At 44.1% G+C, this 72,089-nt stretch overlaps 2 protein-coding genes across 4 annotated transcripts; both read left to right on the top strand.

Annotated features, from left to right (window-relative positions):
• The first annotated feature begins 22,077 nt into the window (after nucleotides 1-22,077).
• Nucleotides 22,078-49,435, top strand: LOC129820772 (tetraspanin-7-like). Of its 3 annotated transcripts, none has more exons than XM_055877724.1 (8): nucleotides 22,078-22,162; nucleotides 37,635-37,823; nucleotides 43,693-43,767; nucleotides 44,248-44,343; nucleotides 44,444-44,599; nucleotides 44,749-44,832; nucleotides 44,993-45,073; nucleotides 49,195-49,435. In XM_055877724.1, exons 1-7 carry the CDS (start codon nucleotides 22,097-22,099, stop codon nucleotides 45,059-45,061), a joined length of 735 nt encoding a protein of 244 aa, XP_055733699.1. In that variant the 5' UTR covers nucleotides 22,078-22,096; the 3' UTR covers nucleotides 45,062-45,073; nucleotides 49,195-49,435. The 3 variants fall into 3 exon arrangements, with proteins under 3 accessions (XP_055733699.1, XP_055733698.1, XP_055733700.1); XM_055877723.1 differs by lacking the exon at nucleotides 49,195-49,435 and adding an exon at nucleotides 45,308-48,638; XM_055877725.1 differs by lacking the exons at nucleotides 22,078-22,162; nucleotides 49,195-49,435 and adding exons at nucleotides 22,169-22,255; nucleotides 45,308-48,638.
• Nucleotides 49,436-60,716: 11,281 nt separating this feature from the next.
• Nucleotides 60,717-62,813, top strand: LOC129820770 (mid1-interacting protein 1-B-like). Its single transcript, XM_055877722.1, has one exon. The coding sequence runs from the start codon at nucleotides 61,539-61,541 to the stop codon at nucleotides 62,013-62,015; it is 477 nt and encodes a 158-aa protein (XP_055733697.1). The 5' UTR covers nucleotides 60,717-61,538; the 3' UTR covers nucleotides 62,016-62,813.
• Nucleotides 62,814-72,089: the final 9,276 nt, after the last annotated feature.

The raw sequence follows: 72,089 nt of genomic DNA, 5'->3' as shown, positions 1-72,089 counted from the left end.
AAGCCCATCCTCCCCAATTAAGGTGCCACCAACCTCCTGTGCTCTCCATGGTTTTAAATCAATAGTTATTTAGTAGTTCGAAAATGTGGGAAACATTAACTTGCTTGACCATGCTGTAGGTCATGTAACTGTTTGTTACATGCAATATGCTTTGTGGACTTCACCGGACAGATGTTGCTCTCCGGTTTGTGATGAAACAAAGGTGTGGTTGAATTTATTCTGCCACTATCCTCTTATTGTCTCGGCCTTAGGCCTATATATTACGGTCGCAAGGCATATGAACTAACAGGTTATAGAACGAACAACACAATTGTCACATCACATAGGTTGTAATATGGCTTTTTTTCTGGCTTGGCTTCTCCAGTGATTTTACTGGATCGACGTGTACGACAGCGTGCTCCAGTTCCCGCCACTGTCCAGCAACTTCGCACAGCCATTGAAGAGGAGTGGGACAACATTAAACAGCCTAAACACCTCTATGCGAAAGAGATGTGTCGTGCTGTATGAGGCAAATGGTGGTCACACCAGATACTGACTGGTTTTCTGATCCACACCGTCGTTTTTAAAGGAGTCTGTGACAAACAGATGCATATCTGCATATCCGTATTCCGAGTCATGTGAAATCCAATGATTAGGGCCTGAATAATTTATTACAATTGACTGATTTCATAACATGAACTGTAACTCATTTGTGAATTTCTGGATTTTAGATCAACTTTTAATTGTACTGTATTATAAGTCTGCTGACACATCTTCTGAGAATGACATCAGTCAGTCTGCATCTGTGTGTTTTTGTGTGTGTGTTACTGGAGAGAGAAAGAGAAGAAAGAAAAGGAAAATAGAGACACAAAGAGATGGGGAGAGAAAGAGAGAGAGCGGGGGAGAGAGAGCAAAAGATCCATGTGAGTGCTACTGCTGGTGTTGTTTGCGTCAGAGCTAACTGATGTCACCTCCAGAGCTCCAGCGCTGCACCCAGCTCCCTCTGCCTCACAGCCCAGTGTTCCTGTATACTGCCCGCAGAGCCCAGTATTCCTATATACTGCCCACACAGCCCAGTATTCCTATATACTGCCCACACAGCCCAGTATTCCTATATACTGCCCACACAGCCCAGTATTCCTATATACTGGCCGCACAGTATTCCAATATACTGCCCGCACAGCACAGTATTGCTAAATACTGCACAATTTAAACACTTAAAGAATTCCTGTATTATACTTATGCTAAAATGTTTATTCTATTCTACTGAGCCATTTAGTTTATGTTCATATTCTTTTATTATATGTTATTGTATTTGCATTGGTGAGAAGGAACCTGCAAGCAAGCACTTCATTTGATGGTGTATACCATATGTATCCTGTACGTATGACTAATAAAACTCATGGCTGGGCATGCTGATCCCTCCAGCCAGCACCACAGACCATGTGACTTCAGTCAGCTGATAGTCACACAGTTGTGTCTTCCTCCAGGAAAGGTAAATATCACTGTTTTCTACTGAAAGGCTGTGACACCCATGTGACACACAGCCTGACCTATTAAAATGTGATTAGCAGTCCAGGTTTACACACCTTTAGTTGACATTGTTGGCAATTAGCATAAACTTCTGTAGAGAAATGCATGCATTCATGTAAGGAGGCCAACGCTTTGATCACAGCGACAGCATCATTGCATTTTTTTACACTATAATTACATTAATTTCCAATGAAACACTGCTTTTTAAACATTCAATTTGAGTTATTATGAAATTATGAAAAATATGAATAACATTCCAACCACGAGGCCAAAGAGGGCACTTTTGTTGACTGATTGCAGGACAGGGCTAGCCACAGGCATGTGGCAGAGTAGACGCAACTGTACATTGCCACACATCAAGACAGTTCGTGGTGGACACACACTTTCTCTCTCTCTGTGATGATGGAGGAGCAGGAACACAAAGGACCCAACAGTCTGACAGAGAATGGCAATGGCTTCCGTCCTCAACACAATGAACACACACACATACACACTAAGACAATAACATGTACAGTACACATCACATCTATCGACCACACTGGGACAGAGGTGCTGCATGTTATCATAAACATCAGCTACTGTTCATCTTCATCTCCCCACTTCTTTCCCTTCCATCCCTCTTTTACCCCTCTCTATTACCTCACTCCCTCCCCCTAAGCTTAGCTTTTATTAACCATGAATGATGCTGACGTATTTTTGCCCCCTCAGGATTAGGGATGTGCGTATGTGAGTGTGCGTGTCTCTCTCTCTTTCTCTCACTGTGTGTGTCAGTTTATATTCTAAGCAGCAGGAAGATTGGGTGTTTGTGCTTGTACGGGAGAGAGAGAGCAAGAGAGAGAAAGGAAAATAATTCTAATGCACCAGTGAAGTGAGACAGTTGTGCCTCTCACAGGTGCAGTGCTGCGATAAGCATATCAAACAAAGTGAGAAAACGCACCAAACACAAATACAGAGAGAATGATATCCTCCTCACCTACTTACGCACGCGAGGAAATTACTTCCCACCACAGAGACACAGGACTGTGGAAAGAGCAGCGGCTCAGGGTTATTGTGTCCTTCTCACTTCGCTCAACAGACTACTAGTAGATCTACGATTAGTGCCGGGAGTTTATCCTTATAACCTGACCAGGAACAACTCTGGGCCCTTTGACCGGTTCACCACAGAAAAACATGACTTTATTTGAGTATGTACTGCATGTGCATGTCATTAAAGCAGAGAACATGATCCAGCCGTCAGTGTGGTGGGCCTACTCTTTGTGTGCTGCCCTTTGACACAGATAAACAACAACAGGAAGTGACTGAGGTCATCTGATAGCGTAGCAGTATGTTCTCGAGGCGTGTGTGTGTGTGTGTGTGTGTGTGTGTGTGTGTGTGTTTGTACACTCAAGGCATGGGGCCGCTGTAGCATGTGTTCGACTAATGGGGTCTCCAGACTGTTTTGTGTATGTATAGAGTATTTATCTTGTGCTAAGAGATGATACTGTGCTGTTTTAATAAACACACACATCACGAGTCAAACACACACACACTAAAGTCAGATTCTTTGGCAATGTTGTCACATTGACGTCACGTCACACATTGAACAATGTGTTACATGACACCAAACACTCTTTCTACACTCTTAAAAATGAGGGTACAGTATTGTTCCCAGGAGAACAAAAATAGCAGAATACACATAATGCACTTTAGAGGTACACATACTGATGTCACACGGTACTGGTCGGAACCTTGTAGGGTACATGTGCAGATCAAATCAAGTTTATTTTATATAGCCCTTCGTACATCAGCTAATATCTCGAAGTGCTGTACAGAAACCCAGCCTAAAACCCCAAACAGCAAGCAATGCAGGTGTAGAAGCACGGTGGCTAGGAAAAACTCCCTAGAAAGGCCAAAACCTAGGAAGAAACCTAGAGAGGAACCAGGCTATGAGGGGTGGCCAGTCCTCTTCTGGCTGTGCCGGGTGGAGATTATAACAGAACATGGCCAAGATGTTCAAAATGTTCATAAGTGACAAGCATGGTCAAATAATAATCAGGAATAAATGTCAGTTGGCTTTTCATAGCCGATCATTAAGAGTTGAAAACAGCAGGTCTGGGATAGGTAGGGGTTCCATAACCTCAGGCAGAACAGTTGAAACTGGAATAGCAGCAAGGCCAGGTGGACTGGGGACAGCAAGGAGTCATCATGCCCGGTAGTCCTGACGTATGGTCCTAGGGCTTAGGTCCTCCGAGAGAGAGAAAGAAAGAGAGAAGGAGAGAATTAGAGAGAGCCAAGATTTTCAAAATGTTCATAAATGACAAGCATGGTCAAATAATAATCAGGAATAAATGTCAGTTGGCTTTTCATAGCTGATCATTAAGAGTTGAAAGCAGCAGGTCTGGGACAGGTAGGGGTTCCATAACCGCAGGCAGAACAGTTGAAACTGGAACAGCAGCAAGGCCAGGTGGACTGGGGACAGCAAGGAGTCATCATGCCCGGTAGTCCTGACGTATGGACCTAGGGCTCAGGTTCTCCGAGAGAGAAAGAAAGAGAGAAGGAGAGAATTAGAGAGAGCATACTTAAATTCACACAGGACACTGGATAAGACAGGAGAAGTACTCCAGATATAACCAACTGACCCTAGCCCCCCGACACATAAACTACTGCAGCATAAATACTGGAGGCTGAGACAGGAGGGGTCAGGAGACACTGTGGCCCCATCCGATGATACCCCCGGTCAGGGCCAAACAGGAAGGATATAACCCCACCCACTTTGCCAAAGCAAAGCCCCCGCACCACTAGAAGGATATCTTCAACCACCAACTTACAATCCTGAGACAAGGCCGAGTATAGCCCACAAAGATCTCCAAACCAGATAAAGAGTATCATGGTACCTTTTGTACCACAAATATTTAATATAAAAAGGTACAACCATCACACTCTTGCTCAAAAAAGGGGTGAAATGTGAAGGTACAGTTCTGTTTCCCAGGGTACAAACGTATTTTGTGTACCCTCAATACGCACCATAAGGTGCAATTATGAATTTCTGCCACCTAAAAGGAACGAACGAAATCCAATAGGAATTACAAATTACTTTGTAAGCCAGCATAATGTGACTTGCAGGTAAGGTTTTGGGAAAGTTACCAAAATTTTTCAAGCCTACATGCAGGCCTGATGTGGCCTGTAAACCACGAGTTTCAGGCAACTGTATTAGGGTAAAACTAGGTTTCAGAATAAGGCCTTATGAGTTAATGTATTGTCATAAAGAGCATAATTTGTATGATAATATACTGTACGCCTAGGAACTCACTAAGTGAAGGCCACAGGACTGAAATTAATGAATTCAACCATGGTGTTATTGTCACTAACAAATACAGTCATGGGTGGTAACTCTACAATTCACTCAAAAAGGCACACAATTACGCACCTATAACTAAAAGTAGAAAGGAGGACCTTACAGGGTCCCACCCCAGTGACAAATGGTTGTACCCCTTTAGGAACAAATCTAAACCTTTATTGCTGAGAGTGTAACTGCAGAACACTCCCCCCTAAATGGTAAATGTTTGTGCCCCACAAGACTGTATCACCCATGTTCTCTGCATCGCTCCGAGGGCTCCAACTCTTCAGTCTTTATTATCAGCTTTAATAATAACGACATGACCACGTCTGTACCTACTGCACCCCACTGAATGGAATATCAATGTGAGATTGAGAAACACTCTTTCTCTGTCACACATGAACACGCACGCACGCACACGCACGCACACACACACACACACACACACACACACACACACACACACACACACACACACACACACACACACACACACACACACACACACACACACACACACACACACACACACACACACACACACACACACACACACACACACACACACACACACACACACACACACACACACACACACACACACACACACACACACACACACACACACACACACACACACACCAGTCTTATATCAAGCCTGCATGCTCCCTAGAAGTCTGTTCCCTATGGAGCCCCAGTGAGTCTGACTGTACCAGTAAGCCTGGTATAAATATTTCAACCCTCGACCCACTCCCTCCACTCATAATCTCTGAGTTATGCTATCATAGGCATTTAAACAGTAAACACCCCTAGGGAAGCTCATATCTGCTAGACTGAACACACCCACTGCACATATACTGTCTTTACACCACACACAAATGCATATGGGTGTACACAAACACACACACACACACACACACACACACACAAACATGCAGTTATGTACACACACACAGTGACATTAACAGAGGATGAGCCAAGATGAGCAAACAAGCAGGTGACGATAGGGAAGATCTCACTCATAATCCATCCCACAACACACACACACCTCCCCTCCACCTCTCTCTCCCCCGGTCATTTGCGTAAGTACTGGACAGCTCTACGTCATCCCGCTTTCGCCAGCGGTAGGTTGACTCAGAGAAAAGAGGAGAGGTGTGTTTGCAGATGAGCCAGACATTTCTTTGTCCTCCTGAGCACTGTGTCACATTAAAAGGGAAAAAATTGACTGGTGCTGAGCTGGGCCATGAATACACACCCGCAGACAGATAGACTTCCATGCAAACAAACACACACACACACACACACACACACACACACACACACACACACACACACACACACACACACACACACACACACACACTAAAGACACTCAGAGGGACACGATAACAAAAGACACTCGTATGAATACATTACTTTCTAAACACACACTGACACGTACAATACAAACAACCCCACAAGCATCCATACTGCAGTGATGACGCACAACACAAAACATATAGGCTACATCTAACAATACAGACAGCCCAAAGACAGGTGCCATTAATGTTCATTCAATGGTTCACAGGGTAACTCTTTAAAAAATAAAAAAAATCGGACAGTGCTTTTCTTTGAACTGCTCAACTATAGATTGTGGTCCATACGAGGTTGGACTGACTGACATAAGCCTGATGAATCACCCTCCCTCTCTTTCAGCCTCTTAGCCTCATTCTCTCATTGTCTTCTTCTGCTTTTCTCTCATCTTTCAAACTCTATTTACTCTTGTTTTTCTGTCTTACCTCATTTCTCTCTCTACCCCCTCCTTCTTTCTCTCTACCCCCCTCTCTCTCTAACCCCCCCCCCCTTCTCTCTCTAGGGACAGGGACCCAGACAGAGGGACAAAGGACAGTAAATGACACAATGACCCACAGGCAGTGTCAGTGATCAAATCAAAGGGTACTTGTCACGTGCGCCGAATACAACAGGTGTAGACCTTCCAGTGAAATGCTTACTTACAATAAAGCAATAGTGCAAAAAAGGTATAAGGTGAACAATAGTTAGGTAAAGATATAAAACAACAGTAAAAAGACAGGCTATATACACTGCTCAAAAAAATAAAGGGAACACTTAAACAACACAATGTAACTCCAAGTCAATCACACTTCTGTGAAATCAAACTGTCCACTTAGGAAGCAACACTGATTGACAATAAATTTCACATGCTATTGTGCAAATGGAATAGACAAAAGGTGGAAATTATAGGCAATTAGCAAGACACCCCCAAAAAAGGAGTGATTCTGCAGGTGGTGACCACAGACCACTTCTCAGTTCCTATGCTTCCTGGCTGATGTTTTGGTCACTTTTGAATGCTGGCGGTGCTCTCAATCTAGTGGTAGCATGAGACGGAGTCTACAACCCACACAAGTGGCTCAGGTAGTGCAGTTCATCCAGGATGGCACATCAATGCGAGGTCATTTTGCAGGGCTCTGGCAGTGCACCTCCTTGCACAAAGGCGGAGGTAGCGGTCCTGCTGCTGGGTTGTTGCCCTCCTACGGCCTCCTCCACGTCTCCTGATGTACTGGCCTGTCTCCTGGTAGCGCCTCCATGCTCTGGACACTACGCTGACAGACGCAGCAAACCTTTTTGCCACAGCTCGCATTGATGTGCCATCCTGGATGAACTGCCCTACCTGAGCCACTTGTGTGGGTTGTAGACTCCGTCTCATGCTACCACTAGAGTGAGAGCACCGCCAGCATTCAAAAGTGACCAAAACATCAGCCAGGAAGCATAGGAACTGAGAAATGGTCTGTCGTCACCACCTGCAGAATCACTCCTTTTTTGGGGGTGTTTTGCTAATTGCCTATAATTTCCACCTTTTGTCTATTCCATTTGCACAACAGCATGTGAAATTTATTGTCAATCAGTGTTGCTTCCTAAGTGGACAGTTTGATTTCACAGAAGTGTGATTGACTTGGAGTTACATTGTGTTGTTTAAGTGTTCCCTTTATTTTTTTGAGCAGTGTATAATAACGAGGCTATAAAAGTAGTGAGGCTACATACAGACACCGGTTAGTCAGGCTGATTGAGGTAGTATGTACATGACATCATGTACATGATGTCATCCATTCTCAGACAATGTGACACGCCCACCAAAACTTATGGAGGAAAGGTTGAAATTATGAGAAATACTCAACTGCGTAATGCGTTTTTGGTGTAGAAAAATGCATCATAGAGCATGAAATGTTTTATCCTGATTTGCGCCTAATTAACGCAACCATGGGAGTAGACAAGTGTAGCTTTTGCCTCATCAAATCAAATCAAATTTTATTGGTCACATACACATGGTTAGCAGATGTTAATGCGAGTGTAGCGAAATGCTTGTGCTTCTAGTTCCAACAGTGCAGTAATATCTAACAAGTAATAACTAACAATTCCCAACAACTACCTAATACACTCAAATCTAAAGGGGTGAATGAAAATATGTACCTATAAATATATGGATGAGCAATGGCTGAGCGGCATATGCAAGGTGCAGTAGATTATATAAAGTACAGTATATACATGTGAGATGAGTAATGTAAGATATGTAAACATTATTAAAGTGGCATTATTTAAAGTGGCTAGTGATCCATTTATTAAAGTGTCCAGTGATTGTTTCTCAGTGTAGGCAGCAGCCTCTCTGAGTTAGTGATGGCTATTTAACAGTCTGATGGCCTGCTGTTTTTCGATCTCTCAGTCCCAGCTTTGATGCACCTGTACTGACCTCGCCTTCTGGATGATAGCGGGGTGAACAGGCAGTGGCTCGGGTGGTTGTTGTCCTTGATTATCTTTTTGGCCTTCCTGTTACAACGGGTGCTGTTGGTGTCATGGAGGGCGGGTAGTTTGCCGGGGATGCGTTGTGCAGACCGCACCACCCTTTCGAGAGCCTTGCGGTTGAGGGCGGTCCAGTTGCCGAACCAGGCTGTGATACAGCCTGATACAGTTCTACATGGAAGTTTTACTGTGATACAGTTCTACATGGAACCCCTTTGGTAGCATCCACATTAATATAGAAGTGTTTAGAAATATATTGTTATTTACAATAAAAGTGACTCCAAAATGACACAATACATGATTCACCATTCATTTCTACAAAATATTCTGAAACACAACCAAAACAAAGAGTAAATGGGTCCATCAAACGTATATAGTCACAAGCTTAATGTAGTTATTGTGTGCTATGAATATGGGACCAAATACTAAACTTTTGACTACTTTAATACTCATAAGAGAATATGTCCAAATACTTTTGGTTCCCTAAAATGGTGGACAATGTACAAAACGTGCTGTAATTTCTAAATGGTTCACCCGATATGGATGAAAATATCCTCACATTAAAGCTGACAGTCTGCACTTTAACCTCATAGTCATTCTACAATTTCAATAGTGCTGGAGTACAGAGCCAAAAAAATGTGTCACTGTCAAAATACTTTTGGACCTCACTGTAGGTCACATGCACACACACGCACACAAACACAAGCTTCTTATGGGAGATAGTCCATAGCTTATGGTTGGAAGAACATTTCTGCTCCAAGGTAAGACCAAAGGTGACTAAGAATTAGTAATCGTATCGGACAAGAGAGAGATTGGAGAGAGGGAGAGAGAAAGCGTGAGACGTAGATAAGGTCTGATCAACTTTAAGAGCATTAAATCTCCTGCTGCCGACCATCATGTTTGGGAGATTACTATAGATTATAGAGGCAATGTGACCCTGGACACACACACACAAACACACACACCTTCAATGATAATTCTGTAGAGTTTGTGTCTCTGTCATCTTCCGGCTGTTTGTCGGGATGGTTGTAGAGGAATAGAGCCGGAGATGACAGACAAGTCACAGACATGACATCACTCAAGAAAGAGAGAGAGAAAAGGATTGAAAGTTGTAAAATATTAAAAAGGACACAATTAAAGAGAGAAAGACAAGAAGTGACGTGGGGAAAGAAAGGACATTGTCATAAAAAAAGGAAAGAAAAAGGTGGAAAACGAATTGACAGATGGTTTTGCTAACATCATGAAAACGATGCACACGCATCAATGGGTCAGAAGTCCGTGTGTAGTGATTCTGGATGGCCACATAGCTAGCAACAAATGACAAATAGCTTCCATGTGGGGAATCGTAGGTGGCTCATTTCAGCTAGTTGTATCTTGTTCTTGATATCATGTCTTGTTTTGAGGTGTCTTGACTGATGTCACGTCTATGCTAATATGGCAAAAAATTAGCTAGCTAGCTAATCAACAACTGTAATGATGTAATTGAGAGACAAGTGCTCATTGTGCAAATGTCAACAATCTAAGCCAACCCTGTCTGTTTTGCCTCATAGTTGCAGAAGCGTTGGTTTTGTTGTTAAACAACCAACCCGTCTATAGGGGCAGTGAGGTGTCAGATGAGAGGTATTCTTCTCTCAGGTGAGTCAGTCTGGATAGGAGTTCTCATTGATATGATTTAGTGAAGTGATTAGATGTGTCAGAGGGAGAGAGGAGGCTCATGACTACATGAGCAGAGAGGACTGGGACATAGCACACATACCAACAAGGTGGCTGAAGATCTGAGAGATCTCCTATGAGATGAGAGTGTGTGTAGAGGTGTTGTTGAATAAAATCAGTGTGTGATGACATAGTGGACACAGAATGTACTTTTGCGTACATAAGTTTTCATGTACCAAATAAAAATCTGAAGGTCAATGTGTTTCCATTACATTTTAAACTCTACCAATAGTTTTGTCACAAAAACTGCTGCGTTAAATAGCAAATGTGCCCACTCTGGTCTTGGCACGTGTGCTCTAGCCAATAGCTTGCAGATACAGTGCAGATAGGCCTACAGTGCGGGTAGGCTGTGCGGGTAAGCTAGTCTACATGATGCGAGTATTATGGATAAAAGCAAGAATATTTGTATTTGTCAACTGGCAGTCAAGCATTGATCATCATGTCACCAGAATAAGGACCACACAACATGGCATCACGTGACTCCAAGTTCACTTGGATATGATGGTTATTATATTAATATCTGCACATAAAGACATTCCCACCTCCATTTCACACATTATACATTTTCACAAAAAAGATCCCACCATGTTGAACTAACAAATTATCTGTCTGCATTTATAAAATTGTACTGAAACGTCCTGTTGCCATCACAGCTGTCATGATTTTTTTTTTTTACAGTATTGTATGAGTTTACTCTCATAAAATCTGTAGATGGAAATGTGTTTAGTGTGACAAAAATATTTTTTGAAACAGCAAAATACTCAAATATTTGGTTCCAGCATTCGTGGGGTCATTTGGGAAATGCTCGGGAGTTAAGAAGGATTTTAGTTAGGTCCAAACCTTTTGGCATTTGACAGACTCTGGATCTGGGTTCCACTTCTGAGTCCGTTGGAGAGGATCAGCTTGAGCAAAGTGATGTGTAGAATCACTGATCTACAAATAGTATTCCCTGACAAATAATAGGCTTTGTGCGATTAAGATTTGCAGAGCTACGCTTCTCATGGCTTAGGCGATCCCCCACATCAAACACACGTGCAACTAGACATTCATTGATTGATTGGAGAGAGCTTGTGTTAATTAACCCATCAGAGTCTAAGCCCTGTCTAAGTGGGTGGAGGCGGCGGCAGGGGGGGGGTTCTACTAAGCTATATGGAATTGTTTTAAAAAGGTATTTTTTTCTAAGAGTGTAGTGATGACATACAGGAAGGAAGGAAGGAAGGAAAGGAAGTGGGAGATTAATGCAATAGGGCTATGATTATGACCGTCTACAGGTCAGAGTCAGACAGTGATGGACACTGTGCAGTCATCAATGATGTTGGGATGATGGTCACCACAGCACAAGTCCTCCATCAGCAACATTTGTTGTTTAGCTTGTTCTCCTACTGCCTCCCTCCACCCATCCCTCTTTTCATGTAGGGGGGGGGGGGGGGGGGGGGGGGGTTCTACTAAGATATATGGAATTGTTTTAAGAATGTCATACCAAGGATCATTTAGCTATTTGATTAAGATTTTTTTAAACCCATTGAAGTAAAAATAAAATTATATATATTGTTTTTATGAATAATTACTTTTGGCCTTACTGTTATTAGCCCATATAAACGCATTGAATAAAAAGAACATGTACATGTTTGTGAGAGTCTCACCTTTGCATAGAGGGGTCATAGTGTGTAGCCCAAAGTTTCTAGGCCAAACTGTTTGAACACTACAGACAATTTGATGAGAAGACCGATTCTCAGGATGTCTCATGGTCTGACAAACGCTCCAGCTCTTTCAACGCAGATGCGGCAGTGCGACATAAGCTGACGCGGTGGATTGAGATGCATCCAATGCAAAAAAACACGATATCTCTAGCTTAAGCTGACAGATTGTTAATGGAGATTTCTTTATTATGCTAATTCGATTTCCACAGGGGTGAGGAAATTGACGCTAGGGGGTTAAAGAACCTTTCCGAGGATGTTCTACCTGCAGCAAACCTAGTGGATCATGCTGGAATACTGGTAAAAGCGCAGTGCCTCAAAACTCCTGGCCGTACACTCTTAGAGAACCCTTTTTGGTTCCAGGTAGAACCCTAAAAGGTTCTACCTGGAACCAAAAAGGGTTCTTCAAAGGCTTATACTATGGGGACACCGAGGAACACTTTTAGGTTCTTGATAGCTTTTTCTTCTTCTAAGAGTGTAGTGATAACATACAGGAAGGGAGTAATACAATAGGGCTATGACTATTACTGTCTACAGGGCAGGCTAGGTCAGAGACGGACAGTGATGGACACTGTGCAGTCATCAAGTCCTCCATCAGCAACATTTGTTGTTTAGCTTGTTCTCCTACTGCCTCCCTCCACCCATCCCTCTTTTCACCTAGACATGCATATACACTGACCCACAAGTGGGAAACCAATGGCAACAGATAAACATGAAGTGAGCAAGACTGGAGGCCTAGTGCTTAGTGAGATGCTATACTACAGTCCTACAGAACACATCTACTGTCTAGGTCATGAGTACCACTACAGCAGCAATACTCAACAGGTGGATCCAGCTGCTTTCACCTATTCAGTCCAATTCAGTAACTCATGAGGGGGAGTGAGCGAGGGCAGAAGTGATGAGGGGATAACTGATTGGAATGAAAGACGGCCTATTGGAGAGTCAGTTAGGTGGTCTCACTCTCTCTGCAGTGAGGTCATTACATGATCATAATAAACCCGGGCTGACGCACTTCCATTGGGCTCATTAACATTCCCTGCATTCCTCACCCTATTCCCATGCCCTGCCTGGACCCAGGAGGCACCTCAGAGGTTTAGTAGGCTTACACTCCGTAGACGTCCTGACACCAGAACACTGAACATTGCGTCCTTTATTCTGACAGAGAGCCCATTACTGATCTAGATCTAATTATTGCGGATGTAAAATTGCAATTTGTACAAAGCTTTTAGAATATATTGCATTAGGCTAACCTATTGGGAATTGGGACAATATAGCTTTCGCAACATAAATGGATGAGTAAAGAAAAACGGTCCATTCATTCAGTGGAGAAACTGGACACATCCAATTACCGGTAGGTCTTTACATGATCTTAATCTTCACTTGGGATAATGTAATACAGTACAAGGGCGCCATCTATAAACCAAAACGCATACAGCAACCCTGGGTGGTACGGCTGCGTAAACAATGAGCACAGCAGTTCAGCACACATTTGATGTGACTCATAGGCACCACTTATTCCTACTCCATTATTCAATCGATTTCATAGTCAACAGTTCTGATATGTTGTTCGGACTGCAAGGATAGTACATACCTAAAACTAAATCTGTTAATTTAAGAGAGACAGTTTAAATTATCGGCACCACCATTGGGGAAACAGCGGCAACATGACAAAATCATTAGCTTTGAACAGATCAAGGGAACCAGAAAAGGCATGTGTTGAATGCACATGTCTGTTAACGTAATAAATAATATGCAGTTGGTCTGATAAAATGTGAAAACTACTCTTTATAGCTACCTCTACTGGTCAAATTGAGAAAAGTTTACAGCACAGTATTCCCATCCAAGTATTAACCTGGCCGACTACTTAGTTTCGGAGATAGGGCGCTGTTACGTACACCTCTAGGAAGAAGGAACGCAACATCCTGCTACAACTAAACTCCCTGTGGAGCAAAAGAGGTATGGGACTGTAGGTGCGAGTAAGGATGACAAAGGCAGAGAATTTACCGGGAATTTATTGCTTCCATCACACGGTAAATTTGGGGAAAAGGGTCTGAATGGAACCAAAGCAAAGAAAGTAAATGTCAAAGCCTCCCTCTCCTACCTTACCTGCCTACCCACTACTTATCACCACCAAAATACAGGGGGTGGCCCACCCAGGTCTTACCTAGTGTGCATAGACAGTGAATACTATGGGTTATGTATGCCCGCGGGCCTCTTGCCTAAGCACTCCCTAGGTGCCTTCCCCTTCCCCCCTAGGAACAAATGAAACAGAAAAACACAAATGTAAGTAAACAATTTCAATAATCAAAAACACTGCGTCCTATGGGGACACACATACCTTAGAAGCAGCAGCTATTAAGTACTTAACAAAAACCTGTCTCAGCAAAAACAGGACATTAATAAGCTCTCTGTCTGAGCAACAAACACAGAACATAACCATCAGAGCTCTCTGAGAAACAACCAACACAGGATAAATCAATCAGCTCTCTTAACAACACCCAACACAGGACACACTCATCATCTCTCTTCTGAGTAACAGAACACTGGCTTATATAGCTGGAGAAGGATTCTAATGGGATACAGCTGTATCCTGACGAGGGGGCGAGGTCAACTCTCCAATCATCAATGAGGCCGACCAATCAGCTGCTTCGGGGAATCCGGGAAGCCATCCTGAAACACACACATACAGACAAAACCACAACACAGAAACTGGGGAACGTTTGCCCATAAGAAAAGTAATATTGGTTGGATCGACTATTTGAAGTTCATATCTCTGGAAAAAGTTTACGGTGAAAGAACCATTATTCAAATGAAATGAAATCAAATTGTATTGGTCACATTCTCATATTTAGCAGATGTTATTGCGGGTGTAGCGAAATTCTGTAACACACTCAGTTGAAGTAACTAGTAGCAGTGTTCCTAACATTCTATATTCTGAACTTTAAATAGACATTTACAGGCATACAGTCCCAAAAAGCAAAATGTAACATTAACATACACAATTATATTGTTAATCAATATAAGACAGTTGCCTCTGATGAAATAATACAATAGTACACCATACTGTGCTGGCTGACAGCACCTGGTATTCCCAAGCGGTCTCCCATTCAAGTACTACCAGACCCGACCCTGCTTAGGTAGCGAGATCGGGCGTATTTAAGCTAAGCGGCGAAAGGTGATTTGGGTAGACTATAAAAAGTTGATGAGCCTCGGCAACATAGACCTAATCAATTCCCAACAACAGAAAGCAAAGCAGGCCAAGTTATGCTTATACACTACTGTTCAAAAGTTTGGGGTCACTTACAAATGTGCTCATTTTTTGTCTAATAAAATAACATAAAATTGATCAGTGTAGACATTGTTAATGTTGTAAATGACTATTGTAGCAAGAAACTGATGTTTTTTTAATGGAATATCTACATAGGCGGCTTCGTTAAATAGTACCAGCAAAACACCCGTCTCAACGTCAACAGTGAAGAGGCGACTCCGGGATGCTGGCCTTCTAGGCAGAATTCCTCTGTCCAGTGTGTGTGTTCTTTTGCCCATCTTAATCTTTTATTTTTATTGGCCAGTCTGAGATATGACTTTTTCTTTGCAACTCTGCTTAGAAGGCCAGCATCCTGGAGTTGCCTCTTCACTGTTGACGTTGAGACTGGTGTTTTGCGGGTATTATTTAACGAAATTGCCAGTTGAGGACTTTTTGTCTGTTTCTCAAACTAGACACTCTAATGTACTTGTCCTCTTGCTCAGTTGTGCACCGGGGCCTCCCACTCCTCTTTCTATTCTGGTTAGAGCCAGTTTGTGCTGTTCTCTGAAGGGAGTAGTACACAGCTTTGTACGAGATCTTCAGTTTCTTGGCAATTTCTTGCATGGAATAGCCTTAATTTCTCAGAACAAGAATAGAATGACGAGTTTCAGAAGAAAGTGCTTTGTTTCTGGCCATTTTGAGCCTGTAATCAAACCTACAAATGCTGATGCTCCAGATAGTCAACTAGTCTAAAGAAGGCCAGATGTATTGCTTCTTTAATCAGTATAACAGTTTTCAGCTGTGCTAACATAATTGCAAAATAGTTTTCTAATGATCAATTAGCTTTTTAAAATTATAAACTTGGATTAGTTTACACAACGTGCCATTGGAACACAGGAGTGATGGTTGCTGATAATGGGCAGTACGCCTTTGTAAATATTCCATTAAAAAAAAAATCAGCCGTTTCCAGCTACAATAGTCATTTACAACACTAACAATGTCTACACTGTATTTCTGATCAATTTGATGTTATTTTAATAAACAAAAAATGTGATTTTCTTTCAAAAACAAGGACATTTCTAAGTGACCCCAAACTTTTGAACGGTAGTGTACATCTGTCAGATGCTGGACATTTCAACTTTACGCAAACTTTTCAAGTTAATGTGATCCTCCAAAAGTCATTCAATCAATTTCCTCTTAATTTTAACAAAATGAACTAACCATAGCATCATACAATTGTGTCATTTATTTATGTTACAATGAACAGTAATCTATTACTGTTTATACTTTATTATCTAGCAAATAAAACACCTCAATCCATTCTGTCTGAGGACACAAGACAATCCATTCACAAGTAGGCCTATACATTATAACAACATGATAGGAATAAGTATCAGTGCTACAATAACAGATTACACGCATTGGGGGTATTCAAAAGAGAAAATCAATCTACAGTAGTAACGTTAGCTAGGCCTCGTTCATTTTGAAATAGATGCTAAACCATTCATCCGATGACTATAACTAAAGTAAAGCGAAAATAAATGCTTACAAAACTCACTCAACACTAAACTCAACATATCAGAATCAAAACTGGGCCCATAACATGGTGGCTGTTTTATTTCAAACCAACACCATTTGAACAACAAGATCAGAGAACGAATGCAGTCCCCCACTACCACAATTTATGCAGTCACTGTTTTCACATTTTGAATACATTAGCTGAGCCTTGCCCTGGGAGAATCGCTTTGCTGATTACATTATCTCCTTTGCTAGGTAAGTATGAGTTAACTTTTACAAGTCGGTGGGTGGGCACTCATTCCAGTCGAAACTGTTCGGCTGACAGTTATCACTCTGGCTACTGATAATAACGCATCATATTTACCAGGGTTTAATGGCGTTTATGATGGCAGTTGTGGACAGAGCGAGGGAAAAGCGATTACTTTGGTTTTATTAGATTATATCGCTGTCAGACTATTTTCCCATCATGCAACACGATATAAATGATTTATACGTTGACTTTTTAAACGTCTGACTAATATAACACAATAGGCGATGTTTCTAAATGCTGAAATCACGTTTGTGCACACAGCCAAAGAAATGACAACTATTTCTGGTGTTTCGTAGCATTCCAGGCATTGTGGGTATAGCCGTTTCCTCGTGCTTGTGTCGGCACTCAGTAAAATATGTTGCAATTACACCATCGACCACAGGGTGGTAAACGACCCCCAGATAAATATTACATATGTGGTGTTCGGTTCCACTGAACCTGAGGGTAATGAAAGTGTGTAGGTGAAAACAAGTAAAAATTAATCAAAAAGGTTTGCTGTGTGCCTTCACTCTGTCTTCCTCCTCCCTGCCTGTCTGCCTGTCTCCTGCTTTTCTCACACTCTTTACCCATTGTAGTGTGTGAAACTACCCAATGTTTTGTAGGAACCTGCACAAGGTTATTACAATACATTATTTCTATAGAGTGTGGGACAATGCTGTATTTTCCCACACTCTACCCCAGCCAGGTGCAAATTGGGGGAGGAACACAACAAATAAATAGCTTTGCATGTGTGGCTCCTTACCACAATCAATCAGTATGGCAAAAATTCTCTCTGCTCAGAAATCATTTTTTTGCAGAGAGAGAAGCTGGTGTGGAAGGAGTGTCTTCCACTTTGGAAGATGAAGAATTTTTAGAATACGAGGATCATGTCTCTGTCCATTCGGCGTCTGACAGTGAGTTGGAAAAAGAGGATGAGATTGACCCTCAGCCAGCCACAGCACCAGCCTGTCAGCAGCCTGCCACAGGACCAGCCCATCAGCAACCAGCTCATCAGCAGCCTGCAGGAGGAAAAATATGGATGTAAAAAAAAATGTGACATTGAATGGTCTTCCTGCCCAAGGAATGAGCCACCCCGCATGGCTGCCAATGTGATAAAGACACAACCAGGGCCGACGCGGACGGTGGTTACTCACGCGCAAGACGTAAAGTCTTCTTTTGAACTGAATAATTCTGAACTGCACTAATTTGGAGGGAAGGCATGTTTTTGGAGAGAAATAGAAGGAGATGGACCAAACTCATTTACATGCATACTTTGGGGTTTGTATCCTTGCTGGTGTTTTCAGATCCAATGGGGAATCCACAGAATCTCTGTGGGATGCAGAAACTGGCAGAGCACTTTTCCGTGCAATAATGTCCCTGGAAAACTTCCACGTTATTTCCAGGATTATCCACTTCGATAATCGAGACACCAGACCAGCTCGGCGGCAGAGAGACAAGCTAACTGCAATCAGGTCAGTGTGGGACATGAGGGTGGACCGCCTTCCCCTGTTTTACAACCCTGGGCTGAATACCTCCCGGTGTGGCACAGTGGTCTAGGGCACTGCATCACAGTGCTAGCTGCGCCACCAGAGTCTCTGGGTTCGCGCCCAGGCTGGGCTGGGTTCGCACCCAGGCTCTGTCGCAGCCGGCCGCAACCGGGAGATCCGTGGGGCGACGCACAATTGGCATAGCGTCGTCCGGGTTAGGGAGGGTTTGGCCGGTAGGGATATCCTTGTCTCAGTATGTAAAAAATGTAATAAAATGTATGCACTCTACTGTAAGTCGCTCTGGATAAGAGCGTCTGCTAAATGACTAAAATGTAAATGTAAATGTAATGTTACTGTTGATGATCAGCTTATGCCATTTAGGGGCCGCTGCCTCTTCAGGCAGTCCATACAGTCTAAACCCTCAAGATCTGGGCTGCCTGTGATGCTGCTTCATCATATGCGTGGAACTTGCAAGTGTATATGGGGAAGCGGGTTGTCCTGGACGGAAGCGGGTTGTCCTGGCCACAACATCACATGCACTAACTTTTACTTTGAACAACAGGAGCTCCTCAAGAGGAAGCTGACGATGGTAGGAAAAGTACGGAAAAACAAGTCAGAGCTCCTGTAACAGTAAAACTTTACGTCGTCCCCTCGCCCCGACACGGGCGCGAACCAGGGAACCTCTGCACACATCAACAACGGTCGCCCACGAAGCATCGTTACCCATCGCTCCACAAAGGCCGCGGCCCTTGCAGAGCAAGGGGAAACCCTACTTAAGTCTCAGAGCAAGTGACGTAACTGATTGAAATGCTACTAGCGCGTACCCGCTAACTAGCTAGCCATTTCACATCCGTTACACTCACCCCCCTTTCAACCTCCTCCTTTTCCGCAGCAACCAGTGATCCTGGTCAACAGCATCAATGTAACAGTATAACTTTAAACCGTCCCCTCGCCCCGACACGGGCGTGAACCAGGGACCCTCTGCACACATCAACAACGGTTGCCCACGAAGCATCGTTACCCATCGCTCCACAAAGGCCGCGGCAACCAGTCATCCGGGTCAACAACATCAATGTTAACAGTATAACTTTAAACCGTCCCCTCGCCCCGACACGGGCGTGAACCAGGGACCCTCTGCACACATCAACAACTGACACCCACGAAGCGTCGTTACCCATCGCTCCACAAAAGCCGCGGCCCTTGCAGAGCAAGGTGCAACACTACTTCTAGGTTTCAGAGCAAGTGACGTAACTGATTGAAACGCTACTAGCGCGTACCCGCTAACTAGCTAGCCATTTCACATCCGTTACACTCCCACCTCAGCTGTTGAATACACAGAACAGGCCTATCAATTCCTCTAAGTTGGTGTTCATGGCCGACTCATCCCTAGTGTTCTACGTGCCAACGAAGGCAAAAAATGTGGTACTCATGAGTACGCTGCATAGGGATGGGAGAATCTGTGGCCAGGAACATCAAAAACCAGAAATCATAATGGCTTACAATGCCACAAAAGGAGAGGTGGACAATTTAGACAAGCTGGAGACTGGCTACAGCTGCAAAAGAAGAACCCTGAGGCAAATCCAGAGGAGGCAACATATCCCAAGGACCCCAGCTTCTGCAGCCATTGTGAGGAGGATGCTGGTGCCCCATCCGCCCGACCCACAGAACCAACATCTCCAAAACCGTAAGTAAGTGTGAGTGATGTTGTTGCATGCGTGTGTCTGACTCTCCTACCTTGGCCTGCTGTAACTATATATGTGAGTGAGATGTTAGTAAAATTCCTGAACTAAGTGTTTTCATCATTCTAGATTGCAGCTGGTAGCAACAAGAAGAAGCGCTGTGATGTGTGTGGACCCAAGGACAGGAAGACAAAGTACACATGCATCAAGTGCAAGAAATACATTTGTAACAGACACACACAGTAAAACTCTGTCCCCCATGTGGTGTGTAGACCGGCCTTCATTTGTGTTCAATCAATCAAATTTCAATGAAATGTATTTATAAAGCCGTTTTTACATCAGCCGATGTCACAAAGTGCTGTACAGAAACCCAGCCTGAAACCCCAAACAGCAAGCAATGCAAATGTAGAAGCACGGTGGCTAGGAAAAACTCCATAGAAAAGCAGGAACCTAGGAAGAAACCTAGAGAGGAACCAGGCTCTGAGGGGTGGCCAGTCGTCTACTGGCTGTGCCGGATGGAGATTATAACAGTACATGGCCAAGATGTTCAAACGTTCATAGATGACCAGCAGGGTCAAATAATATTAATCACAGTGGTTGCAACAGGTCAGTACCTCAGGAGTAAATGTCATTTGGCTTTTCATAGCCGATCATCCAGAGTTAGGAGGCAGCAGGTGCGGTAGAGAGAGAAAACAGCAGGTCTGGGACAAGGTAGCATGTCCGGTGAACAGGTCAGGGCTCGGCAGAACAGTTGAAACTGGGGACAGCAAGCAGTCACAGTATGACGTGGGTGACTGGAGTCTTTTTGTCAAAGACACCGCCTAGTAGAGGTCCTAGATAGCAAATAAGCTTGGCCCTAGTGATGTACCCTCTGTAGCGCATTACGGTCGAATGCCAAGCAGTTGCCATACCAGGCGGTGATGCAACCGGCCAGGATGCTGTTGACGGTGCAGCTGTAGAACTTTGTGAGGATCTGGGGACCTATGCCAAATCTTTTCCGTCTCCTGAGGGGGAATAGGCATTGTCAAGCCCTCTTCACAACTGTCTTGGTGTATTTGGACCATGATAGTTTGTTGGTGATGTGGACACCAAGGAACTTGAAGCTCTCGACCCGCTCCACTACAGCTCCATCGATGTAAATGGGGGAGGGGGGGACACTACTACATGACTAAAGCCATAGTGAAACAGTGCAAAATGGCTGTCAGCGCAATTAAATGTCATTCACGGTGCAGTAGACACATTTTACCTTTAAAAATGACCAGTAGATGTCAATATTTACCTAATATGAGAAGCTGACACCCTCAGCAGGTCAGTGCAATTCGCCGAGCAGGCGTTACTTAACGGAAATATGCAAATATATAGTAGAACGCGCCAATAGGATCTTGCTATCTCGTGCTTGGTTCGGCCCACCTCCTTTTTGTTCTGCCCACTATGATTAATTTGCTCATTGGAAACAACAGGCTGTGGTCTATCTTGGATTAGTTAAACAAAACATTTCATTCAAACTCTAAACTACTGCCCTTGGAAACCCACCTGCTTGAAAGGTCCGCCAGAGGGGGTAATCGAGCTGTGTTATTTTCTCGGGTATTTGTTCCTAACCACAGATCAGGTCTAGGAACAGATTATCAAAACAAATCTTACCTAATATTCCGGAGAAAGAATTTCTGAGCCTGTATCAGTGGTTAGGGGGGCAATCAAATTCTACTTATGGAGCAAAAATATATTGGCGGCTGCGCTGTGAATGTCTGCCGTGCAGCAGCCGAAAGTCCTCCAGCGGAGAGTCGTGGTAGCGCAACGCTTGCAGAAACAGTCCTTTCAGTTTACTGTTGTATGGGCATTGGGCAGAATGGAGACCAAACCAGTGATAACCTTTCTCAAAACCCTCCTCATCGTTTACTCCTTCGTGTTTTGGGTAAGTTAACGTTACCCTTGTTTTATCCATGCCCCAATGTAAGCCTTGGGGAGATCGTTTCCGTCGTTGTAGATGCAGAGCTGTAGGCTACCCGTAAGTACCGTTATTTTTCCATGTGTTTGATGAATTCAGTTAATTCGAGGAATTCAGTTTCTGCCTTTGTGGTACAGATTAATCTGTGCCTTTGTATTAATCTGTGCCTTTGTGATAATGATTTATTATCAGGGTCATGTTTACAACAACCCCACACGCTTGGAGAAATGCGACATCCTCTGTTGTAACGTTTGTCGTATTTCGTACATTGTCACCTACTCCAGCGTGAAGAAGTCTCGATATGTTGTTCTGTATTTCGAAGTTGTCGTTGACCGCAATACATGCCATGCTCATGCGTAGGCTATATAGAGCGCAGCAGCTCTGTAGTCACAGAGACAGGTAGAGGTTATCAGTCGAGGCTGTTGACACAGGCAAATCAGCAGCCACTCGTGTAACGGTTTCTGTCGGTCCATCGTTTGGTGCGAAGCAGCATGACAGTGCTCTCGTCATTGTTGAGTTTACAGCATGCATAGGTTGCAGTCAATTGTTTTGTCATTGATTTAGCGTTCGACCATAGGTCGCACTATAACCATCCATCTCCCTTCAACCCGACATGGATGTGCACCTGATGTTTTGTAAACAGCGCATTTCAAATGATTTGTCTGCATCCTGATAAGTTGTTTGTCTTGACTGACTCACTCTTATACAAGCTCTGTACTTTTGTTATATGTCTCCTGAGACTTCTCTATCATTGTCATACCATAGCATGTGTTTCTTTAGCCAACTCCTCTGTATGTTATTAGGCTATATGACAAACAGTAGCCTACAGATGCATGGGCATCAAGTCAGATGGGGAACTAAGGAAAACATAAGCAATCCCTCTATAGACTATCCTAAGGTAAACAAACTCATCTGGTGTATTTGCAGCTCTTATCCTGAGATATCTTTGTTAGACAAGGATGGATGGATGCTCCACTGGGCGAAAGGGGTCAATATCAGGGGATATCTTTATCTGTTTCTGGACATCTGACATTTCATTCGATATTAGGAGTAGACATGCACCAGATACGCGTCTCCTTAATTTCATATACGGAGCTAGGGTATTCTCCATAATGGGAGTTTCTACATGCATCCAATCCTGACCTCAGACATCTCCCTTCTACCATTTGAGTCCAGGGAGATATGGGGAGTGCCATGAGATAAATTCAAGACATGCACCTGATGCGCATGCACCCGCTCACATATGTGTAGAACATTTTAACTCCGGAAAGGGTGTCAACATGCTGACATATCTAAGCCTTTATACGTAGGCATGAACGAATCCACATTACCTAACGTTCTCAATAGATATCCGTACATTATATGTAATTTATCCTCGTGTGTCTGATCAAAAATGAGCTACATCTGACTCTTGATCAATGTCCAGCGCCCAAATTATTTTTTTTGTTCAGGCGCCGAAAATCATTGTGCTTCTTCACATGAAGGTGACATCTGAGCATACATTTACACAATATTCAGTAGTAGGCTACAGGCCACGGAAAGGCAGACATCGTCATATTTAATCCAAGTTGCTATTTCCAAAGCACATCTCTGCTATTTATGTTTTTTTTAAATGCAGCAATCAAAACCAGAGCTCCAATCACAAAAAGTTTTCTGTAAAGAAGCAAACGTAGACCATCCTTTGCTAAAAATTAATTGTATTTATTTCACAGAAAATAAAACGTGTACACCCTCAATACCCTGCCTTGTTTGTTATGGACATGGATGCGAAATGGGTGCTGATTGGAATCGTCAACAGCGGTCCCGCGCAGTGCAAACCGGCACTGTGGTGTTGGGCTGTGATCCACTCCAAACTGTCAATGCATAAATTCAAAATTGTGTCAATATTGCAAGAAAATATTGTTATTTCACATAACCATACCACAAGATAGCTACTATACCTGCTTCATTCGTAACAAAACGAACTGAAACTAGCTAACGTGTGCTATCTAATTAAATGTGTTTGCTTTATAGTCTTTAATAAGTCATACAAAATATGCCTAAATGTTGTTTTAAAACGTTAGCTGTCACCTTGAGGTTTGATATGGGGTACAAATATTTTCCCCCGAAGGGAAGGCAATTTCGTTATTTGTTAGCTAGCTAGGCTGCCAATTAGCTTTTACCCCCCTATCAAGCCTAGCTAGCTAGCTATCCCTAATGGCTGCTGGCTAAATTAGCTAACATTCTTGATTCTAGTTACCAAGATAAATAAAATATCTCAAATTAGCTACTCACTCTGATGATATAGATTTAATATTTGTCAAATTATTGAGCCTGTCCTCAAAACTCAAATAAGCATCAGAGATTGTCATTTAGTATATCAAAAAGTATATCAAGATCCAGGTATGGACCTCAGTCAAGAGCGTATGCATTATGTGCTGAGAAAATAGACTATGTAGGCCTTCTGTCAGTATTTGTCATCATATCGAACAAATAAGATGTCCAGATAGGCCTATCCCAGGATATCTAATGAGTCAAGGCTATACCATGTATGATATCCGGAGGGAATGCATGAAAGAAAAATATGGATTTTATATTTGTCAAATTATTGAGCATGTGCTGAAAACTCAGAAATGCATCAGAAATTGTCCTTATTTTCAGCAGATAAAAAAGCATATCAAGATCCGGATATGGACCTCAGCCAAGAGAAGCATATCTGGAAACAATAGAGCTTTATATCTTGAAAGCACAGATATGCGATGTATACAGTCAGTATTTGTCAACATGAAGAGCAAAAATAGGATGTCACATATCTCAGGATATTGAATTCGAGTCCATATGCGGCCATAGGAAATGTCCATGTGTGATATTTGGAGTAATCCCAATATCATATATGTCTAAAAGAGATGGTGCATATCCACAAAACTAAATATGCATTGGAAATGGTTTGTATTCTCTAGAATATCAAAATGTTTCATGTAAAGATATCCCCTGATATGGACCCTTTTCTCCCAGTGCTCCTCCTAGACCTTCAGGTCTGGGATCAGTTGACCCTGTCCCCAGTCTGAACCTGAACCCCCAAGGACATACAGTATAACTCAAATCTGGCCTCGGATCAGCATTTACATGTGAGACAAGAAAATCAGAGGCTGTACATGTCTCTCTCAGCAAGCATTTAGTGCCTGTCATAGATACTAACATTTATATTTAGTCCGGTCAGTCAGAGCAGCCTTAACGCTTCCACACCCTAGTCTGCATATGATCACATCTCCCCAGCAGGAAGGAGCAGCCGACTGGATCGGTGGTCTCAGCACCGGGGCAGGGCAACAGCTCGTCTCATTTCCGGGGAACTAGGGATGGGCTGTCAGAGGGGTGGTTGTTGGTGGTGGTTTGAAATTCTTCAGATAGTTTAGTTCCTGAGTTTCACTGTCGTCAGCTTGTCATGACAGCTAATGTCTTCCGGCGAGTGGTTCAGACTCCAGTTCACACGGTGTCGTTTGAAGTGGTGCCAATGCCGGTGGGGTGTGAGACACTGACATGTTTTAATGTTCCTGTTAAAAATAGAACTCATGATTTCTCTTTTAGGGACTGGTGGGAAAGGGGTCATCCGTTTTGGGTCCTATTGTATTGGGGACTGGTTTTGTCAGTGTTGTCATGGCTGCTGGTTTCTGTGTAATCTCTCAGATTGCATTGGATTTTATTAGTTAGATATTGCCTTGTTGCCACTGATACAGAATCCAATGTTTTCTTCATCGTCCTGGGTAATGGTTCCGATTGTTAGTGTAATCTGATCTTAGATCTGGGACTAAGGGCAACCTTCTACATCGGTCGATGCGTCACAATAGCAACATCATCACTTCTTCCTACCTGAGCCTGGGTTTTGATTTAAACAGATGACATCAGTTATATTGCAAGCAGACAAACCCACAATCTAATCTAGCTTCAGGCCTGAATATCGATACAATAGATGGAAGGATGTTTATAATATAAAGACAAGGCTAGACTGTGCTTTCAGAAAGTATTCACACCCTTTGACTTTTTCCACATTTTGTTGTGTTACAGTCTGAATTTTAAATGGTTTAAATTGGGATTATTTTGTCTCTGGCCTACACATAATTCCCCATAATGTCAAAGTGGAATTATGTTTTTAGAAATTTTTACAAATTAAGAAAAAATGAAAAGCTGAAAATATCTTGAGTCAATAAGTATTCAACCAGTAGAAAGAGGAGGAAGGGAAGCGCTACTAAGGTACACAATAGTAAATTATGGTAGACAGAAGGTGCTCTTTGGTAAAAGGGGTAAATTGGTCATCAAAAAGAAAAGATGACCAAGGCACTCTTCATATAATTAATTAAAATGCCTTTATTAGTATGGCATGTTCAATAGAAATTAATTGGGGCTAATTGGAAAAGCTGTTCAAAAGAGGACATTGTATTATTTTTTTGTACTCCCTGACGAAGGCCATGCAGCCGAAACGCGTCGGATTTTTAAAACTTTGTTTCTATTGAAAATGCCATACTAATAAAGGCATTTCAATTAATTATATGAAGAGTGCCTTGGTCCTCTTTTCTTTTTGATGAAGTATTGAACCACTTTGTTATGGCAAGCCTAAATAAGTTCAGGAGTCAAAATTTGCTTAACAAGTTGCACTCTGTGTGCAATAATAGTGTTTAACGTGATTTTTTAATGATTAACTCATCTCTGTACACCACACATACAATTCATTATCTGTAAGGTCCCTCAGTCGATCAGTGAATTTCAAACACAGATGCAACCACAAAGACCAGGGAGGTTTTCCAATGCCTTGCAAAGAAGGGCACCTATTGGTAGATGGGTTAAAATAAAAAAGCAGGCATTGAATATCCATTTGAGCATGGTTAAGATATTAATTACACTTTAGATGGCGTATCAATACACCCAGTCACTACAAAGATACAGGCATCCTTCCTAACTCAGTTGCCGGAGAGGAAGGAAACCGCTCAGTCCAGGTGTGTCTTTAAAACAGTTAGAGCTTAATGGCTGTGATAGGACAAAACTGAGGTTGGATCAACAACATTTTAGTTACGCCACAATACTAACCTAATTGATAGAGTGAAAAGAAGGAAGACTGTGCAGAATAAAAATATTCTAAAACATGTACCTGTTTGCAACAAGGCACTAAAGTAATAATGCTAAAAATGTGGCAAAGCAATTCACTGTAACTGTAACGTTTGTTGTTTGAAGTAGAAGGAAACCAAGGTGCAGCGTGGTAAGCGTTCATGATATGTAATCAAACGGAACACTGAAACAAAATAACAAAGTAGAACAAAACGAAACAGTTCTGTCAGGTGCAGACACAATACAGAAAACAACTACCCACAAAACACAGGTGGGAAAAGGCTGCCTAAGTATGATTCCCAATCAGAGACAACGATAGACAGCTGCCTCTGATTGGGAACCACACTCGGCCAAAAACAAAGAAATATAACACATAGAATGCCCACTCTAATCACACCCTGGCCTAACCAAAATAGAGACTAAAACCCTCTCTATGGCCAGGGCGTGACAAATACAAAGTGTTATGTTTGGGGAAAATCCAATACAACAGATTACTGAGTACCATTCTCCAGGTTTTCAAGCATAGTAGTGGCTGCATCATGTTATGGTAATGCTTGTAATCGTTATGGACTGGGGATTTTTTCAGCATAAAAAAGAAACGGAATGGAACTAAGCAGAGGCAAAATCCTAGAAGAAAACCTTGTTCGGCCTGCTTTCCACAAGATGCTGGGAGATACAGTTGAAGTCGGAAGTTTACATACACTTAGGTTGGAGTCATTAAAACTTGTTTTTTAACCACTCCACACATTTCTTGTTAACAAACTATAGTTTTGGCAAGTCGGTTGGGACATCTACTTTGTGCATGACACAAGTTATTTTTCCAACAACTGTTTACAGACAGATTATTTCACTTATAATTCACTGAATCACAATTCCAGTGGGTCAGAAGTTTACATACACTAAGTTGACTGTGACTTTACAGCTTGGAAAATTCCAGAAAATTATGTCATGGCTTTAGAAGCTTCTGATAGGCTAATTGACATCATTTGAGTCAATTGGAGGTGTATCTGTGGATGTATTTCAAGGCCTAACTTCAAACTCAGTTCCTCTTTGCTTGACATCATGGGAAAATCAAAAGCAATCAGCCAAGACCTTAGAAAGAAAAATGGTAGACCTCCACAAGTCTGGTTCATCCTTGGCAGCAATTTCCAAGCGCCTGAAGGTACCACATTCATCTGTACAAACAATAGTATGCAAGTATAACCACCATGGAACCACACAGCCGTCATACCGCTCAGGAAGGAGACGCATTCTGTTTCTTAGAGATTAGCGTATTTTGGTGCGAAAAGTGCAAATCAATCCCAGAACAACAGCAAAGGACCCTGTGAAGATGCTGGAGGAAACAGTCACAAAAGTATCTATATCCACAGTAAAACGAGTCATATATCGACATAACCTGAAAGGCCGCTCAGCAAGGAAGAAGCCACTGCTCCAAAACTGCCATAAAAAAGCCAGACTACGGTTTGCAACTGCACATGGGGACAAAGATCGTACTTTTTGGAGAAATGTCCTTCTGTTCTGATGAAACAAAAATAGAACTGTTTGGCCATAATGACCATCGTTATGTTTGGAGGAAAAAGGGGGAGGCTTGCAAGCCAAAGAACACCATCCCAACCGTGAAGCACGGGGGTGGCAGCATCATGTTGTGGGGGTGCTTTGCTGCAGGAGGGACTGGTGCACTTCACAAAATGGAATGGCATCATGAGGGAGGAAAATTACGTGGATATATTGAAGCAAAATCTCAAGACATCAGTCAGGAAGTTAAAGCTTGGTCGCAAATGGGTCTTCCAAATGGATAGTGAACCCAAGCATACTTCCAAAGTTGTGTCAAAATGGCTTAAGGACAACAAAGTCAATGTACTGGAGTGGTCATCACAAAACCCTGACCTCAATCCCATAGAGCATTTGTGGGCAGAACTGAAAAAGTGTGTGCCAGCAAGGAGGCCAACAAACCTGACTCAGTTACACCAGCTCTGTCAGGAGGAATGGGCCAAAATTCAACCAACTTATTGTGGGAAGCTTGTGGAAGGCTACCCAAAACGTTTACCCAAGTTAAACAATTGAAAGGCAATGCTACCAAATACTAATTGAGTGTATGTAAACTTCTGACCCATTGGGAATGTGATGAAAGAAATAAAAGCTGAAATAAATCATTCTCTCTACTATTATTCTGACATTTCACGTTCTTAAAATAAAATGGTGATCCTAACTGACCTAAAACAGGGATTTTTTACTTGGATTAAATGTCAGGTGTTGTGTAAAACTGAGTTTAAATATATTTGGCTAAGGTGTATGTTAACTTCTGACTTCAATTGTAAATTCACCTTTCAGCAGTGTCATGTTCCTGACCTGTTTTCTGTTTAGTTTTGTGTGTTAGTTGGTCAGGACGTGAGTTTGGGTGGGCATTCTATGTTGTCTGTTTCTATGTTGGTTTAGGGTTGCCTGGTATGGCTCTCAATTGGAGGCAGGTGTTTGGCGTTCCTCTAATTGAGAGTCATATTTAGGTAGGCGGTTCACAGTGTTTGTTTGTGGGTGGTTGTCTCCTGTGTCTGTGTTATGTCTTACACCATACGGGATTGTTTCGGTTGTTCGTTTCGTTTTCGGTTTATGTAGTCTGTTCCTGTGTCAGCGTGCTTCGTGTATATGTAAGTTCGGTTGTTCAGGTCTGTCTACATCGTTTTGTTATTTTGTTAGTTATATCCAGTATAGTTCGTTTTCGTCTTTGTCTATTTTGTCTTGTTAAATAAATTCATCATGTCATTTCAACGCGCTGCACCTTGGTTCAATCCCTGCTCCTCCTCTTCTGATGAAGAGGAGGAGGATTATCGTGACAGAATCACCCACCAAAATACAGAGACCAAGCGGTATGGGAAAAATCGACAGAGCAACAAGGACTTTTGGACTTGGGAGGAGATCCTGTCTGGTAGAGGACCCTGGGCGCAAACTGGAGGAAATCGCTGCTCTCGTGAGAAGAGTGAGGCAACCACAGCCCAGGAGCGCTGGTATGAGGAGGCAGCTAGGAGACGTGGATGGAAGCCGGAGATTCAAGCTCGTAACCGGAATTATGAGGGGACACGTCTTGCACGGAAGCCCGAAAAGCCCGTGAGTAACTCCCAAAAATTTCTTGGGGGGGGGCTAAGGGGTTGTGGGCCAAGGGCAGGTAGGAGACCTGCGCCCACTTCCCAGGCTAACCGTGGAGAGCGGGAGTACGGGCAGACACCGTGTTACGCAGTAGAGCGCACGGTGTCTCCTGTACGTGTGCATAGCCCAGTGCGGGTTATTCCACCTCCCCGCACTGGTAGGGCTAGATTGGGCATTGAGCCAGGTGTCATGAGGCCGGCTCAACGCGTCTGGTCTCCAGTGCGTCTCCTCGGGCCGGCATACATGGCACCTGCCTTACGCATGGTTTCCCCGGTTCGCCTGCATAGCCCAGTGCGGGCTATTCCACCTCGCCGCACTGGCAGGGCGACCGGGAGCATTCAACCAGGTAAGGTTGGGCAGGCTCAATGCTCAAGAGAGCCAGTACGCCTGCACGGTCCGGTATTTCCGGCGCCACCTCCACGCCCCAGCCTAGTACCTACAGTGCCTATATTACGCACTAGGCTACCAGTGCATTTCCAGAGCCCTGTTCCTCCTCCACGCACTCTCCCTATAGTGCGTGTATCCAGTTCGGTGCCTCCAGTTCCGGCCCCACGCACTAAGCCACCTGTGCGTCTCCCAAGTCCTGTACACACTGTCACTTCTCCCCGTACTAGTCCTGAGGTGCGTGCCCTCAGCCAGGTGCCACCAGTGCCGGTACCACGCACCAGGTATAGAGTACGCTTTGAGAGTTCAGTGTGCCCTGTCTCTGCTCCCCGCACTAGTAGGAAGGTGCTTATCATTAGCACGGTGCCTCCAGTTCCGGCACCACGCACCAGGTCTACAGTGCGCCATATCCGGCCAGAGCCATCCGTCTCCCCAGCGCCATCTGAGCCATCCGTCTCCCCAGCGCCATCTGAGCCATCCGTCTCCCCAGCGCCATCTGAGCCATCTGTCTCCTCAGCGCCATCTGAGCCATCCGTCTCCCCAGCGCCATCTGAGCCATCCGTCTGCCAGGAGCCTGCAAAGCCGCCCGTCTGCCATGAGCCTGCAAAGCCGCCCGTCTGCCATGAGCCTACAGAGCCGTCAGCCAGACAGGAGCCGCTAGAGCCATCAGCCAGACAGGAGCCGCTAGAGCCGTCAGCCAGACAGGATCTGCCAGAGCCGCCAACCAGACAGGATCTGCCAGAGCCGCCAACCAGACAGGATCTGCCAGAGCCGCCAACCAGACAGGATCTGCCAGAGCCGCCAACCAGACAGGATCTGCCAGAGCCGCTAACCAGACAGGATCTGCCAGAGCCGTCAGTGAGCCATGAGCAGCCAGAGCCGTCAGTGAGCCATGAGCAGCCAGAGCCGTCAGTGAGCCATGAGCAGCCAGAGCCGTCAAAGAGCCATGAGCAGCCAGAGCCGTCAGTGAGCCATGAGCAGCCAGAGCCGTCAGAGAGCCATGAGCAGCCAGAGCCGTCAGAGCGCCATGAGCGTCGTGAGCCGTCAGCCTGCCATGAGCGTCGAGAGCCGTCAGCCTGCCATGAGCGTCGAGAGCCGTCAGAGCGCCATGAGCGTCGTGAGCCGTCAGCCTGCCATGAGCGTCGTGAGCCGTCAGCCTGCCATGAGCGTCGAGAGCCGTCAGCCTGCCATGAGCGTCGAGAGCCGTCAGCCAGCCATGAGCTGCCCTTCAGCCTGAAAAGGCTAGATACCCAGAACTGCCCAGCAGTCCAGAGCTGTCTCTCTGTCCGGAGCTGCCCTTCAGTCCGGAGTTGCCCCTCTATCCTGAGCTACCTCTTTATCTTGAGCTACCTCTCTCTCCTAAGCTATCCCTCTGTCCTGAGCTACCTTGTCCCAGAGCTGTCCTTGATTCTGGTGTTGCCCCTAAATTTAGGTGGGGTTATTTGGAGGGTGGTCATTGTGGGGAGGCTACGGAAGCGGGGATTGATTATGGTGGGGTGGGAACCACGCCCGGAGCCTAAGCCACCACCGTGGTCAGATGCCCACCCAGACCCTCCCCTGGACTTTTTGGTGATGCGTTCGGAGTACGCATCTTGAGGGGGGGGTTATGTCATGTTCCTGACCTGTTTTCTGTTTAGTTTTGTGTGTTAGTTGGTCAGGACGTGAGTTTGGGTGGGCATTCTATGTTGTCTGTTTCTATGTTGGTTTAGGGTTGCCTGGTATGGCTCTCAATTGGAGGCAGGTGTTTGGCGTTCCTCTAATTGAGAGTCATATTTAGGTAGGCGGTTCACAGTGTTTGTTTGTGGGTGGTTGTCTCCTGTGTCTGTGTTATGTCTTACACCATACGGGATTGTTTCGGTTGTTCGTTTCGTTTTCGGTTTATGTAGTCTGTTCCTGTGTCAGCGTGCTTCGTGTATATGTAAGTTCGGTTGTTCAGGTCTGTCTACATCGTTTTGTTATTTTGTTAGTTATATCCAGTATAGTTCGTTTTCGTCTTTGTCTATTTTGTCTTGTTAAATAAATTCATCATGTCATTTCAACGCGCTGCACCTTGGTTCAATCCCTGCTCCTCCTCTTCTGATGAAGAGGAGGAGGATTATCGTTACAAGCAGGACAATAACCGAAAACACAAGGCCAAATCTACACTGTAGTTGCTTACCAAGCAGACAGTGAATGTTCCTGAGTGGCCGAGTTACAGTTTTGACTTCAATATGCTTGAAAATCTATGGCAAAAGACTTGAAAATGGTGGTCAAGCAATGATCAACAACCAATTTGACAGAGCTTGAAGAATTTTGAAAAATATAATTGGCAAATATTATACAATGCAGGTTTGGAAAACTCTTAATGACCCAGAAAGCATCACAGCTGTAATTTCTGCCAAAGGTGATTCTAATATGTATTCAGTGGTGTAAAGTACTTAAGCATAAATACTTGAAAGTACTACTTAAGTCATTTGGGTTATCTGTACTTTACTATTTATATTTTCTACCAGTTTTAATTTGAATGCTGTATTTCATGCTGTAATGCTGTACTTATTACTCCATACATTTTCCCTTACACCCAAAAGTACTCGTTACATTCTGAATGCTTAGCAGGACAGGAAAATTGTCTTATCAAGAGAACATCCTTGGTCCTCCCTACTGCCTCTGATCTGGCGGACACACTAAACGCATGCTTAGTTTCTAAATGATGTCTATAACTGTTGGAGCATGCCCCTGGCTATTCTTAAATAACAAAATAAAAATTAAATTATGCTGTATGGTTTGCTTAATATAAGGAATTTGAAATGATTTATACTTTTACTTTTGATACTTAAGTATATTTGAGCAATTACTATTATTTTTGATACTTAAGTATATTTAAAACCAAAAACTTTTAGACGTTTACTCAAGTAGAATTTTACTGGGTGACATTCACTTTTACTTGAGTCATTTTCTATTACTGTAACTTTACCTTTACTCAAGTATGACTATTGGGTGTTTTTTCCACCACTGCATGTATTGACTCAGGGGTGTGAATACTTATGTGAACAAGATATTTCTGTATTTCATTTTCCACATTTGTTCAAACACTTCTAAAAACATGTTTTCACTTTGTCATTATGGGATATTGCAGTGTTTCCCAACTCTGGTCCTCCAGTACCCCCAACAGCACACATTATTGTTGTAGCCCTAGACTAAAAAACCTTATTCAACTCATTGAGGGCTTGATGATATGTTGACAAGTTGAATCATGTGTGCTTGTCTGGGGCTACAACAAACATGTGTGCTGTTGGGGGTACCGGAGGACTGGAGTTGGGAAACACTGGAGTATTGTGTGTAGATGGGTGAGAAAAAAGTGTATTTAGTTTATTTTGAATGTGGAATAAATCAAGGGGTATGAATACTTTCTGAAGGCACTGTAGATAGATAGATGGAAATATAGATTGATAGACATTGCAATAAAATACACAATTTAAAAGTGTGTCTGCAAACACCACACTGCAGAACTCACCTCTCAGGGCCCTTGGAGAAGGGCACACATATAACGTCCTGTTGTCACCTCACCACAGAAACGCTGCCATGAACACGTGACTATGTGTGTGGGTAAGGAAATCTCTTTGTGTAGGCATAACTGTAGTGTGTGTGTGTGTGTGTGTGTGTGTGTGTGTGTGTGTGTGTGTGTGTGTGTGTGTGTGTGTGTGTGTGTGTGTGTGTGCTAGCTGTATAACTCATGATGAAGATATTATAATTCATCAGAAATTTCTAAAAGCTTTTCCAGAAAAAAGTTTGCTTCAAAATCCCTTGTTAATATGGTAATGTATGATAATCTGCTAACTACATTTTTTTCTGTTTATAGTAAATAAGATATTAGGTGAATATCAGCAATAATTGGTTTGAGGAATAAACCATTATCTAGGCCAGGGGTGTCAAACTCATTCCACGGAGGGCCTAGTGTCTGCAGGTTTTTGGTTTTTCCTTTCAATAAAGCCCTAGACAACCAGGTGTGGGGAGTTCCTAACTAATTAGTGATGTTAATTCATCAATCAAGTACAAGGGAGGAACGAAAACCCGCAGACACTCGGCCCCCCGTGGAATGAGTTTGACACCTGTGATCTAGGCAGTGTTCTTATAATGATGCCAGACAGTTCAGGCTCTTCTGCATGGCCATTAGTACCAGCCCACACACAGGCCAGGAGATGGAGCCTAATTGATTATCTGTTAAGTTCCCTACACACAGAGAACAGCAATGCCTCTAACAGTGATGGATTGGCAAAGTACTGTACAGTATGTAATACCAGCTACAGTACAGAGGGATATCTGAGATTGAATCATTAATGCAGTGTTCGTGTTAGTTTCCACTCATTACCATACAGAACCCTCCGGACTGTACTGGAGTCATTACTAGACTGAGCTCTCAGGACTGTACTGGAGTCATTACTAAACGGAGCTCTCTGGACTGTACGTGGGTCATTACTAGACTGAGCTCTCTGGACTGTACTGGAGTCATTACTAGATTGAGCACTCTGGACTGTACTGGGGTCATTACTAGACTGAGCTCTCTGGACGGTACTGGAGTCATTACTAGATTGAGCACTCTGGACTGTACTGGAGTCATTACTAGACTGAGCTCTCTGGACGGTACTGGAGTCATTACTAGATTGAGCACTCTGGACTGTACTGGAGTCATTACTAGACTGAGCTCTCTGGACTGTACTGGAGTCATTACTAGACTGAGCTCTCTGGACGGTACTGGAGTCATTACTAGATTGAGCACTCTGGACTGTACTGGAGTCATTACTTATGAATGCTTTAGAAATAAACATATTCCAAGATAAGAGGGAAATGTTATTGATTTAGTTCAGGGACCTCAGTCTCTAAAGACTACAGTCTTTTAATTAGTAAAGAACAGTCCAGGTTTGGATGGCAGTGAGTGCATCTAGACTTATGGGGGGGATGGGCTTTGCCACCTGCTGTTCATACAAGGTTGGAGTGAGAAAGAGAAGAGGAGGAGAGGGAGGGTTTCTGTATGTTCAGGCTGAGCTCTGCTTGGATACTGCAGCACCTCAGAGATAAATGTCTGTTACCATGGAGACAGTCTAACTCTGGCCCTGTCAGCCAAGCAGTCTCTGTCTCTGACTCCTCTCCCAGTGTTCTTCCATCCCAAAATACTGAGACATTGTCTTTATGTTCGTAGTATTCTTATATTTTATTATTTCTTATTGTTGTTGCATTGTTGAGAAGGAACCTGCAAGTCACAGGAGGTTGGTGGCATCTTAATTGGGGAGCACGGGCTCGTGGTAATGGCTGGAGCGGAATTAGTGGAATGGTATCAAATACATCAAACACATAGTTCCATGTGTTTGATGCGATTCCATTTGCTCCATTCCAGACATTATTATGAGCCATCCTCCCATCAGCAGCCTCCACTGGTGCAAGTAAGCATTTCGTTGGACTGTGTATGCCATGTGTATCCTGTACATACCACTAATAAAACGTGAAACGTGTTTGGCCCAGCCCAGCACTAACGCATTGCCGTGTGCCTCTCAAATTCTGTAACAATGCAGAGGGCTCCTTATGTCTCTGCATTGACACGATTGGTTGATGGTAGGTGGGGGTGGGAGGTCCTGTATAAACACAAACTCACTTCCTTCACAACAGCTCTGTGCTGCTCCGTGAAGTGTGAATGCCCTGTCTTCTGCAGAGGCCGTATCACCATAAATGCTGCACGGCCAATGAAGACTTCGGATTGACCATGTAGCACCTTTTAGCAAACATTCTCTCTGTGTGGTGTTTTGGGAAACGTATGTTACATCTTCGGCAGTTGTAGGAAAGATGCATCGTTAAAACACTCGGAACCTTAAGTTCAATCGCTATCGGGAAACCGGGCCCAGCACTGCACCTCATTCAGGTAATGGTAATTCGTTTAGATCACAATTGGGCCCATACACCTACCAATAAACTATGTCACATTGTTTTTGTGTATTTGTGTGCTGTGCGTGTGTGTACATGTGGGTCTGATTACATGCCGGTGTGTGCAGTCCTGCAGTATGGCCACACCAGGCAGCAGAGATGGACCTCTTTGAGGGGCACTGGGGAGATGAAGATGGTTTGGCACCAGGCTTTGCTAGTAGAGTGTCTTTGACAGATCGGCACCCCAACTGTACCCGTCACAAAAAAGCAGCCCCCCCCCCCAGCTAGTGAACAGGGGCTCACACAACACACTCCTTTATGACAGGCCTTCATTACAAATGCTAAGAGCAGCGTAACAGAAGGAAGTGGCCCGCTCTGGATCAATGGGTCCTTTTGATTCGCTCCCTCTGCGTGTGTGTGTGTGTGGGGGGGTGTCGTCGTGTTCCACAGGAAAGTATCAACATATCCATTTGCCTTCGAACTCTTCCCCATCCCTTCTCTCTCTCTCTCTCTCTGCACTCCCCTTTCTGTTCTCACACTTAGAAACGACCACTGTTTACTCGTTGGCCGGAAAGGACAATCTGAAAGGTTGATCTTGTGATCACATATCTACATTTTAACCTGCTATCAATTACACCCAACTGATCTTATATCTGAGTCTAACGTCAACTTTATTCTCCCACACTACAGAGAGGCAAGAGGGCTCTGCATTGTTGAGCAACATGGTGGTGTTCTCTAATGTTCACTCAGCACCATCTGTAGACCTAAGCAACACTGCATTCTGCTGGCTGAATAGTGTACCTCTGGATATCAACATCTCTCTTTCTCATATTCTCTCATATCTCTTCTCCCTCCACCATCATCTCCCTTTGCTCATCTATGTCCCCTATTTGTCCTCTCCTCTCTCTCTCCTTTCCCTCTCTCTCTCCTTCCTTCTCTTCTCCAGATCACAGGAGCGATCCTCTTGGCAGTGGGAGTATGGGGGAAGTTTATGATCGGCCCGTATATCTCTCTGATAGCTGAGAACACCACTAACGCTCCGTACGTCCTCATCGGCACTGGGACTGTCATCATCGTCTTTGGCCTGTTCGGATGCTTCGCCACCTGCAGGGGGAGCCCATGGATGCTCAAACTGGTGAGGGTAGAGGAAGAGGAGTGTACAGGCAAACACACACACACACACACACACACACACACACACACACACACACACACACACACACACACACACACACACACACACACACACACACGAGCTGTGAATCTGCACCTGGGGTTGTGAAGAATTAATTTGATGCTGATTAATAGAGTGTAGTTAGAGAAACACAGTGCTAATTATCGACATGACACATACTTCTTACTAGCCTGTCCCCATCACTAGCCTGCCCCCATCACTAGTCTGTCCCCATCACTAGCCTGCCCCCATCACTAGCCTGCCCCCATCACTAGCCTGCCCCCATCACTAGCCTGCCCCCATCACTAGTCTGTCCCATCACTAGCCTGTCCCATCACTAGTCTGTCCCATCACTAGCCTGTCCCCATCACTAGCCTGCCCCCATCACTAGCCTGCCCCCATCACTAGCCTGCCCCCATCACTAGCCTGCCTCCATCACTACCCTTCCCCCATCACTAGCCTGCCCCCATCACTAGCCTGTCTCCATCACTAGCCTGTCTCCATCACTAGCCTGCCCCCATCACTAGCCTGCCCCCATCACTAGCCTGTCTCCATCACTAGCCTGTCTCCATCACTAGCCTGCCCCCGTCACTACCCTGCCACCATCACTAGCCTGTCCCCATTAAGAGCCTGTCCCATCACGAGTCTGTCCCCATCACTAGCCTGCCCCCATCACTAGCCTGTCACGATCACTAGCCTGCCCCCATCACTAGCCTGTCACGATCACTACCCTGCCCCCATCACTAGCCTGCCCCCATCACTAGCCTGCCCCCATCACTAGCCTGTCTCCATCACTAGTCTTTCCCCATCACTAGCCTGCCCCCATCACTAGCCTGCCCCCATCACTAGCCTGTCCCCATCACTAGCCTGCCCCATCACTACCATGTCTCCATCACTACCCTGTCCCCATCACTAGCCTGCCCCCATCACTAGCCTGCCCCCATCACTAGCCTTCGCCCATCACTAGCCTGTCTCCATCACTAGCCTGCCCCCATCACTAGCCTGCCCCCATCACTAGCCTGCCCCCATCACTAGCCTGCCCCCGTCACTAGCCTGCCCCCATCACTAGCCTGTCTCCATCACTACCCTGCCCCCATCACTACCCTGTCACCATCACTAGCCTGCCCCCATCACTAGCCTGTCTCCATCACTACCCTGCCCATCACTAACCTGTCATCATCACTAGCCTGTCCCATCACTAGCCTGTCATCATCACTAGCCTGCCCCCATCACTAGCCTGTCCCATCAGTAACCTGTCATCATCACTAGCCTGTCCCCATCACTAGCCTGTCTCCATCACTAGCCTGCCCCCATCACTAGCCTGTCTCCATAACTAGCCTCCCCCCATCACTAGCCTGTCACCATCACTAGCCTGTCACCATCACTAGCCTGTCACCATCACTAGCCTGTCTCCATCACTACCCTGCCCCCATCACTTTTCTGCCCCCATCACTAGCCTGCCCCCATCACTAGCCTGTCTCCATCCCTAGCCTGTCTCCATCACTAGCCTGCCCCCATCACTACCCTGTCTCCATCACTAGCCTGCCCCCATCACTAGCCTGCCCCCATCACTAGCCTGCCCCCATCACTAGCCTGTCTCCATCACTAGCCTGTCTCCATCACTAGCCTGCCCCCATCACTAGCCTGTCACCATCACTAGCCTGCCCCCATCACTAGCCTGCCCCCATCACTAGCCTGCCCTCATCACTAGCCTGCCCCCATCACTAGCCTGCCCCCATCACTAGCCTGTCTCCATCACTAGCCTGTCTCCATCACTACCCTGCCCCCATCACTACCCTGCCCCCATCACTAGCCTGTCCCCATCACTGGCCTGTCACCATCACTAGCCTGTCACCATCACTAGCCTGTCACCATCACTAGCCTGTCTCCATCACTAGCCTGCCCCCATCACTAGCCTGTCCCCATCACTAGTCTGTCTCCATCACTAGCCTGCCCCCATCACTAGCCTGCCCCCATCACTAGCCTGTCCCCATCACTAGCCTGCCCCCATCACTAGCCTGCCCCCATCACTAGCCTGCCCCCATCACTACCCTGCCCCCATCACTAGCCTGCCCCCATCACTACCCTGCCCCCATCACTAGCCTGCCCCCATCACTAGCCTGCCTCCATCACTAGCCTGCCCCCATCACTAGCCTGTCCCCATCACTAGCCTGTCCCCATCACTAGCCTGCCCCCATCACTAGCCTGCCTCCATCACTAGCCTGCCCCCATCACTAGCCTGCCCCCATCACTAGCCTGTCCCCATCACTACCCTGTCCCCATCACTACCCTGTCTCCATCACTACCCTGTCCCCATCACTACCCTGCCCCCATCATTAGCCTGCCCCCATCACTAGCCTGTCTCCATCACTAGCCTGTCTCCATCAATAGCCTGGCTCCATCACTAGCCTGCCCCCATCACTAGCCTGCCCCCATCACTAGCCTGCCCCCATCACTAGCCTGTCCCATCACTAGCCTGTCATCATCACTAGCCTGCCCCCCCATCACTAGCCTGCCCCCATCACTAACCTGTCATCATCACTAGCCTGTCCCATCACTAGCCTGTCATCATCACTAGCCTGCCCCCATCACTAGCCTGTCCCATCACTAGCCTGCCCCCATCACTAGCCTGTCTCCATCACTAGCCTGCCCCCATCACTAGCCTGTCTCCATAACTAGCCTGCCCCCATCACTGGCCTGTCACCATCACTAGCCTGTCACCATCACTAGCCTGTCACCATCACTAGCCTGTCTCCATCACTACCCTGCCCCCATCACTAGCCTGCCCCCATCACTAGCCTGCCCCCATCACTAGCCTGCCTCCATCACTAGCCTGTCTCCATCACTAGCCTGCCCCCATCACTACCCTGTCCCCATCACTAGCCTGCCCCCATCACTAGCCTGCCCCCATCACTAGCCTGCCCCCATCACTAGCCTGCCCCCATCACTAGCCTGTCTCCATCACTAGCCTGCCCCCATCACTAGCCTGCCCCCATCACTAGCCTGTCACCATCACTACCCTGCCCCCATCACTAGCCTGCCCCATCACTACCCTGCCCCCATCACTAGCCTGCCCCCATCACTAGCCTGCCCCCATCACTAGCCTGCCCCCATCACTAGCCTGCCCCCATCACTAGCCTGCCCCCATCACTAGCCTGTCTCCATCACTACCCTGCCCCCATCACTAGCCTGCCCCCATCACTAGCCTGCCCCCATCACTAGCCTGCCCCCATCACTAGCCTGCCTCCATCACTAGCCTGCCCCCATCACTAGCCTGTCCCCATCACTAGTCTGTCTCCATCACTAGCCTGCCCCCATCACTAGCCTGCCCCCATCACTAGCCTGCCCCCATCACTAGCCTGCCCCCATCACTAGCCTGCCCCCATCACTAGCCTGCCCCCATCACTAGCCTGCCCCCATCACTAGCCTGTCTCCATCACTAGCCTGTCACCATCACTACCCTGCCCCCATCACTAGCCTGTCTCCATCACTAGCCTGTCTCCATCACTAGCCTGCCCCCATCACTAACCTGTCACCATCACTAGCGTGTCCCCATCACGAGCCTGTCCCATCACTAGTCTGTCCCCATCACTAGCCTGCCCCCATCACTACCCTGTCTCCATCACTACCCTGTCCCCATCACTAGCCTGCCCCCATCACTAGCCTGCCCCCATCACTAGCCTTCGCCCATCACTAGCCTGTCTCCATCACTAGCCTGCCCCCATCACTAGCCTGCCCCCATCACTAGACTGCCCCCATCACTAGCCTGTCTCCATCACTAGCCTGCCCCCATCACTAGCCTGCCCCCATCACTAGCCTGCCCCCATCACTAGCCTGTCTCCATCACTAGCCTGCCCCCATCACTACCCTGTCACCATCACTAGCCTGCCCCCATCACTAGCCTGTCTCCATCACTACCCTGTCCCATCACTAACCTGTCATCATCACTAGCCTGTCCCATCACTAACCTGTCATCATCACTAGCCTGTACCCATCACTAGCCTGTCTCCATCACTAGCCTGCCCCCATCACTACCCTGTCACCATCACTAGCCTGTCCCCATCACTAGCCTGTCTCCATCACTACCCTGTCCCATCACTAACCTGTCATCATCACTAGCCTGTCCCATCACTAGCCTGTCATCATCACTAGCCTGCCCCCATCACTAGCCTGTCCCATCACTAACCTGTCATCAGCACTAGCCTGTCCCCATCACTAGCCTGTCTCCATCACTAGCCTGCCCCCATCACTAGCCTGCCCCCATCACTAGCCTGCCCCCATCACTAGCCTGCCCCCATCACTAGCCTGTCCCCATCACTAGCCTGCCCCCATCACTAGCCTGCCCCCATCACTAGCCTGTCATCATCACTAGCCTGTCCCATCACTATTCTGTCATCATCACTAGCCTGTCCCATCACTAGCCTGTCATCATCACTACCCTGTCCCATCACTAACCTGTCATCATCACTAGCCTGTCCCCATCACTAGCCTGTCCCCATCACTAGCCTGTCCCCATCACTAGCCTGCCCCCATCACTAGCCTTCCCCCATCACTACCCTGTCATCATCACTAGCCTGTCCCATCACTATTCTGTCATCATCACTAGCCTGTCCCATCACTAGCCTGTCATCATCACTACCCTGTCCCCATCACTAACCTGCCCCCATCACTAGCCTGCCCCCATCACTAGCCTGTCTCCATCACTACCCTGTCCCCATCACTAGCCTGCCCCCATCACTAGTCTGTCCCATCACTAGCCTGTCCCCATCACTAGCCTGCTCCCATCACTAGCCTGTCCCATCACTAGCCTGTCACCATCACTAGCCTGTCCCCATCACTAGCCTGTCCCATCACTAGCCTGTCACCATCACTAGCCTGTCCCCATCACTAGCCTGTCCCCATCACTAGCCTGTCCCCATCACTAGCCTGTCCCCATCACTAGCCTGTCACCATCACTAGCCTGTCCCATCACTAGCCTGTCACCATCACTAGCCTGTCACCATCACTAGCCTGGGACCGTCACTAGCCTGTCACCGTCACTAGCCTGTCACCATCACTAACCTGTCACCATCACTAGCCTGTTCCCATCACGAGCCTGTCCCATCACGAGCCTGCCCCCATCACTAGCCTGCCCCCATCACTAGCCTGTCACCATCACTAGCCAGGCCCCATCACGAGTCTGTCCCCATCACTAGCCTGCCCCCATCACTAGCCTGTCTCCATCACTAGCCTGTCCCATCACTAACCTGTCATCATCACTAGCCTGTCCCCATCACTAGCCTGTCCCCATCACTAGCCTGTCCCATCACTAGCCTGTCACCATCACTAGCCTGTCACCATCACTAACCTGTCCCCATCACTAGCATGTCCCCATCACTAGCCTGTCCCCATCACTAGCCTGTCCCCATCACTAGCCTGTCCCATCACTAGCCTGTCCCCATCACTAGCTTGTCACCATCACTAGCCTGTCCCCATCACTACCCTGTTTCCATCACTAACCTGTCCCATCACTAGCCTGTCCCCATCACTAGCCTGTCCCCATCACTAGCCTGTCCCATCACTAGCCTGTCCCATCACTAGCCTGTCCCCATCACTAGCCTGTCCCCATCACTAGCCTTTCCCCATCACTAGCCTGTCCCATCACTAGCCTGTCACCATCACTAGCCTGTCCCCATCACTAGCCTGTCCTATCACTAGCCTGTCACCATCACTAGCCTGTCCCCATCACTAGCCTGTCCCATCACACACAACCTCTCTGTATACTGTATGTAGCCTTTTTCTCTTTTATTTCCACTTCTTTCTCCCCCCTTCTCTCTCTTTCTCTCTGCAGTATGTAATGTTCTTGTCCCTGGTGTTCCTCGCTGAGTTGGTGGCTGGGATCTCTGGCTTTGTTTTTCGTCATGAGGTCAGTTTCTCTATTTGAACTACATTACCCATAGTTCATCTGGACCATCTCAGCTGAGTACTTGCCAGTAGAGATACATCACGTGTGTGTATAGACTTGTTTAACTATTCTGGTCCCCACAAGAAAAATAAACAAACAAATATTTGACCAACTGGGGACATTTTGTTAGTCCCCACAAGTTCAAATTCTATTTCTACTGGGTTTAGGGTTAAGGTTAGAATTAGTGTTAGGGTTAGAATTAGGGTTAGGTTTAGGGTTGAGGTTAGGTTTTGGGGTTAAGGTTAAGGTTAGGGTAAGAGTTAGGATAGTAAAACCAGGAAAATTTTCCTTTATGGGGACATTTCCCAGGTCCACACGAGGACAAAGGCTATTTGGTTAGGGTTACAATTAGGTTTACGGTTAGGGAAAATAGGACTTTTAATGGAAATACATTTTAAGGCCCCACAAGGATAGTAAAACATATGCTGTGTGTGTCCACAGATAAAAGGTACCTTCCTGAGGACGTATACTGACGCCGTGTTGAATTATGATGCTGAGGATGAGAAGAGCCTGGCTGTGGACAACGTCCAAAGCAGCGTGAGTCCCAACAACAACATCAACAACGGCAACATCAACAAAACTACTATTGTCACAACAATACAAAAATTAAATCACGTCTATGTGTGTCTCTCTCCAGCTGCGTTGCTGTGGGGTGAACAACTACACCAGCTGGTTGGGCAGTGTGTACTACCCTGCTAACGGCTTTCCCCTGAGCTGCTGCTCCAACTCCTCTGACTGCAGCCCTCAGGACCTCCGCAACACCACCATCAACCACACCAAGGTCTACCAGCAGGTCTGTGTGTGTGTTACACACTAACCCGTCCACTGTGTTACACACTAACCCGTCCACTGTGTTACACACTAACCAGTGGCATGTGTTACACACTAACCCATCCCCATATGCTACATACTAACCCATCCCCTTTGTTTTTTGTGTTTCAGGGCTGTTATGAACTGGTAACCTCCTTCCTTGAGACCAACATGGCCATCATCGCGGGAGTAACATTTGGAATTGCCTTCTCACAGGTGAGATAGAGAATGTGTTGTCTGATGATAGGAGTGCTGTGTCTAAGGTTCATTATAATCTAAAGTTAAATTATCTCACGTCTCTACACATCTATCACCCCCCTTTCTCCCCTCTCTCTCTCTCTCTCTCTCTCTCTCTCTCTCTCTCTCTCTCTCTCAGTTGATTGGCATGTTGCTGGCCTGCTGTCTGTCCAGGATCATTACTGCTAATCAGTATGAGATGGTGTAGCAGGGAGAGCAGGTAAGTGGCTACTCTGTCACACACACACACACACACACACACAAATTCAGCAGATGCTTTTATCCAAAGCAACTTATAGTCATGCGTGCATATGCACAGTTGGTCCCGGGAATCAAACACACTATCCTGGGCCATGCTCTACCAACTGAGCTACAGAGGACCACACACACACATTATATATACAAACACATCTATAGTTGTCTAAGAGCCTGTGTGGTGGTTGTTTGTTTGTAGGGAGATGAAGAGGAGAGGGCGAACAGCACCTTGGTAGACTGGGACAGAAGATCCCCACAACACTAGCACACTGCATCACTCTCATCACTCTCTCTCTCTCTCTCTCTCAAAAAGAAGTACCATTCCTTAACTTGCTACTGTGCCATGAAGGCTTTCTCACAGTACCTTCAACTCCACTGAGGGACACAGGCTGCAGGTGGAGGCTTCTAGTAAGCACTTATGTAAAATCAGCTTACCCTCCCCAATGCAACAATGACCTTGGTTAAGCATCTATGGGCAACTTAATCCTGCTCCGTATTACAAGTTTAGCCATCTCTAACACTTTGGGTAGAAGTTGTCCTTAGGGACAGATCTAGGAACAGGTCACCCGAAGCCTTGATGCTAAACTTAACTATTAGGGTGATGAATGGATATCTGACCCTGCATCAGTGCGAAGCGCCAACATCATCCTGCTCCTTAGCAGTCTTCGACCCCCTATCTCCCTGTCCTCTCACAGCACCCCCTTGTGGTTTTGCATGCTCCATACAGGGCCTAGCATTTAAAAAGCAATGCACAGATTTGTATGAAATTATTAACCCACATTTAAAGATATACAGTAGCCAGCATACACTGTATTTTCATAATGTTTCTGATCACCGCTGTAAATACTCAAGCTACACACATATAGAGAAGATATGTTGATAAAACATTGAGAGAGCATTTAGAGCTGACTTTTAGCCTTTCATTTGCATCCCTGCTTTTTCGCTGCTTCATGGATGATATCTCAGACTTTTGTGTCCATATCTATGATGTTAGCTTACAATGAACTAACTGTGTAATCAATTTGGTCTCTGGATGTGTAGATGTCTTAATAATGAATCATTTATTATTATAACAATTAATGAATTGTGTGTGTCAAGTTTGGTTCGGAACACTGAGCTGTTCCGATTTAATATATGTGAGCGTATGTTATTTTAATATCTATGAGCCTCGAATTTTGTGGGATAAATATATTCTTTATTGATTTGATGGATGTTATGTGTTTTTGTGGCACACGTTGAGATGTATAGGCGTATGTTTATTTAATGTTATATTTATAGTATGTCTGCCTTTCTGTCTGCACACTTACAAGTGTGAGTGAGAAAGAGTTGAGGTGGTTACATGTGGGTAGAGTCATCTACTGGAATAGGGTGGGAATAGGATGGGAATTGGGTGGGAATTGGGTGGGAATTGGGTGGGAATAGGATGGGAATAGGGTGGGAATAGGGTGGGAATTGGGTGAGAATAGGTTGGGAATAAGATGAGAATAGGGTGGGAATAGGGTGGGAATAGGGTGGGAATAGGATGGGAATAGGATGGGAATAGGATGAGAATAGGATGGGAATAGGATGGGGTTAGGGTGAGAATAGGGTGAGAATAGGATGGGAATAGGGTGAGAATAGGATGGGAATAGGATGAGAATAGAGTGGGAATAGGGTGGGAATAGGATGAGAATAGGGTGGGAATAGGATGAGAATAGGGTGAGAATATGATGAGAATAGGGTGGGAATAGGGTGAGAATAGGATGGGAATAGGATGAGAATAGGGTGGGAATAGGGTGGGAATAGGGTGGGAATAGGGTGGGAATAGGATGGGAATAGGATGGGAATAGGATGGGAATAGGGTGAGAATAGGATGGGAATAGGATGGGAATAGGGTGAGAATAGGATGGGAATAGGATGAGAATAGGGTGGGAATAGGATGAGAATAGGGTGAGAATATGATGGGAATAGGGTGGGAATAGGATGGGAATAGGATGGGAATAGGGTGGGAATAGGATGAGAATAGGGTGGGAATAGGATGGGAATAGGGTGAGAATAGGATGGGAATAGGATGGGAATAGGATGGGAATAGGATGGGAATAGGGTGAGAATAGGATGGGAATAGGGTGGGAATAGGATGGGAATAGGATGGGAATAGGGTGAGAATAGGATGGGAATAGGGTGAGAATAGGATGAGAATAGGATGGGAATAGGATGGGAATAGGGTGAGAATAGGATGGGAATAGGGTGAGAATAGGATGGGAATAGGATGGGAATAGGATGGGAATAGGATGGGAATAGGGTGAGAATAGGATGGGAATAGGGTGGGAATAGGATGGGAATAGGATGAGAATAGGATGGGAATAGGATGGGAATAGGATGAGAATAGGATGGGAATAGGATGAGAATAGGATGGGAATAGGATGGGAATAGGATGAGAATAGGATGAGAATAGGATGGGAATAGGATGGGAATAGGATGGGAATAGGATGAGAATAGGGTGGGAATAGGATGGGAATAGGATGGGAATAGGATGGGAATAGGATGGGAATAGGGTGAGAATAGGATGAGTGGGTGTTATTTGAGATGCAGTCAATACTCATATTCTTGTAAGGCCAATGATATGATGCAACACTCAGACTGGTGTTTTATATGGTGTTGTGTATGTATGTTCATGTCTCAAAGTCATGATGGAGGCAGCTGTGACCTCTCTGCTATACAGAGGATCTCAAACCTGTTTTTGGGGCTTTCACGTGTATGCTGTTTTCTCTAATCAATCAGATTTACAAAACTTTTTTGCATTAAATCCTTTTACGGAACAGGGTTGGGTACAAATCGAATTGAAGGCAGTCAATTCAGGAATTGATTTGAATTTAAAATTGAAAAACTAGCTTCTCCATTTCAGTTTATTGAGAAGTCATTAAAAATAGATGCCCTTTTTCAATCATTGAACTGGAATTTCAGTTTAACTCCTGAATTAACTGCCTTCAATTCGAATTGAGCACAACCCTATTACAGGAAGGATGGCTGGTATTTACCTAGAAACTGCATGGTAAAATGGTAATTACACGACAATAACCTATGGAACACATTTTTGGGGACTAAATTGGAGCACCACTCCATATACAAGGCAAATAATCAGGTAACTGAACCTTAAATAAAGTGCTACTAACAACTCCCAGTGTATTGAAATGACTTTCCTAAAACGGATGGATTTAGAAATGTGAAACTACTGAAGTGCCAATTTGTATTGAAATCCAGAAACACAGGGGGTTCTCACCTCCAGCAGAGTAGAAAGACAGTTTACTGTCATTAAGTAGATCATTAAATCTAACTAAACTAACACAAATGCAAACCTGTAGAAGACCAGTCAATAAATAACGCAATCTACAGTTGCAGCATTAATGAAAAGATTAACCGTTTTTTTTGTACATAAGCCAACCTTTTTAATAACTGCACCAGCTCCTGTAGCATGCCAATACAGTCTGTTCTGTTGTTGATATTGTAACAATCAGTGATATCTGTGTTAATAAACGATCCTCATAACTTTACAGCTGAATTGCTGTGTCTTGAAGTGTATTCTCTAAACTCTCTTTCTCTCTCCTCCCCCTTCTGCCCTTATTCTCTCCTTCCCCTCCACGTTTCATCTTCACCATCCCCCGTAGCTGTCTCTCTCTTCCCACATTCTCCCTCGACTCTTCCATGTCCCTCCCTCCCTCCCTCCCTCCCTCCCTCCCTCCCTCCCTCCCTCCCTCCCTCCCTCCCTCCCTCCCTCCCTCTACTTCCCTGTGTTAAAGACCTCTGCCATGAATCATATTAGCATGAAACAAAAGCAGGAGACATGAATACTAAGCTGGAGAGGACGTCACCGATGCATTTCACCCCCTTCCTTTCTTCTTCCCTGGTTTTTTCACAGATCTGAACACTAGGTGGCGCTATTGCTACACAAACAAACCCAAGTCCTTTCAGGACTGCTAAGTCTACACAAAGGATTGTCAAACCTCCTCTTCAGAGCTCCTCTGTGATAGAATAGTCCTGAATGTTCCAGGTAGAAATTGAACGAATAGAGCTGACATTATTTCATTTTCTACATGTCTTACATTTTAGGTTCGCAAAGTGTCTAGGAAGACAGGAGGGCTTACTGACAAATAAAGTGAACAAGAATGATGCATTTCTCAAAAGGATGTTTAATTCACTTCAATCCAATAAACAGATGTGTCCCCAAGGAAAGTATTTTTATTTCATTTTAAATGTGCTTTTTTAATGTATATATTTTAGCCTATATTACCTGACATTTCAGACTGTCCAAAGCAGATAACTCAACCATTAAAAAAAATATTAAATATCACTTGCTGTGTTTGTGTGTGTGTGTGTGTGTGTGTGTGTGTGTGTGTGTGTGTGTGTGTGTGTGTGTGTGTGTGTGTGTGTGTGTGTGTGTGTGTGTGTGTGTGTGTGTGTGTGTGTGTGTGTGCATCTGTCTGTGGGCTCTATTCTTTCTCCAACACAGCAGGAGTGTGTTTGCTAGTGGGGATCCGGCAGAAAATGACAGTCATTACATACTCTACTGTAGTTACCAAGCCCCCTGCTGCACTACAGTGGAGTGTTTACACTGTGAGTAGGTGAGAGAGAGAGAGAGAGAGAGAGAGAGAGAGAGAGAGAGAGAGAGAGAGAGCTCAATACAGGAAGGCAGGGGTCAGACAAGAGAAACATATTTTTACATTTGTATCCACATTGAAGCAAATATACTTTATTTAGAGGAAAGTAGTGTAATTTTGAAGCAAATATATTTTATTTGGAGTGAAGTATCTTTGAGTTCATAGACCACAGAGGTTTTTTCAAGGTAAAAAAGGCCCAGTGCAATCAAAAACATGGTTACCTGTGTTATATATATATATTTCCACACTATGTGGTTGGAATAATACTGTGAAATTGTAAAAAATTATGATAATGCCCTTTTAGTGTAAGAGCTGTTTAAAAAGGCTGCCAGAAATTTCAGCCTGTTTTGGTGGGAGGGAGTTGTGGCCTGCCTGGTGACAACGCCAGTCGGTAAATTAGTTAACAGACCAATAAGAAATAGAGTTCCAAAGCTCTGCCAATAACAGCTACTTTTCAATTTTCCCCTCCCCACTCAGACCACTCCCAAACAGTCCTAGAAAAATTCTTCCTTGAGAAACTGCTCTTTGCTAAGAAGCTATTTTTGTTTATTTTTTACAATTTTAATTGAAAACAATCACAGTAAGGTACTTAATTGTTACCCAAAAGTTATTTGATATTGAGTTAAAAACGGCTGCATTGAACCTTTAAAGTCAAAAATATGAGGTGACACTACTTACTGGTGTTAGCCAGTACGTAGTTGTTGACTAACAACAAGATGGTGCTTAGGTATCAGTACGAACTGTAACAACATGAAGGTGCATGAATGACCGAGCGGTGTAGATCTCCAGCTACCCGAGTGGCACTGCGGTCTAAGGCACTGCATCTCAGTGCTAGAGTGGTCACTACAGACACCCTGGTTCAAATCCAGGCTGTATCACAACTGGCTGTGATTGGGAGTCCCAAACGGCGGTACACAATTGGCCCAGCGTTGTCCGGGTTTGGCCGGTGTCGGCCGTCATTGTAAATAAGAATTTGTTTTTAACTGACTTACCTAGTTAAATAAAGGTCAAATAAAAATAAAGGTTACACATTAGGAAGTCACACCACCAGAGTTATTCTATGTGCTCTGAGGGCCTTTACTGTAATGACTCCGGCCCCTGCTTTCTCTACAGGCTAGAAAAACACAAAGCACTACAGGCCTCCTCTGTTCTAGTCTACTTCATGACAGCAGCAGAACACTGCGAGTCTCTCCAGAACTGACTGTCTAGCTGTGGTGTGGAACAGGGAGAGATGAGGAGGCCGTTACGCAGGGAGACAGCTAACCGAGAAGTTCTTATCTCGTTACGCAAATCACTGGCATATCAGCATGGCAGTGCGTCTCTAATGGAACATGCGTGGCGTCAGCTCTTGGCACCGAGCCAACCCCTCGCTGCGTGGCTTAGTGGGTGGGGGGTATTATGTGTTCTGTCATTCGTGAAGAGGGAATGCACCGTTTGTCACGCCCTGACCGTAGAGAGCCTTTTTATGTCTCTATTTGGTTTGGTCAGGGTGTGATTTGGGTGGGCATTCTATGTTCTTTATTTCTATGATTTGTGTTTCTATGTTTTGGCCGGGTATGGTTCTCAATCAGGGACAGCAGTCTATTGTTGTCTCTGGGAATCATAATTAGGCAGCCCTTTTTCCCACCTGTGATTGTGGGTAGTTATCTTTGTTAGAGGCACTATAGCCCTGTAAGCTTCACGGTTGTTTTTTCGTTTCTTGTTTTGTTGGCGACATTTACTAAAATAAAAGAAAGTGTACGCTCACCACGCTGCACTTTGGTCCACTTCTTTCGACGGCCGTGACACCGTTACTGCGCACACACACACACACACACACAGAGAGAAGAGAGCAAGGCAGTTGTGCCAGTAAGTTTGAGGAGGGTTCTGATTTTACAAGGTTTAAATTGGGATTTCCCAATTTGACTTCCTCCTCCAAACAAAACATTTTGGGGGTTCTGTCTGAGGATAAACAGTAAATGTACTCTCTTCCATTTTCTTTCTTCTGATGCTCGCTCCCTCTCTATCTCTCTTTTGCTCTCTCTCTCTCTCTCTCTACCTCTCTCTCCTGTATCTCTCTCCGCTGTCCCTCTATGTCATAGACCCAATGTTTTTCTTAGTAAGTAGAACAAGAGATTCCTTGCTAGCAGGCAGCCTCGGGGCATGTGGTTATTATGATGACCGACATAAACAAACAGCTCTGTGAACCATCAAACAGAGCTTGCTACATTGTCAAAACAGAAATCGTTACATTTACTTTATTTTCCTCTAGCTATCTTAATTTATGCCATTTGCAAGAATAGTATTGTAATTATCATAACATCGTTATATATAATACAATGAAATACATTTATTGTTTAAAGTTTGTGGCATTATTTTTACAGTTATGAGCTAACGCAAGCTACTGCTGTTCTATGATATTATTTTCTAGCTTGGCTACTGTTATGTAAGTTAACATATTTATTTCTAAGTTGTTATGCTTATATGTCAGGTTTGCCATGTTATTATTTGGTGTTAAGGAATGTTTTATTTTCTTTATTTCAGTTAACAAATTGTCCATAAAGCCAAACAATATGGATTTATTGGGCTGCTGTTTGTGCTAGCTGCTACCAGAAAACAGTGAGGACAACCTACTCTATCTACAGTAACGTGTATTCTTGGATGCCAAGGTAAGCCAGGATTCCAGCAAAACTTGACCAAGAAAAGAGAGAAAATGTATCTTTCGTCTATCTGTTTCACAATTTCCCTTCAATTCGTAAGAGGCTGAAAGTATCTCACCATAAAAGGAAAAAGAGAGAGCGAAACAGCGCCCAGTGTAGAACGTTTCGTTAACATGAGAGGAGGATCGCATTTGCTTTCTCTACAAGTAGGGTGAGTCAACATGTTTTTTATACTTTCACGAATGCACACACACACACACACACACACACACACACACACACACACACACACACACACACACACACACACACACACACACACACACACACACACACACACACACACACACACACACACACACACACACACACACACACACCGAAATCAGAACCATGGACAGCCACATCATATTTAGCTGATTGCAATAAATCGTTTTTGGTATCTTTTAGTTGTCACTGTCTTAGACTAAACATAGGTGAGTTGATGATGTAGAAATGTTGAAGTTGAAATGGTGCTGGAATAGTGGAGGCAGCTCCTGTTTTCTTTGTGACTTGCGGGTAACTCTCTGTGGTTTTAAATCAATAGTTGTCTAGAAGTCTGAAAATGTTGGAAACATTAACTTGATTGACCTGCTGTAGGTCATGTAACTGTTTGTTCCATGAGCAAGGAATTTAACCCACCGTTCCCCAGGCGCCGAAGACGTGGATGTCGATTAAGACAGCCCCCACACCTCTCTGATTCAGAGGGGTTGGGTTAAATGCGGAAGACACATTTCAGTTGAATGTATTCAGTTGTACAACTGACTAGGTATCCCCCTTTACCAATATGCTTTGTGGACTTCATCGGACAGAGGTTGCTCTCCAGTTTTGTGATGAAACAAATGTGTGGTTTAATTTATTCTGCTTATTTATTCTAATTTATACCTTCTTATTGTCTCGGCCTTAGGCCTATATATATCACAGTCGCAAGGCATATGAACTAACAGGTTATAGAACGAACAACGCAATTATCACAACACATAGGTTGAAATATGGCTTTTTTTCTGGCTTGGCTTCTCCAGTGATTTTACAAAACGCACCGCTACTGCTCTCTCACCATCGCTCTCAGCCTGTGGGATGATGACACCAGCTGTAATCAGTGGGAGTTGAGCCCTTCACATGCAACCAAGGCATGTATCCTGTAATCTACAGGCATGCCATAAATTCACACATTGACACCACTCACAAGTGTGCCAGCTAATACAAAGCTTTCTCACAACATAAAGGAAGGGGACATTTCAATCTAGTTCCTGGTTTTGACTGTGAGAGAACATTGTAAGAGAATGTTCTCAGGATATTAATAGATTGTTTTGTAGGTCACATCAAGACAAAACGGATAGAGTGTGTGTGTGTGTGCGTGTGCGTGTGCGTGTGCGTGTGCGTGTGTGTGTGCGTGTGCGTGTGCGTGTGCGTGTGCGTGTGTGTGTTTGCCAGTCATAGAGCTGACAGAGAGCTGAAGAGATTTCTAGACACCTGTGGGGGTGAAACTCAGTTCACCACTCCCATCTTCCCCTCCCTCCCTCCCTCCTCCCTCCATCCATCCCTCTCTCCCTCTCCTGTTGGGAGTGTTGTTGTGTTGATGGGTAGCCTGGAGACAACATTCCAGCAGGCTCCACATAGCTGCCATTCCCCTGATTCTGAGTGAAGACACAACACACCGCCCATAGAGTGTGTGTGTGTGTGTGTGTGTGTGTGTGTGTGTGTATGTGTGTGTGTGTGTGTGTGTGTGTGTGTGTGTGTGTGTGTGTGTGTGTGTGTGTGTGTGTGTGTGTGTGTGTTTGTGCATATGTGTATGTGTGTGTGTTCTACTTCTACACATGTACATGTGTACATACTGCATCTCTAGGCTACCCTAACACATGGATGTCCCTTAAAGGCTTTTTCACCTTGAGAGAGAAAAGAGGGGAGAGAGAAGGGAGATAGAGAGATGGATGAAAGAAAGCAGAGTGGGAAGGGGGCAGAATGTAAAAGACAAATCGTTAGAGAGAGAGAAAGAGAGAGTCATCGAGAGAGAAATAATTAGAAAAGAACGGGAAGGCTAGCAGAGATCGGGAGGGGAGGCTAAGGAGGAGAGCAGGAGGGAGGGCGGACGGGAGGGTGAGACAGAGAGACTGACCAAGCAGGTTTTGTGATCAACGTTGACATTCCACCCATTCTCAGATGCGTTATTCAGAACACCTAAAATCCCCCCAAAGTCCCCACAAGAATAGTAAAACAAGGAAAATGTCCCACGTCCCCATGAGGACAAGGCTAATTTAAGTGTAGGGGTTAGAATTAATGTGAGAATTAGGGTAAGGGGTTGGTGGATAAGTTTAGGATTTGGGTTAGGCTTAAGGTTAGGGTTATGGTAAGGGTTAGGATTAGAACGTGTGTGTGTGTGTATACTCATATTTCTATTTGTACTTCTATTGCTATCTGGTCAAATCATTTCTACTGAATGTTCACTATCTGGAATGAGTCATTGTTTGGTGTGACTGCTTTGACCAACTTCTTCTTGATTGATTGATTTGTTTTATGAGTCTAAAGAGTGGGGTGCAGAATCGTGATAAATATAGCTACTCAATCAACAATATAAGAACACTCACCATGTAGACTTACAAAATGTCAAGGTTTACCATACATGGAATAGGCCTAATTAATCTATTTGGCTATGGTCACAATGATTCAGCATCCAGGTCGTAAGGAATAATAACTGTGTAGTGACTCAAAACATGTTGTTTGCTATTTCTGTCATGTTAACTCACAGTGTGAACTCGTCTCATGTGTTGATCGTCCCAGTGGTTTACCATAAGTGTTTGTCAGCTTTCAGACTGGCTGGGCTGGATCATTTTCGCCTGCTTGTTGTAGTGTTTTGTTTACCATGTCAGTGAGTCCTCTATACGCAGGGCAACCCTCATCAGCGTCTCTGGTGACTCCCCCTGTTGACGAGAAACTATAGGCCTACAGGGGGGTGTGGAAAGTTTCAGCTGTTCTCATCAGTCTTTCAGTGGTAAGGGCAAAAGGTTTATTGCAACAGTTTGGCTTTAGCTGTAATAACTTCCAGTAGGCCTAATCTGATCATGTCATGCAGAGCAGCTGATAGATATACCGTATTTAAGGGAAAATGCCATTAGATTGTTACCTTAGATTGTAAACTGTCATGGTCAAAACATACACACTACCAGACAGAAGTTTGGAGACACCTACTCATACAAGGGTTTTTATGAATTTTGACTATATTCTACATTGTAGAATAATAGTGAATAAATAAAAACTATGAAATAACACATGTAATAATTTAGTAACCAAAAAAGTGTTAAACAAATTAAAATAGATGTAATATTTGAGATTCTTCAAAGTAGCCATCCTATGCCTTGATGACAGCTTTGCACACTTTTGGCATTCTCTCAACCAGCTCCATGAGGTAGTCACCTAGAATGCATTTCAATTAACAGGTGTGCCTTGTTAAAAGTTCATTTGTGAAATGTCTTTCCTTCATAATGCATTTGAGCCAATCAGTTGCTTTGTGACAAGGTAGGGGTGCTAAACAGAAGATAGCCCTATTTGGTAAAAGACCAAGTCCATGTTATGGCAAGACCAGCTCAAATAAGAAAAGATTAACGACAGTCGATAATTACTTTAAGACATGAAGGTCAGTCAATCCGGAACATTTCAAGAACTTTGAAAGTTTCTTCAAGTCCAGTTGCAAAAACCATCAAGCGCTATGATGAAACTGGCTCTCATGAGGACCGCCACAGGAAAGGAACACTCAAGAGTTACCTCTGCTGCAGAGGATAAGTTCATGAGAGTTAACTGCACCTCAGTTTACAGCCCAAATAAATGTTCAAGTAACAGACACATCTCAACAACTGTTCACAGGAGACTGTGTGAATCAGGCCTTCATGGTCAAATTTCTGCTAAGAAACCATTACTAAAGGACATCAATAACAAGAAGAGACTTGCTTGGGCCAAGAAACACGAGCAATGGACATTAGACTGGTGGAAATCTGTCCTTTGGTCTCATGAGTCCAAATTGGAGATATTTTGTTGTTATTTGTTTTTCAACAGGACAATGACCCAAAACACACCTCGAGGCTGTGTAAGGGCTATTCGACCATGGAGGAGAGTGATGGAGTGCTGCATAAGATTACCTGGCCTCCCCAATCACCCGACCTCAACCCAATTAAGATGGTTTGGGATGAGTTGGACTGCAGAGTGAAGGAAAAGCAGCCAACAAGTGCTCAGCATATATGGGAACTCCTTCAAGACTGTTGGAAAAGCATTCCAGGTGAATTCTGGTTAAGAGAATGCCAAGTGTGTGCAAAGCTGACATCAAAGTAAAGGGTGGCTACTTTGAAGAATCTCAAATATACACTGCTCAAAAAAATAAAGGGAACACTTAAACAACACAATGTAACTCCAAGTCAATCACACTTCTGTGAAATCAAACTGTCCACTTAGGAAGCAACACTGATTGACAATAAATTTCACATGCTGTTGTGCAAATGGAATAGACAAAAGGTGGAAATTATAGGCAATTAGCAAGACACCCCCCAAAACAGGAGTGATTCTGCAGGTGGTGTTCACAGACCACTTCTCAGTTCCTATGCTTCCTGGCTGATGTTTTGGTCACTTTTGAATGCTGGCGGTGTTCTCACTCTAGTGGTAGCATGAGACGGAGTCTACAACCCACACAAGTGGCTCAGGTAGTGCAGTTCATCCAGGATGGCACATCAATGCGAACTGTGGCAAAAAGGTTTGCTGTGTCTGACAGCGTAGTGTCCAGAGCATGCAGGCGCTACCAGGAGACAGGCCAGTACATCAGGAGACGTGGAGGAGGCCGTAGGAGGGCAACAACCCAGCAGCAGGACCGCTACCTCCGCCTTTGTGCAAGGAGGTGCACTGCCAGCGCCCTGCAAAATGACCTCCAGCAGGCCACAAATGTGCATGTGTCTGCTCAAACGGTCAGAAACAGACTCCATGAGGGTGGTATGAGGGCCCGACGTCCACGGGTGGGGGTTGTGCTTACAGCCCAACACCGTGCAGGACGTTTGGCATTTGCCAGAGAACACCAAGATTGGCAAATTCGCCACTGGCGCCCTGTGCTCTTCACAGATGAAAGCAGGTTCACACTGAGCACATGAGCACATGTGACAGACATGACAGAGTCTGGAGACGCCGTGGAGAACGTTCTGCTGCCTGCAACATCCTCCAGCATGACCGGTTTGGAGATGGGTCAGTCATGGTGTGGGGTGGCATTTCTTTGTGGGGCCGCACAGCCCTCCATGTGCTCGCCAGAGGTAGCCTGACTGCCATTAGGTACCGAGATGAGATCCTCAGACCCCTTGTGAGACCATATGCTGACACATGCACATTTGTGGCCTGCTGGAGGTCATTTTTCAGGGCTCTGGCAGTGCACCTCCTTGCACTAAGGCGGAGGTGGCGGTCCTGCTGCTGGGTTGTTGCCCTCCTACGGCCTCCTCCACGTCTCCTGATGTTCTGGCCTGTCTCCTGGTAGCGCCTGCATGCTCTGGACACTACGCTGACAGACACAGCAAACCTTTTTGCCACAGTTCGCATTGATGTGCCATCCTGGATGAACTGCACTACCTGAGCCACTTGTGTGGGTTGTAGACTCCGTCTCATGCTACCACTAGAGTGAGAGCACCGCCAGCATTCAAAAGTGACCAAAACATCAGCCAGGAAGCATAGGAACTGAGAAGTGGTCTGTGGTCACCACCTGCAGAATCACTCCTGTTTTGGGGGGTGTCTTGCTAATGGCCTATAATTTCCACCTTTTGTCTATTCCATTTGCACAACAGCATGTGAAATTTATTGTCAATCAGTGTTGCTTCCTAAGTGGACAGTTTGATTTCACAGAAGTGTAATTGACTTGGAGTTACATTGTGTTGTTTAAGTGTTCCCTTTATTTTTTTGAGCAGTGTATTTTGATTTGTTTAACACTTTGTTGGTTACTACATGATTCCATATGTGTTTTTCATAGTTTTGATGTCTTCACCACTATTCTACAATGTAGAAAATAGTAAAAATAAAGAAAATCCCTTGAATGAGTAGGTGTGTCCAAACTTTTGACTGGTACGGTAGATTCAATGGTTGTAAAGATGGGGAGTGGTATGCCCGTATTAAAGCGATGCTCTGCTTTTTTGACACCACACTCCAAAAAGCAATTCCTGCAGGCTCTAGTTTTGTCTTATCTTGATTATTGTCCAGTCGTGTGGTCGAGTGCTGCAAGGAAAGCCCTAATTATGCTGCAGCCGGCACCGAACAGAGTGGCACGTCTTGCTCTTCAATGTAATCAGAGGGCTGATACAAATGCCAGTCTGCATGCCAGTCTCTCTTGGCTAAGAGTTGAGGAGAGACTGACTGCATCTTTTCTTCTTTTTATAAGAAACAATGTGTTGAAAATTCCAAATTGTTTGCATACACACAGCTCTGACGCACACACTTATCCCATCAGACATGCCACCAAGGGTCTTTTCACAGTCCCCAAGTCCAGGACAAATTCAAGAAAGCGTACAGTATTATATAGAGCCATTATTGCATGTAACTCCCTTCCATCTCATTTTGCGCAAATAATCAGCAAACCTGATATCAAAAAACAGATAAAGCAACACCTCAGGTCACAACGCCCCTCCTCTATTTGACCTACATAGTTTGTGTGTATGTATTGATATGTAGGCTACGTGTGCCTTTAAAAAAATGTATTATGTGGTTCTGTCCTTGAGCTGTTCTTGTCCATTAATGTTGTGTATTATGTCATCTTTCAAGTTTTGTGTGGACCCCAGGAAGAGTAGCTGCTGCTATCGCAACAGCTAATGGGGGATCTTAATAAAATACCAAATACAATTGAATAACTTTATTTTTAAACTTCAGTTGACTATAAAGCCTATGATTTGAGCGGAGTTTGGAAAATAACTCATCCAGGAGATGGATGAATAGATTTCAGATCTTTACTCTGTCCTATACCCCAACATTACAACCCATGGGGACTAGAAAGTCTCTCATAAAGGGTCAAGTGAAATATATTGGGTTAATTAATCATCTGGAATCCAGCATTTCGCCGAAGCCCCCCCCCCCCAAAAAAAAAACATATTACAACCAATCTGTTGTGTTAATTGTGTTGTTTAATCTACAACCTGTTTGTTCATATGCCTTGACACTGTGATATATAGGCATAAGGCCAATAAAATAAGAAGATACAATGGCAGAATAAATTCAACCACACATTTGTTTAATAAAAAAATAGAGAGCAACATTTGTCCGGTGAAATCCACAAAACATATTGCTTATAGCAAACAGTTACATGACCTACAGCAGTGGTTCTCAACCAGGGATACAAGAACACCTGGGAGTACTTGGCCTATCCACAGAGGGTACTTAAGAAGACTCATGAGACCATAAGCTTACTAGTAAAATGCACATTGAGGGGGTACTTCAGGGGTAATCCGGGCAAAGCAACATTCAGTTGCTGGTGAAGTTACCAAAAAAGGTTGGGAACCACTGACCTACAGCATGGTCAAGGAAGGTAATGTTTCTGACATTTTCTGAATACTAAACAACCATTGATTTAGAACCATGGAGAGTTACCACAAGTCGCAAAGAAAACAGGCGCTGCTCCCACTATTCCAGCACCATTTCAACTTCAACATTTCAACATCATCCAATCACATATGCTTAGTCTAATACAGTGACAACTAAAAGATACCAAAATGATATGTCTGTCCATGGTACTGATGTGTATGTGTGTGTGTGTGTAGAAAAACAAGTAGAAAAACATGTTGACTCACCTTATTTGTACAGAAACGCCAATGTCATCAATGATGTTTGGCTTCTGATGTGATTGGTCTGAAGCCGAATCTAAACTGACTTTCCGTTACACTTTTTTGGGGTGGGCCAGGACCATTCACAGTTGAGCTCACTCTGTTTAGCTCAATGCTGATTGTCTATTATTTAATACTTTTTTATCAAGGGAGGCCAAATGCTCGCTGGCTTCCCTTGAATTCAATGCTACTGACGGCAACAATGTCATACTCATTTTGACCAGACAGCATTCGATAGATAAGCTACACATACTGAGACAGAGGGGCGCTGTTTCCTTCACTTGGATGCTTTCTCTGGTGAGATACATTCAGCCTCGTGCGAATTGAATGAAATGTAAGAAGCACTGCGAGATTAAAGATAAATAATTCTATCTGTTTTTTACTACTTTTTTGGTCAATTGTTGGGGGAAGCTTGGCATCCCTTGGCATTTTCCAATTATTATTTTTTTTTTTACATATAATACGAATTGTAATTTGTAACATAGCATAAGAATTGAATGCTGGACATCCACAAATTAATACATACCACACAAAACGTAACATATACAAATGAAGTGTCTCGGGTTAATACAGATGAATACGAAATGTTCTGAGACCAGGTTGGAATGGAGTTCGCATTTGATTGCAAGGCAAACTATAATTAGTTTTTAGTGTGCTTGATGTGTGAATGTTTTCAGAGAATACATAGCCTGCCATTGTGATGCGTTTCAGAGGTTGATGGGCACACTGACAATTGCGCGCACATAGATATTGGATACATTTAACACATTTTACTGCAGGGCATTGAACGAATGAAACTAATATAATTTAGTCTGCAGAAGATGCATTTCTTTGCTATTGGGCACAGGCAGGGTCGGGGTTAACTACTATCTCTATTTGGAGGCCGCTCCCCTTCATGCAAACCATGCAAAACATGTGCTATTATAGGTCATTGGAGTCCGGTTACAACTGTAGATGAAGAACACTCCTTACAAACAGGTTCTGAGCTGCTGGGAACGCCCTTGGACACGAAACCACCTGCTTTATAAAGATCCGACCGAGGACCAGAGAGTCAGAACAAAAACGAAAAGGAACAGGCACAAGAACAAACAAGATAACTGCCGAACTCTCCCTCAGCTTGGAACACGGAAAGCTGCACTGACACGAAAACACATCAATCAAGGGGCCCCTTTCCAAAGCGATTAGAAAATAATTAGAGAAGGGTTGCACAAATAGATAAACAAACTATCCAGCTCCGATTGACAGTTACAGCTTTTATTTCAAAAATAAGTTTGAGAATCAACAACAGAGTAGAGAAAATGATGCAAATCTCAGAATCCCACCTGCAGAAGAACTCCCTGTTCAACTCCATGAACCGCTTCATTGGAGCCGTCAACAACATGGACCAGACGGTGATGGTGCCCAGCCTGCTGCGGGACGTCCCACTGGAAGAAGAGAGGGAGATGGCCGCTCTCAAAAGCTCGGGAAACAGCGACATCGAGGACGGCGACATGTACAGCTACTACCAGCTCCTGAAGTCCATCCGCTGCGACATCGAGTGGGGAGTGATGCGCGCCGAGGAAGCCGAGAAGCTCAAGGAGAGCCGGGGTCCCAGCTCTCGGATTGATTCCGAGGAAGAAGAATCGGAGGTGTCGTCCGAGGAAGACGAGGTTAACCTGCAAAAGCAGTTCCAGTTCCACATGACAGGGCTTCACGGGGTGCTGTCCAAGCTGACGCAACAGGCCAACACTCTCACCAACCGCTACAAGCAGGAGATCGGCGTTGGATGCTACTAAAGTGTAGCGTAATGACCCGAGCGATCCCGCATTCCCTGATGATCGATGTTGTATTATTTAGCGGAAAGGAGTTGAACTGAAATGAATAGTCTATCACTTATGAAATGCTTTTGAATAGATGGAGAGAGAAAGAAAAAAACAGATGTAATATTTAACCTTTGTTGATCCAAAGTAATGTTGTGGTTGAACTGCAATGTGGTACACCTGGGTTCCATTACCCCCTGTTTTGCACTCGGTTTTGCGCACAGTCTATGTTTTATGAGCCGTGTTCAACCGTGACCCATGCATTCAGCTCAAGTGGTATACATATAATACATATTTATACTTTTATTTAATATTGATGTATAACTTATTACCTCATACTGTATGTTTGAGAGCTGTATATTTCATGGTTGAAGAAGTGCATGACCGCAGACATTTGGCTACATTTTGAACATCCCATTAAGGGATAAATGCGCATAGGATTTAGCATGTCTAATGATGCCAATTTGTGAAATAGTCTGTACAGGCTTTGTACTTCTTCCTATTGTGTCTTTATTATGTGCTTAGCTAAATGGAGGAGGCTTGACAGATTCTTGCCTATGATCCCAATGCTACCCTATATGATCATTGAACTGGAATCAACAGATGGTTCTTCTGAAATAATGAAGGATTCCAAGAGATCATGTTATTATGGTGTTATTGCCATGGTAATTATGGAGAGGTGAAACTCTATAAGACCATTTATTTAATGTACTATTTTATGTTTTGTATTGAATATATTTGTATGGAGAAATAAACTTGTTTTTATAACTGAAAGTAATTTGTTATTTATGTTCTTTGCTTAGCAACACATCACCTAGAATGTCGTGAAACAGAACTATATTTCTAACAGCTACCATCCTCCAACTGACCCCAATACATTTCAACAGGTGTTTGATATGATATATCCCTAACGTTTCATCTGTTTGTATCATCCTCCAACTGACCCCAATACATTTCAACAAGTGTTTGATATGGTATATCCCTAACGTTTCATCTGTTTGTACCATCCTCCAACTGACCCCAATACATTTCAACAAGTGTTTGATATGGTATATCCCTAACGTTTCATCTGTTTGTACCATCCTCCAACTGACCCCAATACATTTCAACAGGTGTTTGATATGATATATCCCTAACGTTTCATCTGTTTGTATCATCCTCCAACTGACCCCAATACATTTCAACAAGTGTTTGATATGGTATATCCCTAACGTTTCATCTGTTTGTACCATCCTCCAACTGACCCCAATACATTTCAACAAGTGGTTGATATGGTATATCCCTAACGTTTCATCTGTTTGTACCATCCTCCAACTGACCCCAATACATTTCAACAAGTGGTTGATATGGTATATCCCTAACGTTTCATCTGTTTGTACCATCCTCCAACTGACCCCAATACATTTCAACAAGTGGTTGATATGGTATATCCCTAACGTTTCATCTGTTTGTACCATCCTCCAACTGACCCCAATACATTTCAACAAGTGGTTGATATGGTATATCCCTAACATTTCATCTGTTTGTCCAGGGATCAATCCATCTGGTACTCAATATGTACCCATTTATCTTCAAAACAAACTCTATTCACCCTATGTTCCAAGAGTGGTGCAGCGGTCTAAGGCACTGCATCTCAGTGCTAGAGGTGTCACTACAGACCCTGGTTCGATTCCAGGAAGTATCACAACCAGACGTGATTGGGAATCCCATTGGGCGGCGCACAATTGGCCCAGCGTCATCCGGGTTAGGGTTTGGCTGGGGTAGGCCGTCATTGGAAATAAGAATTTGTTCTTAATTGACTGCCTTGTTAAATAAAGGTTCAATAAAAAAGACAGAGTGAACCTGTAACGTACAGGTAACTGCCAAAATAAAGGAAACACTTGAGGAAATTAGGGATACAAAGTATTTTGAAGGCAGGTTCCTCCACACAGGTGTGATTGAAGAAGTGCATGACCGCAGACATTTTGCTACATTTTGAACATCCCATTAAGGGATAAATGCGCATAGGATTTAGCATGTCTAATGATGCCAATGTGTGAAATAGTCTGTACAGGTTTTGTACTTCTTCCTATTGTGTCTTTATTATGTGCTTAGCTAAATGGAGGAGGCTTGACAGATTCTTGCCTATGATCCCAATGCTACCCTATATGATCATTGAACTGGAATCAACAGATGGTTCTTCTGAAATAATGAAGGATTCCAAGAGATCATGTTATTATGGCTTAATTATGCAATCTTGCTTAGGGTCATGTACAAAAATGCCCAGTTGCCCATTATTTTGGCTACTATGGCTACCATGAGATCTCAGTGACTATAAAAGAGGGGTCTCAAAGAAAAATAGGGTGTTTAAGGGTGTGTGTATGTCTCAGTCACTAGATCTAAACACTTAGGGGAGATTTTGGAATTTCTCATGGAAGAATGGTGTCGCATCCATCTAATAGAGTTCCAGACGCTTGTAGAATCTATGCCAAGGTGCAATGAAGCTGTTCTGGCTCGTGGTGCCCAATGTCCTATTAAGACATTTTAAGTAGGTGTTTATTTTATTGTGGCAGTTACCTACAGTGCATTCATTTTGTCAAAATGTTATGTTACAGCCTTATTGTAAAATTGACTAAATTGTTTCCCCCCCTCATCAATCTACACACAATACCGCATAATGACAAAGCAAAAATTGTTTTTTATATTTTTTAGCAAATGTATTACAAATTAAAAATGGAAATATCACATTTACATAAGTATTCAGAACCTTTACTCAGTACTTTGTTGAAGCACCACTGGCAGCGATTACAGCCTCGAGTCTTCTTGGGTATGACGTTACAAGCTTGGCACACCTGTATTTGGAGAGTTTCTCCCATTCGTCTCTACAGATCCTCTCAAGCTCTGTCAGGTTGGATGGGGAGCGTCGATGTACAGCTATTTTCAGGTCGGTCAGGGGATGTTAGATCGGGTTCAAGTCTGGACTTTGGCTGGGCCATTGCAGGACATTCAAAGACTTGTCCCGAAGCCACTCATTCGTTGTCTTGGCTGTGCGCTTAGGGTCGTTGTCCTGTTGAAGGTGAACATTCGTCCCAGTCTGAGGTCCTGAGCGCGCTGGAGCAGGTTTTCATCAAGTATTTCTCTGTACTTTGCTTTGTTCATCTTTCCCTCGATCCTGACTAGTCTCCCAGTCGCTGCCGCTGAAAAACATCTCCACAGTATGATGCTGCCACCACCATGCTTCACTGTAAGGATGGTAATGGCCAGGTGATGAGCGGTGCATGTTTCCTCCAGACATGACGCTTGGCTTTCAGCCAAAGAGTTCAATTTTGGTTTCATCAGACCAGAGAATCTGCTTTCTCATGGTCTGAGAGGCTTTAGGAGCCTTTTGGCAAACTCCAAGCGGGCTGTCATGTGCCTTTTACTGAGGAGTGGCTTCCGTCTGGCCACTCTACCATAAAGGCCTGATTGGTGGAGTGTTGTAGAGATGTTTGGCCTTTTTGAAGGTTCTCCCATCTCCACAGATGAACTCGGGAGCTCTGTCAGAGTGACCATCGGGTTCTTGGTCACTTCCCTGTCCAAGGCCCTTCTCCCCCGATTGCTCAGTTTGGCCGGGCAGCCAGCTCTAGGAAGAGTCTTGGTGGTTCCAAACTTCTTCCATTTAAGAATAATGGAGGCCACTGTGTTCTTGGGGACCTTCAATGCTGCAGACATGTTTTGGTACCCTTCCCCAGATCTGTGTCTCGACACAATCCTGTCTCGGAGCTCTACGGACAATTCCTTTGACCTGCACTGTGAAATGTGTAACCTTATATAAACAGGTGTGTTCCTTTCCAAATCATGTCCAATCAATTCAATTTACCACAGGTGGACTCCAAGTTGTAGAGACATCTCAAGGATGATCAATGGAAACAGGATGCACCTGAGCTCAGTTTCGAGTCTCATAGCAAAGGATCTGAATGATGTAAATAAGGTATTTCTAAAAACCTGTTTTCACTTTGTCATTATGTGGTATTGTGTGAATAAAAACATTTAATGAATTTTAGAATAAGGCTGTAACGTAACAAAATGTGGAAAAGGTGGAGGGGTCTGAATACTTTCCCAATGCACTGAATATATGCAGTTTATCCACTTGATTAACATAATTCAATTTAAAGCACACATAAATACTCTTAGGATACAGTAATGATACAAACCAAACTTATTTTGGTAAACATGCGTTCAATATGCTCATATTGAGGTAATATAGTAATCATGTAATTTGACATTGCCACTCATGGCTTTTCATCCAGCCAAGTAAGAATGATGTATCATTTCATTCATGTATGAGTCTGCTCTCAGTGTATTCTGCATCCATCAAGCATAGGTCATGCAAACAACCACTGACTATTAGGACCATGTAAATACAGCTGCCAAGAGCAAATAGCAGGTCTTTGCTTTTGGGATATTGGGATGTTTAGTTTACACAATGTCTTATAAGAAGAATAAACAACCAGTTTAATGTACCTCTCTCTGTCCAGCTTCGACTTCAGCTGTGAGGTATTAGAAGTTTACTTTTTCTTTCTTCTTTTTTTGTAATAAATCTTAGGGCCAGGTGTATTCATAATATTTTTATTTGGGAAAAACATCTGCTTTTTATGAGAGGCATCCTCCCAAAAGGTCCATGTATTTGTTATACTGTCATCCCTTTTGTTTAATATTCTTATCAATGCAAAGAATTATGCAACATGTATATATACACTGCTCAAAAAAATAAAGGGAACACTTAAACAACACAATGTAACTCCAAGTCAATCACACTTCTGTGAAATCAAACTGTCCAATTAGGAAGCAACACTGATTGACAATAAATGTCACAATCTGTTGTGCAAATGGAATAGACAAAAGGTGGAAATTATAGGCAATTAGCAAGACACCCCCAAAAAAGGAGTGATTCTGCAGGTGGTGACCACAGACCACTTCTCAGTTCCTATGCTTCTTGGCTGATGTTTTGGTCACTTTTGAATGCTGGCGGTGCTCTCACTCTAGTGGTAGCATGAGACGGAGTCTACAACCCACACAAGTGGCTCAGGTAGTGCAGTTCATCCAGGATGGCACATCAATGCGAGCTGTGGCAAAAAGGTTTGCTGTGTCTGCCAGCATAGTGTCCAGAGCATGAAGGCGCTACCAGGAGACAGGCCAGTACATCAGGAGACGTGGAGGAGGCCGTAGGAGGGCAACAACCCAGCAGCAGGACCACTACCTCCGCCTTTGTGCCAGGAGGTGCACTGCCAGAGCCCTGCAAAATGACCTCCAGCAGGCCACAAATGTGCATGTGTCTGCTCAAACGGTCAGAAACAGACTCCATGAGGGTGGTATGAGGGCCCGACGTCCACAGGTGGGGGTTGTGCTTACAGCCTGGTAACTCTAGTGAACTTATCCTCTGCAGCAGAGGTAACTCTGGGTCTTCCTTTCCTGTGGCGGTCCTCATGAGAGCCAGTTTCATCATAGCGCTTGATGGTTTTTGCGACTGCACTTGAAGAAACATTTAAAGTTTCTCTTTGCTTATTTGAGCAGTTCTTGCCATAAATATAAAATATGTTTTGATTTGTTTAACACTTTTTTGGTTACTACTTGATTCCATATGTGTTGTTTCATAGTTTTGATGTCTTCACTATTATTCTACAATGTAGAAAATAGTAAAATAACAAGAAACCCTTGAATGAGCAGGTGTGTCCAAACTTTGGACTGCTACTGTATATTAATCATTTTTTTGGTATATTTAAGGAACACAAAGGGACTATCTTTCTTGTTGAAAATGCTAGTGACTCATGACCTTTGTATAATCTCCTGGACATATTGTGTCTATGTCAAATGTTCATCTATCTAAGCTTTTGTTGAGTAAGTGTTATACGAGCATTATGTGTTGGCAACAACTTGATTTGCATAAGAAGCACCTCATGCCCCCATTCTCTGACAACCCTCTAATTCTAGACATTCAGTTACATAGCATTGTTTAAGTATTCCCCATGTCATGTTAATGGGGAGCTAAGATACATTCATAGAATGTTGAAGGGTCATGTAATTAAGTGATAATGCCCAATAAACCGGTGTTTGGAGGATATGTTGTCACGGGTGTTGTTAGGCCCGAGACAAAGTCAATATATCCTCCAAACACTGGCTTCGAAGGCATTATAATTTTTCATACAATAGGTTACCAACATATTCAAATTTTGATTGACATATTTTCATAAAAAATATTATTTTGATTAATTTATTTATACTATTTCCTTCCACAAGATATAGGCCTGACACAAATCTAGGGTTGCTACCCAAGCCGGCTGGTCATTCGTTCTATTGGTTCGGCTGCCAGACCCAGTCGTTCAGTCTTTTTGTTCTGTATCTATGGATGCGACCCACTCGTTCGTTCTAAATGTTCTATTGCCATACTGGCTGGCAACGTTCTTATCCCTTGCTTGCTAGCTAGCCAACTACGGCTAAATTACAGTCACATCAAACGTCAAAAAGAATAACAACAGTACCTGCGTTTGCATTTGTTTAAGCTGTTTTATAGTGACATGTATTTTGATACATCCATAACAATGAGCTAATGAGGCACGATTTCGCCTAGCATAGAAATGTGCTCTCTTGTCAGGACACTGTTGTTCAGAGGAGCTAGCCAACAACACAGCTAACACAATCACTTCAAACACTGAATTTGTAAAGACCGTAAACTAGCTGCACTATGTTTTGTTTGACCTTTTTTTCAATTAACATCGCTTTGTATATATCCATAAAAATGATGCCAGCTGATTCATGATTTAGACTTGATGAGAAATTCTGCCTGCCTGTCTGTTTCGTCCCAACTCCTGACCCCTACACGTTCATTACTATGGGACAGCTGGAGATCGAATTTGAATATTGAAACAATGCAAATGTCAGAGAGACAGACAGCAAGGTTTATGCAAATCTCCGCTGGTGAAAACAAAGTGTTAGTCTAAAAGAAATGTGAGATAATGTCTAGATGCTTTTTATAGTAGAGATCAAGTTTATAAATTGCCTGGAGGGCTGATGAGACAGTGGATTGCGCAGTCAGATGGAACAGAGTAAATAGGCATTTTAACGTCATAGGTTTTTCCGGTGGTAAATTGTTAAATAGACAGTCTGGAATGTGCTTTTAACCAATCAGCGTTCAGGATTAGATCCACCCATTGTATAAATGCATCGTAATGCTCATTCTATTATTATATTTTTTAAATATTCTCCATGTAATGGTATTAGGGAGCTAACATGGCTGCCATAGATTGTTGAAGTGTCATGTAAACGCAACATAATGCTCATTCTAGACATGACATTTTATAGTATTTTTAAAATATTCCCCATGTAATGTTAATAGGGAGCTAACATGGCTGCCATAGATTGTTGAAGTGTCATGTAAACGCATCATAATGCAGAAACCGTATTGGCCCAACTCTCTAATTACATGACTCTGAGGCATGGCAGTGTTGCCTCATCGTTGCCATGGACAACTTTGACATTCTCTGAAGCTCTGAAGCCACCATTGTTGATGAGTCCAGCTGGGGCTTAGCAGCAACAATGGGCCTTTCTACACACCTATTTCACACACACACACACACACACGCGCGCACGCACACGCGCACGCGCACGCACACACACACTGGCGACGGGGTTACAATGGGGCAAAACAGTATTCACATACAACAACACACATGCACACTGGAGACGGGGTTACAATGGGGCAAAACAGTACTCACATGCAACAACACACAGACCTATACATAGTGAATGACTGAAAGACTGCACAACATTCATTACAAATTTCAATGAATTTGACATGAAGTAAGCACCAACTCAGAGTCCCATCCCTTCAGCAGATTCCATTGTGGTGAAGCACAATTCACTTAGAAAAAATGGTTCCATAAGGGTTCTTCAGCTGTCCCCATAGAAGAACCCTTTTTGGTTCCAGGTAGAACTATTTTGCATTCCATGTAGAACCCTCTGTGGAAAGGGATTTTACATGGAACACAAAAGGTTCTACCTGGAACCAATAAGGGTTCTCCAAAGAGGTCTCCTATGGGGACAGCCAAGAGTGTGGGATTGAACAGACATAACAGGTTTAAGTCTAGATGCCAAGAACTACAACACCTTTACGCTTGTGGGTAATACCTGAAGACATACACTGTACCTTTACAGCAGTCACACCCCCAGTGTTCTTCCTCGTACACTCTCTCTAATTAATGTTGCAACATGTAGTTTAACAAGATATGGGTTATGTTCCCCTTCACTTTCCTTATCATTTTGTTACTTCTCTGTCACTTATATTCAGGCCAAAGGTATATCTCAACTGCTCGGTTTGTGTTTGATAATAAAATGTTTATCTTTGGTTTTTAAGAACATTGTCAGTGATAATGATACAGTAACAACGTATCATTATCTACACTTGCAGAGATAGGAAGTCTCTTAAATAAAATGTATGGGCTACCTTATCAGTTGTTTTTGCACTGGCAGGTCCTGGAAAACATCCACACTTTGAAGGGTGTGTTGTCTCAGGGACAAGGAAAGGAAATAATTACAAGGGTATCTTATCAAAATTAATTACACAGTAATAACCAGTTGGGTAAATGTGAAGCATGGTAGCCTATAGTAAAATAACATGGTACATTTACAGTTGAAGTCAGAAGTTTACATACACCTTAGCCAAATACATTTAAACTCAGTTTTTCACAATTCCTGACATTTAATCCCAGGAAAAATTGCCTGGAATTAAATGGATTAAATTCCCGTTCATTTCTCGGAGTAAAAGTAAAAGTTGAAAAAAATATAAACAGTACAGTGAAGTACAAATCCCCCAAAAACGACTGAAGTACTACTTTAAAGTATTTTTATTTAGTTACTTTACACCACTGCCTACAACAAGAAAAGAGAACATGAAATTGTATCTTTGCGTTTGCGGCGTTCATTCTGTTTGTCCTTCGCCATGCACTGTAGCTAGCAAGAAAGTTGATGTTATCAAGTGTAACATGATGTGAACATCATAACCAACATCAAAACATTGCTAGAAAATTGTAAAAATAAATGGATAGTAACAATATAATTCCATTAAATAATGACAGTTCACGTTGTATTTTCTTTAATACAAATTCTGACAACTATCAATGTGTAAGTAGCTATAATAAAAAATGTAAAAAAGGAGCTTCATAGCTAACAAGAGTAAAAAAAATGGGCATGAGGAGATTATAACCAGCTAGTAGTTAACTGTTTACAGAGGCATGGCTTATTCTAACTGTCTGTGTTGACTAGTGTGACTAGTGCTGACATTATAAGCAACAAATTGTTTAGTTATCTATAAGTTAGTGACTGGTATTAAAATGGGTGCCATAGCTCGTTGGTTGGTTAACTAATAGCTAGATAGCTGGCTAACATCTTGTGTATGCTGGCCAAGTGTGTCCTTGCTGTTGTCAGTTCCTCTGACTGACTGAGTTATGACAAGTGTGTAGCAAGCTTTGTTTTCTTATTTTGGCAGCTGAAAGAGTTGGGCAAACTTAATTCCTTATTATAACATGATTCGACAGCTGATTTCCATGTGATAGTGGAGCTGGTGTGGTTTTAGTGTGTGTGTGTGGGTGTCTGTTGTGTTTGTCAGGGTGTTTTCCTGGTAGAGTTCTCTCTGGCTGTACGGAATCACAGCAGCAGTGGTCACTCACCTTTATTAATATCAGAGCACCAATAAAACACTTCACACACAATATTTTCTCCGTGTCTGTGTTGTAATGTCTGCATTTGTTTGTAGGCTATCAAAACAGCATCTCACACCAAACACCCAGATCCAAGTTGTCATCAGGTGTATACAGAAAGACAGCGCAGTAGCCTACTTTACACAGGAAAGCTGCAGTAATGTTGTCCAGACATGCATTTGCTCACATCTAACAAGGGAAGCTGTCTTCCCATTCAGCCAACACAATGTAAAGATGCCCCGTTGTCACATAGGCCTAGACCTCATTTTATTACAGAGATGATGGAACAGGTCTTTTGTCAGAGATGAAAGTGGGTCAAATTAACCTAACCCATATACAG

Source organism: Salvelinus fontinalis, chromosome 23 (genome assembly GCF_029448725.1).
Source record: "Salvelinus fontinalis isolate EN_2023a chromosome 23, ASM2944872v1, whole genome shotgun sequence".
Classification (NCBI taxonomy): domain Eukaryota; kingdom Metazoa; phylum Chordata; class Actinopteri; order Salmoniformes; family Salmonidae; genus Salvelinus; species Salvelinus fontinalis.
The sequence above is the reverse complement of the archived record's forward strand: the minus strand, read 5'-3'. Positions and strand labels throughout refer to the sequence as shown.

Coding starts and splice junctions, on each gene's coding strand:
- LOC129820772 (XM_055877724.1), top strand. CDS start 22,097: ATGGAGACCAAACCAGTGATAACCTTTCTCAAAACCCTCCTCATCGTT. Junction 37,824..43,692: donor GCCCATGGATGCTCAAACTG/GTGAGGGTAGAG, acceptor TTCTCTCTGCAG/TATGTAATGTTCTTGTCCCT. Junction 44,833..44,992: donor TTGGAATTGCCTTCTCACAG/GTGAGATAGAGA, acceptor TCTCTCTCTCAG/TTGATTGGCATGTTGCTGGC.
- LOC129820770 (XM_055877722.1), top strand. CDS start 61,539: ATGATGCAAATCTCAGAATCCCACCTGCAGAAGAACTCCCTGTTCAAC.